Genomic DNA, 72089 nt, shown 5'->3' on the forward strand with positions numbered 1-72089 from the left:
TGCTTATCCAGTTCAGGGTCAGGGATGATCCAGAGATTACACGGAATCATTGAGCTCAAGGCAGGAACATACTCTGGACATAGCGCCAGTTCATCACAGTGCACCACACACTCACTCACACACTCACATGGATGCTTTTCCACAACCAGTCCATCTATCTGCGAGTTTCGAGTTCTACCTACAGCCAGTTTCAGACACCCATTTTAAACTACGCAGCCTGCGGAATTCACCTAAAGAAAAAGAAAACACACAAACATTGACAGTGTCATTGATGCGCTGCACAATAGCGTCTCCGTGTGGAGCAATCCATAAATGTGTGTGACTGTGAGAAATGCAGCCGTTATGTTGCCCGCCTGCAATAACACACACACATATAGACATTATCAGCACCGAGTGTACACGAAGAAAATACTTTTATTATTATTTAATGTTTCTCTTCCACTTTCAATTGTACAGAATTTACTTGCTATATTATTATATATGGAAAGATATATTAAAATAGGGAACAGGAATGTAAAATGGATTCAGTCTCCTACCTCACAGTTTAAAAAGCCATCTCAGCCCCAGAATGTGCCCTTAAGGTGAAAGTTAAATGTGACAAACCGTAATGTATGGTCACATTATGTGGTTAATTTTGGTTGTATTGTGTGAACTTTGTAATTTTGTCAAGTTAGGATCCCAGTCTTCTGATTTATGTTATTAGATAAATGGAGTACTCTCCTGAGTTACGCCACAAGTTACGCTACTCCCTAGTGAGACGGCTTAGTGTGGCTTCAGCTACCGTCTTCAGACTCGGCAGAAGCTGGAGAAGGAAACACACTACTGTCGTCCGTCTCCCGATTTTCCTGTTTCTTTTCAGGATGTAATCTGTTGGCAGCCCACTCACTAGGGGCCTGTTACATAAACACTGATTAAAATGTCAAAATGCTGCACCATTTAAAGCGGAAGTAAATTTAGCAAATCTCGGTCAATATTTAAACCATTAAAAATAAGCCATTTTATTATTTTTTTTATTCATACTATAATAATTTGATTAATTGACTAAAACATCATAATCATTAAATGATGATCAAATGATCATTCATATTTTTAACCAATCAGTTTAGAGCAACGTGAGGGTCAGAAACAGGAAGGACACTTCAGTCAAATGTACTTCACTCAGAGGCAGGAAGAGTATTTGTGTCTGGAGCCTCTTACAGAAAGATGCACTTCTACTCCCTCATGAGTTCTTTAATTCTCTCTGTGTTCTTCCTCTACATCTCAGGTAAGATCAATGCTGCATCATTCCTGTGCACTGGAGGTGACTTCTTTTCTGTACACATTCACCTCTTTAAACATTCTTTTATTAACTCATCAATTTCAGGGGATTTTTATTACACTCTTAAAATTATGGGTTAAACTGGGTTAAAATCAGCCAATGATTAATTTTTTTCCTCATTTATTTTTGTTCATTAGTTTTTAGTCACACAAAAAAAAACACATTGTATATGTAACCGAGAAAGCATTTTTCAAAATAGAGCTTTAAATAAACTTCCTTTTTTTGTTGCTTCTTCTCTGTAGAGTCTGAGAGTGTGAAGACACTGAGGAATGTAGCTGTAAAAAGAGGAGAATCTGTCACCATTCCATGTTTTTATGATGAACAATACAAATCAAACCCTAAATACTGGTGTAAGGGGTATTACTGGAGCTCCTGTGGAATAGTAGCCTGTACAAACACAAGTGGAAGAACATCAGTCACTGATTATCCGACCCAGAATATGTTTACTGTGGAACTCAACAGTCTCCAAGACTCTGACTCTGGATATTATTGGTGCGCTGTGGAAATTGGAGGGGATGAGACCCTAGATAATGGTGATTATTTGTACCTGACGGTCAGTGCAGGTAAGAAGTCTCTCTGTGTGAAGTAGAACCTGTTCACTGTAACTTAAAGCTTGTTTGACATGTTTACAGCACTCATTCTCTGCCTCTTTATTCAGATCCTGCTGTGTCTGTGATAAACAGCAGAGTGAGTGGTCAGGAAGGGGGCAGTGTCAGTGTCCAGTGTCTCTACAGAACTGCTTATAAAAATAAACAGAAGCAGTGGTGCAGATTTAGAGACTGGCGCTGCTACAATGGGGGGAGGACTTACACATCCCAGAGTTCAGCAGTGTTGGTCAGTGATTATGGGAGAGGACCGGTCAGTGTGGAGATGAGTGGACTGAAGAAGAGTGATGCTGGCTGGTACTGGTTCAGTGCAGGAGAAGTGGGAGTTACTGTTCACCTCACTGTCACTGAAAGACCTACAAGTAAGATCACATCTATCAGAAACACTGGCCATATCTGCTGACCGTCCTGCTGTAACTGTGCCATTAACATCAGTTTATTTCTCCTTTTCAACAGCAACAGCAGCTGTGACTACAATTTCCTCAACTGAGAAAACCAGCATCAGTGAGGTCACAGTTATAATTACAAATCACACTGGAATAGATCAAATTTAAATGAATTATTAGACAATGTTTGTTTGTTTTTCTAGGTTCCTTACCTTTATCCAGAAATACAAATTTAACCACAACATATCAGTAAGTAGTGAAGTTCTACACATTCATGCCTCACTGTAGCAGGCTTTTACACTTTGCTTTTTTTGCTTAAAAGCAGCTGCCCAATCTCCAAAATAACATTTGTGAATGTACAAGGTCCAAGTGAGTGTGAGATAATGCAAGACATGTATGGTTATGTTTTTAAAAACAGTTACCACATTTTCTTTTTGCTTCTTGCACAACAACAGTTTTCTCTGCAGTAAAATCAGCCTCCTCTGCAGAAACAACTCCTGGACAAGTTTACCACACAAGCAACAAGGAGATTGGGCCAAACAAGTATTTGTGAATATATAGTGCCTTGCGAAAGTATTCAGCCCACTTGAACATTTTAAGCTAAGATTCAACCATAAAGATATAAAATGTTAATATTTTGTGAAGAATCAACAACAAGTGGAATGAAATGTATTGGATGTGTCAAACTTTTTTAACAAATAAAAAACTGAAAAGTGGGGCGTGCAATATTATTCGGCCCCTTTACTTTCAGTGCAGCAAACTCACTCCAGAAGTTCAGTGAGGATTTCTGAATGATCCAATGTTGTCCCAAATGACTGAGCATCATGAAGACCAAGGAACACACCAGGCAGGTCCAAGATACTGTTGTGGAGACGTTTAAAGCCGGATTTGGATATAAAAATATTTCCCAAGGTTTAAACATCCCAAGGAGCACTGTGCAATTAATCATATTGAAATGGAAGGAGTATTAGACCACTGCAAATCTACAAAGACCTGGCCGTCCCTGTAAACTTTCATCTCGAACAAAGAGAAAACTGATCAGAGATGCAACCAAGAGGCCCATGATCACTCTGGATGAACTGCAGAGATCTATAGCTGAGGTGGGAGAGTCTGTCCATAGGACAACAATCAGTCATACACTGCACAAATCTGGCCTTTATGGAAGAGTGGCAAGAAGAAAGTCATTTCTCAAAGATATCCATAAAAAGTCTTGTTTAAAGTTTGCCACAAGCCACCTGGGATACACACCAAACATGTGGAAGAAGGTGCTCTGGTCAGATAAAACCAAAATCATTGGCCACAATGCAAAACGACATGTTTGGTGTAAAAGCAACACAGCTCATCACCCTGAACACACCATCCCCACTGTCAAACAGGGTGGTGGCAGCATCATGGTTTGGGCCTGCTTTTCGTCAGCGGGGACAGGGAAGATGGTCAAAATTGATGGGAAGATGGATGGGGCCAAATACAGGACCATTCTAGAAGAAAACCTGCAAGAGACCTGAGACTGGGATTTATCTTCCAACAAGACAATGATCCAAAACATAAAGCCAAATCTACAATGGAATAGTTAAAAAAAAACTATCCAGGTGTTGGAATGGCCAAGTCAAAGTCCAGACCTGAATCCAATTGAGAATCTGTGGAAAGAGCTGAAGACTGCTGTTCACAAACGCTCTCCATCCAACCTCACTGAGCTTGAGCTGTTTTGCAAGGAAGAATGGGCAAGAATTTCAGTCTCTCGATGTGCAAAACTGATAAAGACCCCAAGCGACTTGCAGCTGTAATTGCAGCAAAAGGTGGCGCTACAAAGTATTAACGCAAGGGGGCCGAATAATATTGCATGCCCCACTTTTCAGTTTATTTGTTAAAAAATTTGACACATCAAATAAATTTAAATCCACTTCACGATTGTGTCCCACTTGTTGTTGATTCTTCACAAAAAATTTAAATTTTATCTTTGTTTGAAGCCTGAAATGTGGCAAAAGGTTGAAAAGTTCAAGGGGGCCGAATACTTTCGCGAGGCACTGTATGAAAGAATTTATTGATTCTGTATGTCAGAGACTGATTTAACTGTGCGTATGGCAGCGAGTGCTTGGAAACACTTTAGTTAAAATACATTATTGTGTTCATATTATAGGCTTCAGGATGGTTCTTACTTTTGTTTAATGAATAACTTACACAGGTCATGTGTCTTCATTTACTGCAGCAATGGAAAATCCAAGTTGCTCTTTATTTTACTGGCTGTAGGCCTCGGACTCTTGCTCCTCCTCTGCATTATAACCTTCAAGTTGAAAAAAACAGTGTTCAGTAAGTGTTCATCATCAAGTCATTCTTTTACAGGCTTTTCCATCAAAACTACACTGTTTTCTGTTTATCTCAGGTGCTGTCAATCAGCCATGACAGGTTTTTTATGCTTTGATATTTTTTATTTTAGTGATGGGGTTCGATGCTAATGTTGCTAAACTTAATTGAATAAGTATTTATTCAATTCTCTTTACGTCTGTCTTTAATTGATGACTAATAATGTGTAATGTGCTCCACTCACTCCATCTCTCTCTAACAGAAGCAAATCAAACAGAGACCATAGAGAGGAGCAGTAACTCTGCAGTTCACACAGTAAGTGCTCTGAGTGATGGGTGACTTCATGTTTTCTGAGGTTTGCTGTTTAACACGTTGCAGTAGTTAGTAGTTGCAGTTGTGTATTTGGCTTCAGATTTTGTCACTGGTTTGTGTGTGTGTGTGTGTGTGTGTGTGTGTGTGTGTGCGTGTGTGTGTGTGTGTGTGAAATAGACCTCTACAGCTGAAGCAGAAGACTCAGTGATATACAGTACTGTGACCCAGAAAAAGAATGTAAGTCTGAATCATTAAGACAGAGTCAGGGGTCACTGATGTGATTGTATTTATGTTTATATCCATGTGTTGAATGTGTGTATAAACAATAATGACTTTAACTATTGTGGATCATAGAGTTTTGAGTTAGTAAAATCCTGTGTGTGTCCATAGCCTTTGTCTGCAGTGGCTCAGGAAATGGAATTGATCTACAGCAATTTAGAGACAGCTACCAATAACACAACTGTAAGTGAACTCTTAAATACAGCTGTAACAATGAGACACATCTCTGTTTTGACCACATTATCTAGAGATGTCATTATTTATTTGAAGTCATTAAGTGTTTGAGAAATGTCTAGGTTTGATAGCGGTGCCTTAGCCTTCAGTTTAGTTTTTGAAAGAGATGAGATTATTCTTTAATTCTAAAGCAGTCCCATTTTTCAGCTCTCTCCAGCAGCCGGGGATGATGCAGTGATCTACAGCTCTGTGCTTCACAAATAAGAGGTGAGTCCAAATGCACCTTAATTTATTATTTTTTAAAATGCTTTTCAGCCTTCTGCTCTTATTTTGTTGTGTCTGTTTTGATTCCAATATGTACACAGCTGTAATTGTGAACAAACCTCCTCACAGACAGTGACCTGAGGCAGGGCCTAAACCCACAACTCCAGGACCCTGGAGCTGTTAGACAACTATATACTTGTGGCCTATTTTACATACATAAATGGAAATATGTTACTACAATAAATGTGTAATGTCACTTCTCCACTGCATGGGTCCGTCTCTCAGCTCGGCTTGCTTAAAGCTTGTAGCTTTTCTACTGGCAGGGCCGGTGATGTTGCAAAACCTTGTCTCTAACAAGAATCGCTTAAAAACTATAACAATGGCAGCAGTAAAGTTCGGTGCTGTTTACACATCGTGTATTCAAGCGTTGTTGTAGTTTTTGGACTAAACTCGGCTCTGCACCCCAGTTCTCACAGATCAGTTTCACTTTAGCGTTTGGCTATCACTGGAAATTTTGTCGGCCGTCGGCCCAAGGAGCATATAAACCTCTTCAAAACACCTCATAGGGTAAAGTTACGAGCTGCCTCTGTGAGTCCGATAAAAATAAATGTGAAAGCTGCTGAGCTTTTAGAGATTTTACAAGCAACAGTTTGTGCTGGATTTGAATGAGCTCTGCATTTCTTGGTGATTGACATGGCTCTGGCCAATCAGTGCTCTGCAGAGTTTACATGTCACCATTTAGTACCTACTCGGCACGGTTGGAATCCCAAGCTCGCTGGGACTGAAAACCAACCCGGCTCCAGAGACCAGATTTGGCCAGTGGAAAAGTAAGAGCCGTGCCGAGTCGTGTAGGTTCTATGCAGTGAAAAAGCGCCATAAATGTGCAGAAGTGTGTTTCTGTAGAGGGCTGCACTCATTAAATAAAATATATTTAACTTTTGCATAGAACTTAATACATCAAATATTCCACCTGAGATGTAAGGACAATTGTGCCATACTGAACTCGTCAGACTTGCTGCCCACTTTATATCACCCCTTGAAGAGATGAGGGCTCTACTGCTACTGAATATGAACACAGGGCATTTTTACACTTCACAATAATAATAGCTGTGATACTTTAAATAGTTTTTAATCATTTTATAGGAACAATAGTATTACAAACAACAGAACACAATGAAACTAAAAGTAAAAATACTACTGCCATAAAATAAATACTTTAGCACACATTTATAAAATATAAGAGCAAGGATGAATACAGTGTGGTCTTAATGAACATTTACAGCACAATAACAGAGCACAGGCTAAATTAAGCCACAAAGCATATATTTTCCTTAATAAGCATGTATCAGCTTATAAAGGATCTTCCACCAACTGAACTGTAAGTGATCATAGGAGGATGCAGTAAACCTGAGCTGATTCGTTGGTTGGATAATGAATGAATGAATGAATGATTATAATAGGTTATAAAGCATAAACAGATAAATAAAGTATGCCAGATACAAGAGATAATGAAGCAGTTGAGTAAAGTGGTTTATCTATCCATCCATCCATTATCTGTATCCGCTTATCCAGTTCAGGGTCACGGTGGGTCCAGAGCCTACCTGAAATCATTGGGCAAGGCGGGAATACACCCTGGAGGGGACGCCAGTCCTTCACAGGGCAACACACACACTCACACATTCGTGGTTTATCTAAAGATTTCAAAATTATTTTTTAAATTGCTGCTTATTGCTTAACAGCTCCAGGATCACAGCATGTGTTGAATCAGTTGCGTGCCACGCAGAACTGTTCTGACTCCCTGAAACAGAACATAGAACAGAAATTTAATGAATGGTACTGTGATAGGTTTAAGTTCTATTTCAGAGCGTCTGCATGTACTGTACTGATCAACACTGACCTTGTTACCCTCAGTATTTTCACTGTGTTCGTACTTACGTGTGCAAACATGTCTCTGTTGCTGTACGAAGAATCAAGAAATGAAAACTTTGTCATTAACACAGTCAGAATGCAGCAGAATAAACAGCAACCATAAAGCTACTGTTTTAAAACAAAGTATCTAATACTTGTAGAAATGTTTAAATACTTATTACAGGTTCAGGTTTTGTTGATCAAAGAGAAATGTATGTGTTTGTACCTGGAGTGTCCACCATTTCCTCAGTTTGTTTGCCTTTGAAGGCTGTCGTATCTGCTGCTGTTAACATAAGAAATCAGATAAACTCTTTATAGAAGTGCTGCAGAGGACACAACACTTATTTAAAGCTGAAATAAACATCTATACATATGTATAATGGCTTATTATAAGTGCATCACACAGTCATTCACACACTCACAACTGTGGACAGTTACACAAACTCACTCTGTTGCTCAAATGCTTAATATCCAAATAACATACAGGTGTTGTGAGGAAAAACTGGAGCACAAAGAATAAACCCACACAGACACAAGGAGAACAAACACACCAAAGTCTTCACAGACAGTGACAGGAAGTAGATATTGAACCCACAACCCCAGAACTCTAGCTGTGTGACAGTGTCATTACCTGTTTCACACTTTGCTGCCCTTGTGTCTTTAACTTCCACTATTTACTGATAAGAAAAAGTGACTGCCTTTACCTCGACTGATCACAATGTCCTCTGTTTTCGGACTGCCAGAAGCTGCCATCACAGTTGTTAATGACAGAAAACAAGAGGAAAGATGTTAGTGGGATATTGTTACAGCAGGACAATCAGCAGATATGGGCAGTATTTCTGATAGATGTGATCTTACTTGTAGGTCTTTCAGTGACAGTGAGGTGAACAGTAAATTCCACTTCTCCTGCACTGAACCAGTACCAGCCAGCATCACTCTTCTTCAGCCCACTCATCTCCACACTGACCACTCCTCTCCCATCATCACTGATCTGCACTGCTGAATTCTGGGATGTTAAGCAGCTCCAGTCTCTAAATCTGCACCACTGCTTCTGTTTATTCTTATAATCAGTTCTGTAGAGACACTGGACACTGACACTGCCCCCTTCCTGACCACTCACTCTGCTGTTTATCACAGACACAGCAGGATCTGAATAAAGAGGCAGAGAATGAGTGCTGTAAACACGTCCTCCATCAAACAAGCTTTAAGTTACAGTGAACAGGTTCTACTTCACACAGAGAGACTTCTTACCTGCACTGACCATCAGGTACAAATAATGACTGTCATCTACGGTCCATTTATCTCCAATTTCCACAGTGCATCTATAATCTCCAGAGTCAGAGTCTTGGAGACTGTTGAGTTCCACAGTAAACATATTCTGGGTCGGATAATCAGTGACTGATGTTCTTCCTCTTGTGTTTGTACGGGCTACTATTCCACAGGAGTACCAGTAATACCCCTTACACCAGTATTTAGGGTTTGATTTGTATTTTTCATCATAAAAACATGGAATGGTGAGAGATCCTCCACTTTTTACAGCTACATTCCTCAGTGTCTTCACACTCTCAGACTCTACAGAGAAGAAGTAGCAATAAAACAAAACAAAAAGGAAGTTTATTTAAAGCTCTATTTTGAAAAATGCTTTCTCAGTTAAATATACAATGTGTTTTTTGTGTGTGACTAAAGACTAATGAACAAAAATAAATGAAGGAAAAAATGTAATCATCTGATTTTAACCCAGTTGTTAATAACTTTAAGTGTGTAATAAAAATCCCCTGAAATTGATGAGTTAATAAAAGAATGTTTAAAGAGGTGAATGTGTACAGTGCACAGGAATGATGCAGCTTTGATCTTACCTGAGATACAGAGGAAGAACACGGAGAGAATTAAAGAACTCATGAGGGAGTAAAAGTGTGTCTTTCTGTATGAGGCTCCAGCGACAAATACTCTTCCTGCCTCTGAGTGAAGCAGCTCCACTTCAGAGTTCTTCCTGTTAATTCAGATTCTTAATATTTCTCATCACAGAAGCTGATCATAATCAGCAGTAATTCCACTTCTCGTGCTCACTGTGATTGTGTACTAGGTGTACTACCTTCTGTAGTAGATATAAACACTAGCTTGGCAACTAGTATGGACATAAAGCTTCAATGCACAGTGTAGTCTTTACACTTTACACACACACACACACACACACACGGTTGTCTCGAACTGTGCTTTAACACTTGAATGGACAGGATTCCGTAACTACTAGAACAAGCACCATGGTCATTTTGACCATTCAATATTTTCATGCGTATTGATGATATCTTAGAGCATGTATAAATAAATACATTCATTTTGTTACAATAAGTCATAAATGTCATAAAGACAATAATAAATTGTATTAATGAGAATTTATTTATTGATATTTAATGTGCAGTACTAGTTATTATACTATTTATACTTTTTATTTATATACATAATACATAATCCAAAATGTGGAGTGGAGCACTGCTTGAGCATTCTTTGCATCATTCATGTGATTCTTCTTCATGACCTGGTCTTTCCTGGTTTATGTGCTCAGAACACTTTTGTGACTTTTAATATTAATTTCAAAACAATGTTAGATTAAAATATACTCCAATATAATTAAAGTCACAGCTATTTTGGAATTTGGAGGGGGGGGGGGGTTATTATGTGAAAGTTATTATAATCTCAAGATTTCAAAAAGGTCAAAATGACTGTCTCTTCCTTTCTACTGTTTAATAGTGACCTCTAGCGTCTGATGTAGAGCATAGAACACAAAAGACATGGACCTAAGCTTCCTCAGAATGTGCAGTGGACTGTCCTTTTCCTCTAAACATTCTCTGAACTGGTCTTTTTTTTAATCACAATGTACATTAAATATTTGTAGGTGTGGAGCAGCTCAGGATACTGACACATGGTGGTTATAGGACTCACTGTGAACTTCTGTTATCAGTTGGAGATTTGCTGCACAAAATGACAGTTGTAATATTTCAGATCCACCAGAAGGGGGCAATAGCAGCATGATCTCAGACGCCTTTTATACGATTACTCCTCCCTTAAACCCGTTAAATAAGATTCCTTCATACCTCCCTTAAAATCATTCAGAGTCTGTCGGCGCTGCACTGGAGAGAAGAGCACAGTTCACAGACAGTTCACTGTTATTTGGGGTTGTAAATATAATGGTTATTCATGCACTGAATTGTAATAAATACAGTGATAGTGCTGTGTAAAGCTATTTACTCAAACAAGATTCCGCCAGAGGACATGTGAATTGTCTCTATATCTGGAAAATCTGTACATAGCAAAAAAAATATTTAAAGTTTGCCCATTGTAGAAAATAAATTAAGAGGAAAAGAGGAAGCACACTGAGGTGGAGCTGCTTCACTCAGAGGCAGGAAGAGTATTTGTCTCTGGAGCCTCTTACAGAAAGATGCACATTTGCTCCATCATTAGTTTTTTAATTCTCTAGCACTAGGGCAGGTGCAGGTGTTAGATTATTAGTTCTGAATCACAATAGCCAATCCAGCTTAGCCCAGAATGTACTGAATGGGGCTGTGTGACTTCAGGAAACACCACATCCGTGCTCCACAGCCCAAAGCTTTGAGGGTTTATACCCCTCTATACTACTGCCATTGAGCTTGGTGACATTCATGACATTCATGCTTTTTATACACACTCTCTGTGCACAACTGTCATCTGCTTCATCAAGTGGTCATGATCTCCTACGCTTAGCATACATCTGTATCTTACACATACCATGTTTATTTTATCTGTCTATGTAACATAAAACTATACTTAGTAGTTCTATAATTACAAGTGAGTGTGGCTGCAGAGCTGTGAATGATTAATCCCTAATAATACCTGATGAGGTGGTGGAGCCTTGTTTGTCTGGTAGAAACAAAACCTTACTGAGTTATTAAAACAATACAGCCATGAAAGATTGTGTAAAATACCTCAGCAGTACAGATGTTATCTCAATTAAAAGTGGTATAAACTATATTCGCCTCTGCTTGATCTCATTTATCGATAAAAGCACTCTTAATTTTGTTATAAAATAGTCATTTAATCTGAGGATGAATACGTCATGCTTCTCTCGAATAAATATAAATGCAATCATTTTCAATAATGAATTTTTATTTCATTTATTATTTTGTGGGCACGGTAACGCAACAGTTATTGTCACGGCAACACAGCTCCAGGGTTCTGAAGTTGTGGGTTTAGTGCTCACCTTCGCTCACTGTCTGTGAGGAGTTTAGTTTGTTCTCACTGTGTCTGCCTGGGTTTCCTCCATGTGCTCAGGAGTTCTCCCAGAGTCCACACACATATATTTAAAGGTGGATGGAGTGTGCAGAACTGACCATGGGTGTGAATGTGGGGTGTGTGAAATGCTCTGTGTTGGACTTGCACCCTGTCTCATGTGTAGTCTTGCTTTATACCCAGTGAATCCAGGCAGGAGGCCCACAGAAGTCAGAAAATGAATTAATAATGTACTGTTTCGTTTACCTGGAGAGTCTGAGAGTATGAAGACACTGAAGAATGTAGCTGTAAGAAGTGGACTCCTGCTGCGCCACCGTAAATTGTATGAAATGCTATTTAGGGAGCTTTGAATAATACAAATATTTTGTTTGAACGTCAATACGTTATTCATTCATTTATTGTCTGTAACCGCTTATCCGGTGGGTCGGGAAACTACCTGGAATCACTACAGGTGCAAGGCGGGAATATACTCTGGAGGGGGCGCTTTCACATTCACTCATGCCTGGGCACTTATTGAGCAACCAATCCATGTACCAACGTGTTTCTGGACCGTGGCAGAACATCGGACAAAGGAACCCACCAAACTCCTCACAGACCGTCACCTGGAGCGGGGCTCGACCCTGAAGCTGTGTAACAGTGACACTGAGTGTTTTCGCCACCGTGCCGTCGGTCAATACATTTCACTGGTTTAAATAATGAATTCACAACTAGTGAATCATAAGAACATCAGTAACATCAATAAGAACATCAGTCACTGATTATCCGACCCAGAATATGTTTACTGTGGATCTCAAGTCTCCAAGACTCTGACTCTGGATATTATTGGTGCGCTGTGGAAATTGGAGATAAATGGACACCAGATGACGGTGATTATTTGTACCTGACGGTCAGTGCAGGTAAGAAGTCTATCTGTGTGAAGTAGAACCTGTTCACTGTAACTTAAAGCTTGTTTGATGGAGGGCGTGTTTACAGCACTCATTCTCTGCCTCTTTATTCAGATCCTGCTGTGTCTGTGAACAACAGCAGAGTGAGTGGTCAGGAAGGGGGCAGTGTCAGTGTCCAGTGTCTCTACAGAACTGATTATAAGAATAAACAGAAACAGTGGTGCAGATTTAGAGACTGGAGCTGCTTAACATCCCAGAATTCAGCAGTGCAGATCAGTGATGATGGGAGAGGAGCGGTCAGTGTGGAGATGAGTGGACTGAAGAAGAGTGATGCTGGCTGGTACTGGTTCAGTGCAGGAGAAGTGGGAGTTACTGTTCACCTCACTGTCACTGAAAGACCTACAAGTAATATCACATCTATCAGAAATGCAGAATCAACAACAGCAAATCAGTAAGTAGTGATGTTCTAATACAGCTACACTTTCGCATGGTTTTGCCATTTGCTTGTGCAAAGAAAAAAGAAAAAAAAAGCTGCTGCACATTCTACACAAATAACTTCTGTGAATGTTCATATTTCAAGCAAGTGTGAGATGAAGCATGATAAGTATTCAGAACTATAAGATTTTAACCCTACTTGAAGTATACACTCACAGTTTTAAATCAGTCATATTACTCTATGACAATGCAATGTTTCTTTCTTATTCAGTAAGTACAAGAAATATAAGCAGCTCTAATGCATTGTATGTCCAAATTATTTCTAGACTACTTTTATTTATTTGTTTATTTTGCATGTTTGCAGGACAACTGCTTTGTTATTAGTAAAACCAGCCTCTCCTGCAAAAACCACTTCTGAACCTGGTGTCCAATCAAGTGACATTACGAAAAAACAAGACAAGTAATTCCCACATATTATTAAATGTTGTTTATTATATCTGTATTTCAGAAACTGAAGAACCTGTTTTAAAATTCTTAAGTTAGAAGTATATTACTGTGTGATAAAGAAATGTATCTTATATATGTATCAGAGTCTGGGTGGAATTGGGAGAACTCCCATAGTTTCCCCTGTCCATTCTTTGGGGTCTGTTTAAAGGATATTTAGAGCTTATGTGTTGTTGATGTCCTTGATTATACCCATTTCTGGTGATGCCACAAAATATATTTTTATCATTTTATTTGTTCATTAAATAACTTGAACATGTCATGTGTCTCCGTTCACTGCAGGAATAGAAACGGCAAGCTTAGCTTGTTTCTACTGGCTGTAGGCCTTGGACTGCTGCTTGTCCTGGTCTGGATTACAACCTCCATGTTGAGAGAACGGTCAAGTAAATATTCATCTGACATTAAGGGCTTTTGTCTAATTTACACTGTTTGACACTTATCTATGAGTATAATGTGCTCTTTTTGGTCAATCTCTCTATAACAGAAGCAAATCAAAAAGATATCACAGAGAGGAGCAGTAACTCAGCAGTTCACACTGTAAGTGCTGTGAGTGACCAGTGGTTTCATGTTGTTTGAGTTCTAGTGTTCAAACACAGTGCAGCTGTTAGTAATGTGCCTCTTTATCATCATATTTTGTCATTGGTATTGTGTGTGTGTGTGTGTGTGTGTGTGTGTGTGTGTGTGTGTGTGTGTGTGTGTGTGTGTGTATAAAACAGAACACTACAGGTGAAGATGCAGAAATGTACACTACTGTGTGTAAGAAAAAGAAGGCAGGTCTTCATTTTTTCATTTTTTCATTACATCTCTCTGTAGATTGCTTTTAAACACAGTGCTACCAAAAACAGAAGTTTCATTCACGATATAATTGTTCTAGGTTTATGAATGTGTTTATGGGAAGCGCATTTGTGAGGTCAGACATGGTCTTCACACTAATTCATCCCAAAGGCTATCTGTTTGAGGTCATGACACTGTGCAGGCCAAGTTCTTCCACAACAAACTCACTCATCCATGTCTTAATGGACCTTGCTTTTTTCACTGACCTGTAACAGGGAGAACACAGCCTCTGTCATTGCTATTCTGGGCTCAGCACTACAGAAACTGAACTATGTACATTTTGGAGGAGGATACACATAACTCTCCTAAAGTCAATCTCATGTCAGTTCACTAGTTTACTCCCACTTGTGCACAGCCTTATACCTCACATTTTGTATTTTTGTCAGGTACAAAATACACCAAATACACACTTTCCTGTTTTAATACACACAAAGAATTTAAAGCATGATTCAATTCCTCCTAGAAAAATATCATAAAATCATTTGCATCTAAATGGCTAGCTTTTAGCCATATAACCTATCTATTCAGAGCAGGAGAGGGTCAGAAACAGGAAGAACACTTCAGTCAAATGTATTTTATTCAGAGGCAGGAAGTGTATTTGTCTCTGGAGCCTCTTACAGAAAGATGCACTTCTACTCCCTCATGAGTTCTTTAATTCTCTCTGTGTTCTTCCTCTACATCTCAGGTAAGATCAATGCTGCATCATTCCTGTGCACTGGAGGTGTGTTCTTCACTCTCTCACTGCTTTAAATACACTTTGATTAACTCACCTGCTCCAGGGTGCAGAGTGGATACTGAATAATAACATTTAGGACGAGGGTGAAATGTGTTTGCTCAGTTATGACCAGTTTATTCCTCTGATATAGTTCTGAAGCAGTTCCTGAGTCGGAGTAACACTGTACCATTTGACTTCTTCTCTGTAGAGTCTGAGAGTGTGAAGACACTGAGGAATGTAGCTGTAAAAAGAGGAGTATCTCTCACCATTCCTTGTTTTTATGATGAACAATACAAATCAAACCCTAAATACTGGTGTAAGGGCTATTACTGGAGCTCCTGTGGAATAGTAGCCCATACAAACACAAGTGGAAGAACATCAGTCACTGATTATCCGACCCAGAATATGTTTACTGTGGAACTCAACAGTCTCCAAGACTCTGACTCTGAATATTATTGGTGCGCTGTGGAAATCAAAGGTGGTTCAGATGACGGTGATTATTTGTACCTGACGGTCAGTGCAGGTAAGAATCTCTCTGTGTGAAGTAGAACCTGTTCACTGTAACTTAAAGCTTGTTTGATGGAGGACGTGTTTACAGCACTCATTCTCTGCCTCTTTATTCAGACCCTGCTGTGTCTGTGAACAACAGCATAGTGAGTGGTCAGGAAGGGAGCAGTGTCAGTGTCCAGTGTCTCTACAGAACTGATTATAAGAATAAACAGAAGCGGTGGTGCAGATTTAGAGACTGGAGCTGCTTAACATCCCAGAATTCAGCAGTGCAGATCAGTGATGATGGGAGAGGAGCGGTCAGTGTGGAGATGAGTGGACTGAAGAAGAGTGATGCTGGCTGGTACTGGTTCAGTGCAGGAGAAGTGGGAGTTACTGTTCACCTCACTGTTACTGAAAGACCTACAAGTAAGATCACATCTATCAGAAATACTGCCCATATTTCCTGATCATCCTGCTGTAAATTTTCTTGTATTATAAAGCCAAAGAGACTATTTTATATGTTGCAAAATCATTAAAATACTGTAATTCATTTATGTAATCTGTGTTCCATGTTCTACAGCTATGACAAGAAAATCAGGGACTACACTGTAAGTAATGACCTTCATTATGTGACATTTACCTTTAAAAACAGCTGAATTTCACACTTTCCCTTCGTTTGCTTTTAACAGAAGAACAGCCTCCTTTTCTGCAGTGACTTCTGACAGAGTAAATGGCTCGAGCAAAAGCAGAACAAAGCAAAATAAGTAATTCACTCAAAGAAAAATAAAAGATGTGTTTCCTTCAGGTTAAATGTGCCCAGGATGTGTAAGCAATGCTAGTTTAATCATATCATGTGTCTTCATTCATTGCAGAAGTGGAAACACCATGTTTCTCTGGATTCTACTGGCTGCAGGACTCGGACTTTTGGTCAGCGTTGTGACCTACCTGTTGAGAAGAATGTTCAGTAAGTGTTCCCTGTCTTCTATTGTCATAGGAGCTGTATTGATCTGTATTTCAACAAAAATAGTACGACATTTCCAAACTTTTATTTGGAAATCTCATTCTGAAACTGATGCCTGCAATACATTATAATAAATGTGGAACAGGGTCAGTTCTAGAAAATAGAGCAGTGATAAAGAAACACTTCAAAAATTTGATACATCATGGTTGTGTATAACAACAGATCAGTGAGTAATCCTGTTTAAGGTTATTACACCCTCTAGAATAAACTCATAATCTAAATAAATAAATAGTTGCACCCAGAATCATTTGACAGGAAGGAAACCTGGTGAATAGGTTTGACATCGTGGGACATCTGAATGATTCAAGTTTAATGCTCAGCCAGCAGTAAAACCAGGGCCGGTGTTCTGACGAGTTGTGCTACCTTGTCGAAATGTGCTACTTTGCAGCTCTGCACATGCTCAGACCCAAAAATGTGGTATTTTACGTGATAAATCTCTTTTATATTTGTTTACCATTATTATTTTCTTGAGTGTTGCAAAATTGTACACGACTAATTGAATGTAAAAAAAAAAAAAAAAAAAAAAAAAATATATATATATATATAAAAGCATTTCTTATCACTGTAATTGCCCTATCATTTTTTAATAAGGAGATTTATGCTGTGCATATCTCCTGCTTATACAGCATTTCTGATGAACTACATTTAGCTTATATGAGTCTCACCTACTGTTTTATTTAAGCAACTGTACATATAACAGTACGCTATGGCAGCACATTCCGACAAGGTAGCACAGCTCGTCAGAACACCTGCTCTGTGGGTGGTGGTGAGGGTTGAGAAGGGGTTGCCATTGCCCACCCAAATATCCTCTCTGCCCACCCACAAAGCACGCTGAGCCAGCTGAACCTTTGCTTATTTCTGATTGGCTCATTGAGTCGACAAACTGCCACCTGTAGCTCAGCAGAGCACACGAGTTCTGACACTGTGAATAGGAGAGGAAGTGATGTAATAGGACTGACTTTAAGCTCAAACCCGCATTGTAGAGTTGGCTTAACTTTTGGCGACATTTTACTTGGTATTTCTTTCACAATATCATTCTGGTTTCTTAGTCGCAGTTACTCTCTGTTAGTTCACATTGTAATTGAAGTATTTTACAAATTGTTTCTGTTATGCATATAATCTATACATTTAATACATTTATAACAATAAGAAAACTTCTCACATGCACCCTATTCCTGAGTCTGTGTCTGTGTGCTCTCTCCGCCTTTGTTCCGCCTCCTCGTCCGTGTCATGTGTTACCCGTCCTCGTTATCTGTCCAGGTGTTTCTCGTTTGTGTGAGTACTTAAGCCCTCTTGTTTCACGTCCTGGGGGTCGTTCATTTCACTTCATTATGTATTGTTCTCCGGTCTTGTCATGTCGCGTCGTTTATCTCTCGTTTCTAGTCAAGTCATGTTTGTTTCCTAGTTTTGTCGTTTAGTGTATTTTCTGTCTCAGTATTTTATGTCCTCGTCTTGTAGTTCCCTTTGTAGTTTGCCTGTGTTTTGTTATATCTTTGGTTATTAAATATATCCCGTGTTTTAGCGAATGCGTCCGCCTCCTTCAATCCGCCCCTCGCTCCTGACAGCTTTTATTAGGATCCTTTCTGTTTAGAAAGTTGCTAAACTGTCCAGACTGTCTAATAAAAGTATTATGGGGCCAATTCTTTCAAGGTTTTTTTTTCCTGAATCATTTACTTTGTGAAGAAAAACTCGAGTGTGTTTAGATAGAGCTAGCTAAAGAAATATTATGTTGTCAGCTACAATGTGTGATGTAAGTCCTATTATGGATATGTAATGCCCAGATTTAAGGTGGAAACCATGAGAAGCATGTAAAGGTGTTCTTTTTTGGTCACATTATCATGACAAAATTTTACGTGTCTTTCATAAGAGGGACACTCGAAACATATACGCACATGAAGCGTGTCTGCCTGTGTAGTGATGATTTAAACAAACTTTCTGATACACAGACACGTGAAAGACTCGATTTTTAAAAATGGATAAATGTGGCCAGAGTAAAGGAAAATGGGAAATGGTTCTATTGCAGTTGTTTTTCTTGCTTGTTGTGACATCTAATGACGTATACGCTATTTGCAAGGTCTGGATGGATTTTGTTTTTTTTCCTGATATTTTTCTCAGTTAGACACAGAATTACAAACAACGGTGGAGGGTCATATGAAGCTGTTAATAAATACGCACTAATCTGTAACACTTTGCATCTTGGTCTTGCATTTGTGTCTAAGCTCTCCTCAGTGAACATAGTGTACTATCGATACTGGTCAATACAAACCTTTTAAAGAAATATTCCTAATGTAAAGGTTGAGGTTTTCTGCTTAAATGCAACCTATTCTGGATGCATTTGTCAGCCACATATGAAGAAGTCTGGCATAGCATTAGCATACTGAAAGACACTAATTCTGTATGTGTAGCTCAGTAAATATTGCCCATATCAGTCTAAATACTTAATAATGTATTGCTCCTGGTTTTCTTTATTTTCCTTCAGAACATCATTGTAATCTGACCCTTCTTTGGGAACATTGTTTTTTGATGATGAGAATATATAACTTTCCAAATTCCTAATGGCACATGAGTCATTCCATATGATGCTACACATATATATAGGAATTATATTGGGAATTTATTAGGAGTTTATTTACAAAATTCTATGTTCATGAGGATAATAGTCAAATATTTGTTCTGATTTTAATCCACACATTTCAAACTGTTCTAACCACTGCTTATAATAATAAACTTTTCTATTCTATATTATGTACTTTATTCCGTTCCATCACTACTTCACCAACTACAAACAGATCCAGCCGAGACCAGAGAGAGGATCAGTGACACCACAGTTCAAACAGTCAGTATTAATGCTGATAAGTGGCTCTTTTGTGCTCGTTGTTTCTCTTGGATACTCCCCTGCTCAGATAGATTTATTATTTTTGAGCTATGCATCTTGCTGATGTGTTTTCCTTTGCCATGTCTGTGTTCTCTTTTCTTTATGTTATTAAAGTTTATTAGCTATAAATGCAGAATAATGCAATGTTTACAGCTTTTCTGTGTGTATTTGCCTTGCTCTCAGCTCTCTCATAGATTTGTACTGTCACTGCTGTTCTTCTCTGGCTTTAGATTTGCAGGTTTTGAAGCCCATTTCTCAGTAAAATGATTTTGGTTGTTTAAACAATAGTAAGGCTGGTGTGTGTGTGTGTGTGTGTGTTTAATAGCCATCTGAAGATTCAAAGACATACACTAAGATGAAACCCAAAAAAAGGAAGGTAAGACCATTCATCTGCCTTTAAACTTTATTTGATCACTGAAACATTAAGAGACTGAGAAAGGTGTCTGTGACTTTATTGTATCATGTTTTTTTCTGTTATTGTGGTTTTATGCATCGCTTTTTATATAAAAAAAAAAGCCAGAATGGTTCTATAAATTATCTTTGGCCTGTTTTACACTGAAAAACCATTAAAAAAGCACATTATTTCATATTATACCTAATTAAATATGTTGTGTTTTCAAAATAAACTAATTTAAATGCTACAACAGATTATAGAAAAAGGTTTGACAGCAAAGTGTTCACAACTTCAGAAATCTGCCTTTCTCTTCCACAACAGCTGAAATACATGCAGTAAATGACACCTTGTGATAAATTGTTTCAGGTGTTGGTTTTGTGTTTCCTGCAAACCAATCTTAGCCTATGCAGCAGTATATAGATCTTGCTTGTCTTTTCTTGTGTTTCAGAATGTGTCACACATTCTCTTTTGGGAACAGATCAGTTTAAAAGAAGGCCAAGTCAGCCCCTGCACCTTCTTCTTTCACAGCCGTGGCTTTGAGCGTTGTCTTGTTGAAATGAGCATTGACGTCCTTAAAAAGGTCTCTTCTAGGAGGCAGCAGTTTGCATCTTTTAACATTAAAGTTAATGCTAGAACAAAGTTAATGCTAAAAAAAGAGTGGTTATATCCACTCTTAAAAACAATTCTTGTCCCTCTATACTCTCCCTAAAATGCCCTAATCACAGAGTGGATGCATGAAATAGTAGAAATTAAAACATTGATATTTTGTTCACAAAGTCTGTGCAAATTTAAAAATTACTTTGTTCTTATTTTGAATTCTCCACCCAGTGCCAGCTTTTTCTGATTTACAGGTGTATGGTAGAGGACAGTAACCAGAATGAACTTTGATCCAGTTCTGATAGTAATTGCTCCTCACTGGCATCAGACTAAGAGCGGCATGGTGGTGCAGCAGGTAGTGACACAGTCACAAGTTGTGGGTTCAAGTCCTGCTCCGGGTGACTGTGTGTGAGGAGTTTGGTGTGTTCTCCCTGTGTCTGCATGGGTTTCTTCTGGGTGCTCTGTTTTCTTCCCACGGTTCAAAGACACACGTTGGTGGGTGGATTGGGACTCATAAAAGTGTCTGTAGGTGTGAGTGAGTGGTCTACAGATTGTAGGATTGGGAAAGAGCAAGGCCAAGAAGTTAGTGAAGTACTGCTCTGTCTTAGCAGTTACAGGGAGCCTGTGCTGTATATATGGAGAAGACAATGTTACCTCTATCCATGAGAAATGTATATTGTGAATTTAATCATGAACTTTGTAAAGGTTTTGGATTTTACAAGTCAAATCCAAATTAAGTATTAAAATGTAACAGAATTCTGCAGTTGACACCTCAATAATGTATATGATTACTGAAACATTATCAGACTGACTTATCAATAGTAATAACTATCCACAGCCTTCATCTGCAGCAGCTCAGGAATCTGACTATATCTACGTCAATGTAGCCTCAGCTTCCAAAAATACAACTGTAAGTGACTTTAATGTCATAAATTAGATTTCAGTTTAGATTTAAAGCAAGCAGAGAGATCCTTTTATTTCTAAAGCGTTTCCATTTTCCAACTCTCTCCAGCTGCCGGGGACGATGAAGTGATGTAAAACTCTGTAAGAGGTGAGTCAAAATACAGTATAATTTATTATATGATGGGTTTATTACACTTTTTAGAATGTTTCTAATTGTTTCTGTGCTGATTGCAGTTGTGCGTGGCTGTATTTCTGAACAAAATACCAGGCCACATCATTTACGAAGAAGAAGGATGCTGCAGTTCAGTTCAAACAAATCAAAGAATTCATCACAAAATACAAAAAAAACATAATTTCACAGCTTTAATAGAAGTATTCACATCACAGTGTACAGTGAAGTGGATGTAAAGATTACTATGATATACCCATGTGTAGTTTTCATACATTAAAGTAAATATGTGCATTGGTGAATACATTAATTTATCACATATTTTAGGAGAGCCCATAGTCATCACCTTCTATTCCTTCTGACCACTGCAGGGTCTTGAAACAGTTTTCTGTAAATGGCCCATTACCTCTGTTCTCCAACTCTAGTTTTAAAATCTGTGAACTTTGTGCATTTATCATTTTTTAACACTTGCTTTTAAAATAATTAATAAAATATTATTAACATATTTATTCAGTACTTGAGGCTTTTTAAATGCTAAGTTTAACATATTTGGGGAAAGTTGTGCTGTTTCACAGCCCATATTTAGTGCTTTAATTGTTACATTAAACAAAGTTTAACATTAAGTGTGTAAATGTGTAGAAGTGTGCTTTCTATTCCTCCTGAGATGTGAACACAGTGAGTGCCAAACTCAACAACTCAAATATTATCATTTACATAAAGCTTCTCTGCTCTTTACCTACTGCAACCAGTAACTACACAGCTGTTAAGGGAAGTGCAGCTGAATTCAGAAAAACACAGAGATTTGAAATAGAGGTGAGGTGCAAAAGAGCAAAATATAAGTAACAGTACAAGCAGGTTTTGATGGCTGTTGATTTGGCTCAATGTTGTTGTGTCCAGCTGCTGCTATTCTGGAGATTTCCACACTCGGGTACAAACACCTCAGAGAACACTACATTAAGAACATTTGTTGTTCACAAGTTAATGTGCTCCCAGCATCACAATGTTTTTAAATTTCTGTGAGAAAACCAGCAGTAATTTAGTGAGTGGAGCAGGGGCATTTTCCCCTTTTTAGCTTCATTTAACACAGAGACCAAAATAAACATAGCACAAAAAGTAAGGAAATTTGTGTTTAGTAGATTATCTCTTTATTGAAACAATGCTTCTTGGGAATGAATCTGATACCGTTGTAAAGCCTGTTAATTTCCCTAAATGGAGCCACATTTGTAAGGAACATGCATTTGTGGGATGAGCAGTAGAGCTGAGTATGGGTTGCGCCCATGAACAATTTGCCAAATATTCTCTGCCAAAATCGCCAAAAACCATATTAGTCACACACAGGTTGTTTTTACACTTTTTTACCCTATTTTTCAATAGAAGTTAGAATAGTAAATAGAAGACCACCAAGGAGCGAGTATTATTTTGGTGGCGGGGGCGCTGCCCTCGTAAAGATTTCTTTCAAGAGGCTACTCAGAGGCTGGGCTGACTGCTATGCTGTCTTTGTCCACTAGAGGGAGACACAGGTCTACTCCCCAGTAATTGCGTTCATCACCCAACGCCTGATCATTTCCCTATTTAAGGGCTGCTTACAACCGCTTTCGTGCTTAGCCTTGGTTGCCTAAGACAGCGGTCAGCTCAACCCCTGAGTAGCCTCTTGAAAGCGATCTTGACACCAAAATCACACCCGATCTGTGGTGGACTTGTTGGGTCCCTGCTATTGAAAAAATAGGGTAAAAAGTGGCAAACAACCCATGTGTGTCTAAAGGTCCTGTGTGATCAGTTAAGCTGAGAGTATGGACAGAGTGTAGAACCAGGAATGTGTTCATAAATTTATGACTGATTGGTGAAAGACTGCTCTCTATTAAGATAAAATATATTTAATTTCACTGTACGAACATGATGAGACGTTGTGTGATAGTCTGTAGATTGTTATTAAGTTACATAAATAGAGTATGTATATTTATAGTCATTTACACAGTACTTTGTTAAAAACAGTAACAGGACAACACACACACACACATTATACTTTCATCATGACAAATCTCATGTTACAAACTATTAAACCTCCTGTTTAATTTGCTCACCTCATGTATTCTGCCACTGTGACTCTATTGGTGACAGAACTGCTTTACAGATACTTCTTTTTAGAAAATGTGTTATGACGTCCCTCTGTAGAGCACTGTACTGCCAAATAAAAATAATAATAAAAATAAATAAATAAATAATTTCAACATGAGAAAAAATATTTTTGTATGAGTGTACAAAGGGGAACCAGGCTTGTGCAGAAATATGTAAATTAAGAAGTACAATCTACAACCCTCCAGTAGCTTTATTCACACTTCTTTTATTATTAACCCTTTATTTATTAGTAAAACCTCATCAGTGTCATTTCACAGTGAAGAGTATGGGTCTGTTAGACTGAAGCAACACTGCAATAAAATGTTTATGAAGCACATTTAAGTGAAAGACTGAAAATCACAAAAAACACCTCCAGTGCACAGGAATGATGCAGCATTGATCTTACCTGAGATACAGAGGAAGAACACAGAGAGAATTAAAGAACTCATGAGGGAGTAGAAGTACATCTTTCTATAAGAGGCTCCAGAGATAAATACTTTCTCAATGAGTGAAATATCATATTCTGATTGAAGCAGCTCTATTTCAAAGCTCTTCCTCATTTCAGCACTTGCTGCTTCTGACTGTGGATCAGTGCAGGGTTGTACTTTTTTCAACTCCAGATTACTTTGCAGCTGCAACGTTTCCAACTCACCAACAGGGGGCAGCAGCAGACTATAAAACACTGAAGTATAAAAAGATTCAGGTTGTTTTAAGTCAGAGAACACTGACTGCGTCCAGAAATGTTTGCTAGTCCCCCTGTCCCTCCCCTCATTTCTTACTCTCCCTCTCTTTAACCAGAGAATTGTTGAGGAATCGAGGAAACAAGCAGAGCCCAGTCCCTAATGGAGCCCCGTGTTTTGAAATTCTTCTTAAAGTCTACACTTTGATAACATCAGCACCATAAAACCTATATAGAAAAGGACAAACAAAGTATTTACATGTTAATACCTCTCCCTTCCCAATGTCAAAAGGTTATAAACAAAAATGACTTTCCTTCTTAAAGGGTTTTGTGTAATAGATCTGTGCTGATCCTGGGTCATTGTCGCTCTCAGTGAAGGCTGCACTAACGGCCGATAGAGGGCACTCAAGGGCGTTTGACTGGAAAAGAGAAATGAGACAAACTGCAGCACTGTGATCCAGCAATGACTGTAATAACACACACACACACACACACACACACACACACACAAACCAGAATATAAAGCTTGGTTGAACCATGTGCTCGTGGCTGACTACCCTCTCTGTTGTGAACACAGTTAGGTAAAACTGAAATGTGTAACTTTTTTGGGCAGTGTACACTGATGTGTCCTTCACTGGAAGCTCCTCCAGTGTTCAGACTCCGTACTTAGGAACAGGGGAGGGTCCGTATGAAAACACAGCAAAAATGAAGGTTTCTGGACACGGCCTGTTCCACAAATCAGGATTAACCTTCTCCCTTTATTCCTGCTCCGGTAAGTGAAGGATTTGAGAAAAACAGAAATAAGAGTAATGAACTCTCACAGTCATTCATTACGAATTTTTTAAATAAAATATCTAGATCAGAACTAGGTTAACACTTTAAACCAGTTTAAACCTGAATTATATTTGATTTATTCTCTTTTTTAGTTCACATAATAATAAATCAATATATATATTTTTAACCAATCAGAACCAATACAGAGCAGGAGAGGGTCAGAAACAGGAAGAACACTTCAGTCAAATGTACTTCACTCAGAGGCAGGAAGAGTATTTGTCTCTGGAGCCTCTTACAGAAAGATGCACTTCTACTCCCTCATGAGTTCTTTAATTCTCTCTGTGTTCTTCCTCTACATCTCAGGTAAGATCAATGCTGCATCATTCCTGTGCACTGGAGGTGTGTTCTTCACTCTCTCTCTGCTTTAAATACACTTTGATTAACTCACCTGCTCCAGGGTGCAGAGTGGATACTGAATAATAACATTTAGGACGAGGGTGAAATGTGTTTGCTCAGTTATGACCAGTTTATTCCTCTGATATAGTTCTGAAGCAGTTCCTGAGTCGGAGTAACACTGTTGTACCATTTGACTTCTTCTCTGTAGAGTCTGAGAGTGTGAAGACACTGAAAAATTTAGCTGTAAAAAGTGGAGGATCTCTCACCATTCCATGTTTTTATAATGGAAAATACAAATCAAACCCTAAATACTGGTGTAAGGGGAAGTACTGGAGCTCCTGTGGAATAGTAGCCCGTACAAAAACAAGAGGAAGAACATCAGTCACTGATTATCCGACCCAGAATATGTTTACTCTGGAACTCAACAGTCTCCGAAACTCTGACTCTGGAGATTATTGGTGCGCTGTGGAAATCAAAGGCGGTTCAGATGACAGTGATTATTTGTCCCTGACGGTCAGTGCAGGTAAGAAGTCTCTCTGTGTGAAGTAGAACCTGTTCACTGTAACTTAAAGCTTGTTTGATGGAGGACGTGTTTACAGCACTCATTCTCTGCCCCTTTATTCAGATCCTGCTGTGTTTGTGATAAACAGCAGAGTGAGTGGTCAGGAAGGGGACAGTGTCAGTGTCCAGTGTCTCTACAGAACTGATTATAAGAATAAACAGAAGCAGTGGTGCAGATTTAGAGACTGGAGCTGCTTAACATCCCAGAATCCAGCAGTGCAGATCAGTGATGATGGGAGAGGAGCGGTCAGTGTGGAGATGAGTGGACTGAAGAAGAGTGATGCTGGCTGGTACTGGTTCAGTGCAGGAGAAGTGGGAGTTACTGTTCACCTCACTGTCACTGAAAGACCTACAAGTAAGATTATTTGCATCTGAAACACTGCCCAGAACCAGACAGCAATGGATGTACATCTGCAGATCTCTTATGACACACATCTGGCCTTGAATAATGTCATTTCTTATTTTCAACAGCAACTACAGCTGTGACTACAATATCCTCAACTGTGACCAGTATCAGTGAGACCACATCAGGTATGATCACAATATTGTGTTAGAATTGATTAAATTATTTAAAATTAAAACAATTAATATTTGTTTTTCTAGGTGTTACAACGACTAAAAATGGACCCTCAACAACAGCAAATCAGTGAGTAGTGAAGTTCCGCTACACTTTCACACTTCAGTGTAGCATACTTTTACCCTGTGCTTTTTTGCAGAACTGCAATGGTATTTTCTGAAAAAAAAAAAAACACTTCCCTAAGACGTACAAGTGTCAACCAAGTGTGAAATGAAGTAATGAAACATATACAAAATATTCTTCTGTATGGCAGTGCAAGCTCTAACAGCCTTAGGTCAGAGACTAATTTCTGGAGGAACTATGTTTTAGGAAGGCTTTACACTAGAGAGAACATTGCTGTAAAAGCATGATTGCCTTTAGTTATAAGAATATTAGTGAGGTCAGGTTTCGATATTAGATTATTAGTTCTAGAAAAGAAATTACAATTTAACACCTCTAACCTTATATATTACATAATGATCCATTATGAATTGCCCTGTGGACTGTGTGTGCATTGCTGAAGGCCTGAGTCATCTATGGGTGTATCTTACATTAGCTTAGAGTGTTCCTTGATTTGGGCAGTATGATAACGCAACAGTTAGCGTTTCTATCACAGGCTGCATGACCTGCTTTTTGTGAATGTCTATGATGAGTTGGTGTGTTCTCCACGTGCCTCTGTGGCTTTCCTCAGGTGCTCTGGTTTCCTCCCTCAAAAACACACAATAGTAGGTGGATCGACTACTCAAAGGTGTCCATAGGTGTGAGTGTGTGTCGCCCTCTGAAGGACTGCCATCTGGTCCAGGATGTATTACCCCTTTGTGCCCAGTGCTACCAGATAGGCACTGGACACACAGGGACCCTAAATTGGATAAGTAGATAAAGACAATGAATGGATGGATATTCCTTGGTTTTGACTAGTGTTTCGATGCCATTTGGAAAGTGTAGCTGGTCTTTCCATCAAATAAACCATTTGTGTAGTTAAATCTCCTTTAGTTAGCCTTTAAAGCCTGTTGTACAGGGTGAGTCAAAAGGTGCAGGACACACTTTTATCTGAATACGCCAGCAAGTAATTTGTGAGGGAGCCTATCTTTTAGGCTAGTTTCGGAACAAGGCTACCATCTTGAAGGTGGCCATATTGGATCAAGGGGAAAAGTTTTTCCAATGGGAACGTGGTCATGTAGCAATATCAAACAAAATAAAAGGGTGTAATTTGATTTTTGACTCACCCTGTATATTCACACCTCTGTGTAATTTTTTTCTTATGCTTCTAGCAAAAAAACAGCTTTTTTTTCAGTAAAAACTGCCTCCTCTGCAGAAGATTCTTCTGAATATGTAAATAACTCAACTGACAACAAGAGCAAGTATTTCATACATTATATAAAAATTTTAATTTTTTGTGCACTGAAAATGATATTGTAGTGGATGTTGGTCATACACCCCGATACATATATATATAATTTTATAATTTGTTTTATAGCCTTGACCTTATTCAAACTCCTCCAACCTCTGATATTTGACTTAATGATATTAATTAAGATTTATAATTGGTTTAAGCAATTAGAACATTAATAATTAGTTTGAGAATGAATAATAATCATGCTAAATGAGTTCTTCAGGATTTTCAGAAATTCTAATGAATAAATTGCAAACACTGTGACTTCAAATAATGAGAGTTTTATTAATAAAAAGAAGATATTTAGTTAACATAGCACAACCTTGTAATCTCACGGTGTCCGGCAGGGGGAACTGATTTTGACCTTAAGGTGAGCTAGACACTTCTAACTTGTGACTAAGGTTACTAACTAAGGTTTAATTAAATGGTAAATTATAAAGAGGGTTTGTTTAGACATCAGCTACTGAAAAGGTGTTAAATACGCTAGCTTACTCGTTCGCCGTTTCACCGAGCCGTCGCGTCCTGTTGTTTAATCTCCGTGTCCCGGGGTGTTCTCGTCGTTCCCACGTGGTGAGAAGCAGGCCCGCTTATGGAGGATCTCTTTACAGTCGATTTGAAGACCCTCGATTCCGAGCTGAGCTGCGTCGATCGAGATTTCCCTTCTTCGGTTTTTCACAGGCGTAGCTGGTTTTCCACCGTAGTGGAAAGGCTTTTTCAGAGTATTAGCTAGTCTCGTTGTTCAGTTTTCCAGGATTGATGTCTTCAGGAATCAGCTTATAACGTTAATATATCTGTTATCGATTACTCAAACGGTTGATACCTTACTTTGGCCACAAATAAGTTTCACCCGCCTTGATCATTCGTGAGATCACACTTCGATAGGTAATAAACATAAACAAGATTAAAGGAAAAGAAAGATATTCAAATTATTCGACTTATTAGTTAAACTTCATACTCTTAGCTAATTTCGAGACGTCTCTCGTAAGCTTTTCTGAAGTCTCTGAGAGGGTTCCTTTGTTTGTTGTCGGCGTCCTCTGTTTTCCAGTTCCTTTCGTGGTCCGTTACTTCTGCAGAGTCCTCGCGACTCTTCAAACTTCGAACTCGTTGTCTGTCTTGCTGTTTGGCCTTTTCAAGGCTGGCGCGGTCACGCCCTAATGGGAGGCGTCCTCTTTCTGATTGGACGCGAGTCCAGACTCACGTGACTCTCGTGAGGGAGAGAGAGAGAGAGAGAGTAGGAGGAGGGGGTTTGACTCTGTGATTCATACATAAGGAATATGAGTTTCTCGTATCAAAATTCTTATACCTGTTATCAACCTATAACAATGAGTACATTGGACTATTAATATCAGACATTTACATAAGGTCCCATCTTGAGTACATTGTTCACGTCCAATTCGTGATGATACGCTGAAAAATAAAACATTAATCCATTTTCTCTCATTCAGAGACAAAACTGATCTTTGTAATAGAAACAATCGGCATTATACATCATTTCATTAGAAGGTAGGCATTCATCTGAGGGTACAGAAAGTGACATTCATACGTTCGTTTATACACAAATAACTCAGAGATCGACTATTTTCGCTATTGTCTTGCGGCGACTCCGAGCGAGGTGTAGTTCCGCCAGTGTCCATTTGGTGTCGTTGTTAATCCGTGTTTCAGCTGTTGGTTCACGGGAGTTCACTCGAGGTCACTTTGGTTTGAACATCTGTTGATCTCCGTGAAAGATAAGGATTAGACATTTAGGTGCCATTGTCATAAAAACGGGCCGTAAAAGCTCTCTTCTTTGTTTGAGGTTCCTGTCTCTTTAAGTTAGTTATCTCGACAGTTCCTGTTAGTTAAAAGAGAGAAGGGGGGTGTTGGGGCCATGTGTTACTTAAAAGGGTTCTTTTGATGTCTTTAGATTGGTTGTGTGTGTGTGGGGGCTGCTATGTTGCAGACGAAAAGTCTTCTGCAGACTGGAAAAGTTTTAATTCAAAACTTTTCATTTCTTGATTGTCCGATATTCATATTTGGCTCATACTCCACTACATTCCCCCCTTTCTTTTCAGTTTTATGGTTCGTCAGGGATCATGGAGCTGAAAAGAACTTTTGCTGTGGAGGAAGGTGAGGTCAGCAAGCATATTCAAACACATTTCCAGAGCTGATGTATTCCTATTAGTGTATGGGTGTATATGGAATGTGTATGTTTGCATGCTGAAGGGATCCTAATTATTTAGGGGCAGGTCTTGTTCAAACGCAACCTCGAGAGCTGATTCTTCGACATGGTCTTCGGCTTCATATCTAAAACTTGGGGGTTCACCTCTCTGGGCTCTCTTATGTCTAACGAATTTGACCATTTTATTAGACCAAGTTTCTAACCTGCTCTGGAGGGCTCGAGTGCGTTTGAAATAGAACCAAGCTATACCAAAGGTCAAAAGATATCCTAATCCTACCAGGGTAACTAGTAAGGTGTCCGGGGTGGACCATGCATAGGTGACAGGCTGAACTGGCCATAGGGGTTGAGACGATAGTTCTCTAAGAGTGTTATCTATGGGGGTTAGGTCAATGACTTGGGTTCCCTCATATTCTAGGCGAGTTAGTGTTTTAGTATCTAGCTCGATGGTGTGTTTGGAGAAGAACTCTGAGATTTCTACGTCGCTTTCATATTGGTCAGGGTTTAGGTGATACAGGGCCAGGTCTCCTACATGTAAGATTGCGTTTACGGGGACGTCTACCCAGAAGGTTTGGCTAGGAAGGAGTACCCTTTCTGAGGTGTCATGTTGATCATAGGTTAGTAGGGCCTCTCTAAAGGGGGTGTTAACCAACCAACGATTTCCAACAATTTCAGCTTGAGTACTGGTTACCAAACGTCGGGGCGTGACGACTACCGGGCATTGAGTATTACTCATCATAGGCTTAAGGCCACAGATCCCATTTGCGCTGTCACGAATGAAAGGTTTGCTAGGGCACAAGTAGTGAATGTCTTTAGTGAGTGTGCACATAAGCAAATTGGGTACCAGATATAGGTCAGGGTTATCGTCTTGGTATGCTACAAGAGATGTTGTTTTCACACGAACGTAGGCAGAATCTTGCCAGAAACCAACGTTGACAACATCTTTCAAACGGTATATGTTTTCAGGCGCCATTATGGGAAGGTTAATAATGAATGCTAATTCTCGGTCTTGAGGATTAACATAAATTGGGATGGCGCTACCTAAGGTATAGGCTAGGTGGGCCTGGAGATCAGTAACTACTTCTCGAGTTGCTGTGGATAAAATCTCCTGTACTAAGGATAGGGGCACCAAGTAGGGAGGGATTCTCCCCATGGCTAGGCTATCTACAGAGGAGCTGATTTCTTGTAGCATATCAGACAATAACATATTCACAAGCTGGATGTGGGCAAGGTCAAGTTGTACTACTGAAAGCATGGAGTTAACCGTCTGGAGCGTTTTGTTCAAAGCGACACTGTGAGCGTTGAGCACTACGACGGTGCCACGTAGGGTTTGCCCAATGGTTTGCAGGTGCTGCTGCTGTTTGTCTAATTGGGTTTTAATGTTCGGAATTTCCGCTTGCAATTCCCCTACTTGACGTTTAACAGTGGCTACATTGACGGCATTGACGGCGGACGTTCCGAGACTCAGTAGTGATCCCACAGTTGCAGCTGCCATTAACAATCCGCCTATGAAGCGTTTAGGTCGTTTATTAAAACCATTTAGTTCTGATTGCGTTACGGTAAACTTTTGTAACTGGCGGAGCATGTGAGTTACGTCGGCTTCAGCATGGCTGATAGCTTCCTCAGTCCATCTAACTCCATTCCGGCCAGTCTGCAGCGTGGTTATCGGTAGGTTTTTGCTACACGCTTCGGCGGGATTCAACCGTATAAATACTCTCTGGGTATGGAGGCGGCAATTAGTGATTAGCAGTCCCGGCTGGTCTTTCAGTATTATTCCTGAGTCAGGACCTGGTTCAATCACTTCAGGGAGCACGGCGGTTCCTAGGGAGCCGACGATCAGGAGAATGAGCAGCGGGGCCATCCTACCGGAAGAGATGCTCATGGTTAGATTTAGGGTATTTATGGCGAGTCGTTTAGACAAATTATAAAATTTTTCACGGTACCCCCCTTTTGATAAAATTTTCCTAGGGTAAGCACTCTATAATAATTGACGATGAGGGACTAGGGTCTTGCACCCTGAGTGTCCTCAGTCTGGTTAGAAGCTCGTTGCCTGTTAAAGAGTGAGAGAAAAAGGGAAAAGGGATAGGAGAACTAAGGTGTGAGTAGAAGGTTATAGTTGTTTGTTAACTAACACCCTCCCTGCCTTTGGTTCTGCCGTTTATGATCTAACACAAGCGTTAGTATCCCCTACAAGTCCCATGGGGGTTGTGTGTGGTCGGATTTGGTTGCGGTGGACCCATTTGAATTCAGTACTGCCCCGAGCTTTGTTTATTTTGATCCTGTAAACAACGGGGGACAGTTTGTCTGTTATCTTGTAGGGACCGGACCATCGGGGTAGGAATTTGCGGGCCAAATTCCCCCCTGTTTTTCGCGACCTTCCAACAGGTTGGACAAAGATGTAGTACCATACCTTGTCCCCTATTTGGAGTTCATCGTGGGATGCTTTGTGATCGTAGTACGCTTTGCGACCTTCTGCACTTCTTTCCAGTTTCTGCTGGGCAAAGGCGAAAGTAGCTTTGAGGTGTTTCTGCAGGTCCTCCATATACTGATGAGTGGTGTAGGCTACGGCTATGCTAGCTTCACCTGGCTGATATAACAGATGTAGAGGCAGAGTCATTTGTCTCCCTGTCATCAACTCAAAGGGTGAGACCCCGACCGCGTCGTGTGGGGTCGCCCGTATGGCCATCAGTACGAGGGGGAGTTTGACATCCCAGTCTCGTTGGTTTGCTGCTACGTACTTTTTCAGTATGCTAACAACAGTTCGGTTGGCTCGCTCTACCTGACCTGAGCTTTGAGGATGGTAGCTAATGTGAAGGCTGGCTTTTACTCCTAAGAGTTGCCAGAGCTGCTGCATGACCTCAGCTGTGAAATGTGTCCCTCTGTCAGAGTCGACACGGCTGGGTAGGCCAAACCGTGAGAAGACATGGTTCATCAGTAAGTATGCAGTGGTTAGTGCTGTGTCATTCGGTGCGGGGAGGCATTCTACCCATTTAGTGAATGCACACGTGACTGTGAGGAAGTACTTGTTACCTCTTACTGTTCGAGTGAGTGGTCCAACCCAGTCTATCTGGAGGTTTGACCAAGGGAAGGATACTCCTTTCTTTTGCAAGGGGGCTCTATGAAGAGGATTCGAGGGTTGAAATTGGCAACATACCAGACAGCCTTTAATGTAGTCAGCCACATCTTTTACCATGTGGGGCCAATATGCCACCTGCTTGAGCGCATGGTGTGTTGCTTTGACCCCTTTGTGTCCCGCAGATGGGGAGTCATGGGCGTGCATCAGCATCACCCCCCTGTGGCACTGAGGAACCACGAACGTAGGTGAAGTGTGCGAGTCAGTGGCATGAACTAGCAAGCCTTTGACGACTTGGAGGGACGCTTTGGCGCCGTATAGGTCTTTAAGGCCTGGTATGGTGTCAAGATCTTGTGCTGCGATGGGATTAGTAGAAGGGTCAGAGACATGGCTAAGCATTTTAGAAATGGATGGGTCTCGAGCTTGGAGAGTAACTAAGTCAGCGTCCGAAAAAGCAGGGTTAATAGAGACAATGGTAGCTTTGGCATTGTCAGGCGACGCCTTTGTTACAGTTCGAGACCGTGTGACAGCTAGGACTTCGATGTCGGGTGGGTTTGGAAAAAGGGAGGGATCGAATGTCCACGATGTGCCTTCGCGGGCCCCTTGCTTGGCTAAGCTATCTGCTTGATCATTGAATTCTTTGTCATCTCCCGGGACTCGGGAGTGACCCTTCACTTTCTTCCAGTAGATCTGCAGGTCATGTGTGTCTACCAAGTGTTCGCATGCCGCGAAAAGCTCTTTGTGTATAACTGGCTTTTTGTTTGACGTGGTGTAGTTGTTGGTTTTCCACAGTCTCAAGTGGCATGTGAAGCTTAGGCGCGCGTAGTTGGAGTCTGTGCAGATCACCAACGTTTTTATGCTTTTCTGGACTGCAGACTGGATTGTGATAAGAATTCCTGCTATTTCAGCATATTGGGAGGACTGAGCACCCAATTTGAAACTTAGGGGTTCGTGAGGCCATCCGTTTATTCCGATAATACCCACCCCTGCCATCAGGGTGTGTTCTCGGCGGAACGAACAACCATCTACATACGCAGTGACAAGGTCTTTGCATGTGTTAGGATCGAAATAGTGGTGGTTAGCCACGGTGGGTAAGAGGGTTTCTGGAGTTTGTGGCACTTGGGAAGGAATGTTTCCTTCGCATCGCCTGCAGGAAGCAAGGCCTGTGCCTAGGGGGCTCTTGTAGTTTTGCGCGTAACGCACCTCTAAGTCAAAGCTTTGGAGAGCCATTAGCCATGACGCTACTCGAGCGTTAGTTACTACACCCTCTCGAATTCGTTGGCTGTTTAGGAAAGTGACTGGTTGATGATGAGTTTCAACAATCACCTTCTGACCACCTAGGTAGTTGGAGAAATGTTTGACTGCCCACACTGTTGCTAGTAGTGCTTTTTCGCAGTCACTGTATTTGTTTTCGGCAGCCAGCATAGTTTTACTAGCATAGGCTATGACACGTTTGTCTCTGTCGTGTAATTGATACAGACCGGAGCTGAGACAGTGGTTCGAGAACCCTACTTCTAGGTAGAATTCTTTGCTACTGTCAGGATAGGCAAGGCATGGGGCCGTGCATAGTTTCGATTTTAGTGCCTGCATGGCGTGTTCCTGGGCTTCGCCCCAGGTGAACGGAGTGTCCTTTTTCAGGAGGTCATAAAGTGGACGAGCTAGGTCCGCGTAGTTCTCTATGAATTGTCGTGAGTAGTTGCATACTCCTAAGAAACTGCGGAGTTCCTTAAGATTGGTGGGTGCTGCGAGGTTTGTTACCCCTTGCACTCGACTCACTTGTGGTTCAACACCATCAGTGCTTACGAGCAGACCGACGTAATTCACTTTTGTTCTGCACCACTGACATTTGGAGAGTGATATTTTCGCACCTGCTGTTGTAAGCTGGTCAAGAACATGATCAATCTCGTCAATGTGTGCCTGTAGGGAGTGGTTACGCATGAGTATGTCGTCCACATATATGAGGGTGCCTCGCTCGCGGGCATCAGGGCATGCTTTGTTTAAGAAAATATTAAACTCCGCGGGTGAGTTGGCATATCCAAAAGGGCACCTAGTGAATGTGTACTGTCGGTTTGCGAAAGTGAAAGCGAGCTTGTGTTGGTCTTCTGCTTGCACCGGGATGGTCCAGAAGCCAGAGGCTACATCGATGGTGGAAAAGTATTTAGCGTTTCGGACCGAGGGAAGCTCTTGCTCCAATTGTGTCATCGGCCATCGAGACAAGGGAACCTGTTGATTTAGTTTCCGATAGTCGATGGTTAAGCGCCATTTACCATTTGGTTTTATGACGGGCCATAATGGTGCCGAGTACGTGCTGTTACAGGGTCGAATTATGCCCTTTTCCAGCAAGTCATCAATGATTTCTTGTACCGGTTCATAGGATGCCAACGGAATTTTGTATTGGCGGACAAACGTGGGTGGTGCTCCCGGACGAGTGGGAATACGTACTGAATGAATGTCAGTGAGACCACAGTCCGTTGAATCTTTGGAAAAAGATTTTTGATATTTAAGGAGCACTTCACAGAGTTTCTCACGTTCTTCTTTGCTTTGGAGGGCGTCGGCCTCCTTTAGAACTTGTTCGACTTGGATACGAAATTCGGAGTCAGATAGTTCTTTCGAAGTACGCGGATTTGAAGTGTTTTCTCCCGCTTCGGGAAGAAGAGATGGTTCCCGGGAGGATTCCGGGGATGAATCTATGGAAAGGACCGTGATCGTCATTTGATTGTCGTCAGCGAGATCTATCCTGCAAATGGCATCATTACTCATGTCCAGAGCTGAGAAGAGAGCAACAGCTCGTGTCGGATGAGTGTAGAACACCTTTGATTCTGCATGATCAAGAAGCAGGGATTCAGGCATTGGTCCTATGATCGGAATTCGCAACTCGAAGTCATGGAATTTCGTACTGACTAACCAACCCAGAGGAGATGAGTGAGGGATCGTCAAGGGTTGAGTGGTTTCGTTCCGTACGAATAGATAGGTGGATTTTGCTCGCGTCTCCACCAAAGGTGTGGCTTCGAGGGTGAGGCCTAGTTCGAAGAACTGAGGTGACGGTTGGAAAAGTGCATGCGCGTGGCTTAAGTGTTGGCCAGGTCGCATGACTAAGCGGATGGGTACATTTGCTGCGTTCGCAGGTACCACAAGTGCACCTTGGTTAGTGACCTGACATACCTCGGGAATAGTTTGTCCTGAGCCTAGGTTGCTGAGATCAGAGGACCAGGTTTCCGTTGAAACATCAGTCAAAGACCACAGTACACTATTGAGGGTGTCTACGTGGACGTCGAGGCGCACCAAGAAGTCACTACCAATGTAAAAGTCGTGCGGCAAGTTAGGGACGACTAAGAAATAATGGGTGATTACCCTTTTGTTCCACTGGACGGTTAAAGCGCAAATTCCATCAGTGGGTGACATTGCTTTTGATGTCAGGTTAAGAGGAAAGCGACAAGGACTGCTCACCAAAGGAATATTTGGTTGAGTGAGGCGCAGAGTGTTAAAGAGGGTTTGGCTTATGGCGGACTGGTCGGTCCATAGAGCCAGAACTGCATTGTCTACACGATAGTCCTGCATTGTGAGACCATTCACGATGGGAAGGCCTGGAGCGTCTGTTGTGGACGGCTGTGTGAAAGTGCACAGGAATGTGTTCCGTTGTTCTAACATGGCACTAGGGGGCCAGGGAGAGACTGCTGTCTCTGGTGTGGCTGCCATGGGCTCAGTTTCCTCTTCCTCGAAGTGAGGGATTTGACTTGGTGGATCTCCTATTGATTCAGGCTGGATTTCGAGACGGCAACACTGAGCTTCCCGGTGGTGTGGGGTGCAGATGGGTAAAGGCTCACGCACTTGTGCCCAGATCTTTGACCTTTTGAAGTCAATCAGTGGTTCGAAGCGATTAAGGAGATCTTTGCCGATGAGGAAGGGAATTGTTTCGAGAGGAGACACATGGACTGGATGCACTAAGGTCATTGGTCCAATGGCTAAGTGTATTAGTGCCATAGACTGGATAGTGAGGCCTGCATGTGAATACGGCTGAATTTTAAGAGAACAGTTTTGGAGCTGTATCTCGCGATTTTCACGCCGCGCAATGGCTCGAACCTGGTGGAATAAGGCGGAAGACATGAGCGTGACATCTGATGCAGTGTCCAACAGGGCCTCATGTACTAGCCTTCTCTCCACAATGGTGGACAAGTAGAATTTGCGTGCAACCCCTTTCTCTGTTAGGTGTCCCATGAATTGTCGGACGGGTGTGTCGCCTTCAATGACTGAGGGGTCATTTGGCGTTAAACCTTCTTTACCGCCTAACTGAACAACCAAAACAGCACTGGAGGGTGGTTGCAAGTCACCCCCCTGTATCATCGGGTTTTCAGTGTTTGTTTGGGTCACGAGGAGATTGCGCGGTGCGCTAGAAGACGGAGCTTCGCTTGTCACTTCTCCTACATAACTCTCTAACATTTCTGGGGTGTTAGAGGATGGCTTTGGGTTAGACCGCGAAGAGGTGATAGAAAGAACGTCAGGTTTTTTCTTTTTCTCTTTGCAAATCATTGCAAGCATTCGGCGGATGTCCTCTAACTCCTTAGAGCTGAGTTCCGTGCCTTTAAGCTTGTCTCTAGCGTGATTTCCTTTATTTTGATACCAGTATTTCTCTTTCTTTTCTCTATAGGAATCAGAAAGCTGGTTCGGAGCTGTTCGCTCATATCCCTTATGGGGATGTGATGGTTTTCCACGGCCCGCACCGCGGTTTTCTACGGGGTAATAGTCACGACCATACCCAGCCCTGTCCCGAGGGTTCCAGAAATCTTTGTCGTGATTTCTGTCTGGCCTGCGAGGAGGGTAGCTCTTGTATTGGTGTGAGGGCGGATGAGGTTTCGGGCCCTCACTGGTCCACGGAGTGGAGGAAGGGTCCAGGGCGGATCTTTGTGGATCAGCCTGGGTGGCACCTTCTAACTCTAAATGTGGGGAACTGGAGTCGACATTGAAGACTCGGGGTATTTCGGACCGCCTGTTGGGAATTTGTTGGGTTTTGAGGAAACCTCTGAGTGCTAAATCACGCAGCTGCCTGCTAGACAGGGTGCGAGGGCAAGCTGAGACTCCCAACTGGTGACTGGTGTGGGGATGGAGGTTTTGGATAAATAGTGATTTGAAATTTAACTCTTCCTCCATTCCGGAGTCATTTCTAGGTCCGAAGTACGCCTGTCTGAGTCGATTATAATATTGCTGAGGGGATTCCTGGCGTTGCTGTTTTATGTTCAAAGCAGCGGCCAGTCCGGTCTGTGACAGGTGATTGGAGAATTCTTCCTCCAATGCTTGGCACAGCACATCATATCGCGCTTTTACATAGTCTGGCTGACGTTCAATGAAGTTACTGACGTCTCGGTTGGAGGTCAGTTTAATCACATATAGTCTGTCATCTATGGTGATCCCGGGGAACCTTTGGAGGTAGAAGTCAATATCTTTTAGGTAGGAAAAGATATCATTAGAACCGTCAGGTTTGGGATCAAAGCGGGTTATATTACGCGCGATTTTATCTAGGTCCTTGTATGAGGGACCATGAGAGGGTAAAGGTTGAGGGGACCAGACACTGGGTTGCAGTGCTCTGGGTCTAGCAGGGCGTTGTAAGGGACGACTGACAGGAGACACAGGGGAGGGGGAAATACCCGTTGATACCAGAGGAGGTGCTGCAGCAGCTCTAAAGGTTACGGTCCCTGAGTCTGGTTCCTGATCCTCACTATCTTCCTGCTGGCCTTGTCTTTCTGTAGCGGCACTAGGTGGCACATTGGGTGTGACCTGGGGCAGCGTGTTCCCTTCAGCTATTTCGCTTTGAAGTCGACTTAGCTCTGCCTCTACCTTTGCCTGCTGTCGCCGTGACACGTCAAGCTCACGTTCGCTGGCTCTGAGCTGTACTACAGCGAGGAGGGCTATTTGACCTAAGGCCTCAGTTAGGGGCTTGCCCTTGAGGATGTCGGTTAAGTGGTTCTCTACCCACTTAGCCACCATGTGGTCACGATGGGCCTGTGAGGTTTTCTGCACAGTTTCTGCGAGTCCAGGCATCACATCACTGGTGATGCTGGTCAGAACAGAGAATGCCTCATCCCACAAACCTTCTACATATACTTCCGAAGAAAAAGTCCCTTCTGCCATGTTAGCTGTGTTTTTAACTGCGAGGTGTAACTTACTTCTATTTAGTTAGGATTAATTCCGTTAATCCCTTTTCTAACTAAATCTGAACTAAATTCACCTGTACCGAGTGCTCTAAGAGTAACTGCTAGTATGTATGGTGTTAGAGTTCACTTGTGAATCTCTAAGGGAAGTCTGTTAGTAGGAGAGGGTGGAGTGAAAGTTGCTATGCGCGAGTGAATAAAAGAAGAGAGAAAGAGAAAAAAAAAATTTTTTTTTTTTTCAATAATTAAAATTATTAAAAATTTGGAATTAAAGAATTGTCGAAAAATTTGGATGAAGGAATTTTAATATTAAGTGAGTTTTATTATTAGATATAATTTCCAATTAAGGAATTATGAAAGTAAAAGAATTTTCCGAATTAAAGAATTATTAAGAATAGCGAGATTAAAAGACTCTCTCTTTTAACTGCGTTTGTGATCTGGTGTCAAGTTAAAGTGTCAATCTCTAATTACTGCACACTGTCTGCTGTAGTTGTATCAACTTATTATGCTTCCAAGCCTTTACTTGTAATTATTCAGATGTGCAGAGTTTAGAGACAGCCACTAGAGCTGTGATACCAGGTCTTATCAGTGTGAACTGGTCGACAATTTCAATTGCGATAGCAAGTTTTCTCCACCAGAGGGTACTGAAGGTAAGTCTGAATGGCAACAGCGAGCTTCAGTATTTAAGTTGAACTTAAATTGTAATACCAGACTAGGACACCAGAGGGCGACAAGCAAGTTACAATGCAATAGCAGCAATGGACACCAGTCGGCGCTGGTGAGAGTCCCAATAGACACGGTACCAGCAGATACACTAACACAAATGGGAATTTCCACTGTAGCGGGAAGTTTCAACACTAGAGGGTGTTATCAGATTAAAATCTAAAATGGAATAAAGATTTTAAACGCTCAGATACTCTATCAAAAAAATAAAAATTAAAATTTTAAAAGGGGAACAGAGATTTTACACTAAGGTATTTTAAAAGAATTTCATCTGTAATGACAACTTTTAAACACCAGAGGGCTGCTAAACACTTATGTTGTCTCGGCGGACAACCTCCCAACCACTAGAGGGTGTACGGGAATCAACCGTCAAGGGTAGCACCACTTGACCACAAGGAGGAGCAAGGGAGGACACGCTTCAATAGACGCTAGTTATGAAGTATTTTTCCCTGCAATTACGCACTTATACCACAAGAGGGAATTTGTCTTCCTCTGTTTTGGGGGCGTTTTGAATTTCCCTCCTTAGTTTCAGCTCCGCCCCTTCAAAGGGGTTCGTTCCTTTCTGAGTATGATTTCAGTTTAACAGGAACAGCTGACGAGAGCAGACTGCTCTTCATACAAGCCGTATTTTCGGCTGTTTAATAACCTCCCAATCGCCTAGCGCGCGATCTCGTTATTAACGCTGGTAGCGACCCAGTTTAAAACGAACGGGGGTATTCGGTTCGGTGGTCTCTCTTCGCCGGGATTTCGCGGCGGGAGGTCGAATCCGACGGCAAAGTCTCACAGCGGAATTTCGCGCAGTTCAGACGTGCCCAGGCCTCAATTTAATGCATGCAAAATGGCGCAGAGCCGCGCTCTTTTAAAAACAACCAAGCTTATTTTCTAACCGGTATATATCACAGAACAGTTTTTCAGCAGTAACAAACACAACACGAAATTACCCACATCAAGCTTTGAATCTCAATCGTTATTCAGTGTAGTGTTTTACAGTTTTGTTCATTAAAAAGCCTTTTTCCTGGCCTCGCGTGGGCGCCAATAAAATATATATATTTTATATGTAGTGGATGTTGGTCATACACCCCGATACATATATATATAATTTTATAATTTGTTTTATAGCCTTGACCTTATTCAAACTCCTCCAACCTCTGATATTTGACTTAATGATATTAATTAAGATTTATAATTGGTTTAAGCAATTAGAACATTAATAATTAGTTTGAGAATGAATAATAATCATGCTAAATGAGTTCTTCAGGATTTTCAGAAATTCTAATGAATAAATTGCAAACACTGTGACTTCAAATAATGAGAGTTTTATTAATAAAAAGAAGATATTTAGTTAACATAGCACAACCTTGTAATCTCACGGTGTCCGGCAGGGGGAACTGATTTTGACCTTAAGGTGAGCTAGACACTTCTAACTTGTGACTAAGGTTACTAACTAAGGTTTAATTAAATGGTAAATTATAAAGAGGGTTTGTTTAGACATCAGCTACTGAAAAGGTGTTAAATACGCTAGCTTACTCGTTCGCCGTTTCACCGAGCCGTCGCGTCCTGTTGTTTAATCTCCGTGTCCCGGGGTGTTCTCGTCGTTCCCACGTGGTGAGAAGCAGGCCCGCTTATGGAGGATCTCTTTACAGTCGATTTGAAGACCCTCGATTCCGAGCTGAGCTGCGTCGATCGAGATTTCCCTTCTTCGGTTTTTCACAGGCGTAGCTGGTTTTCCACCGTAGTGGAAAGGCTTTTTCAGAGTATTAGCTAGTCTCGTTGTTCAGTTTTCCAGGATTGATGTCTTCAGGAATCAGCTTATAACGTTAATATATCTGTTATCGATTACTCAAACGGTTGATACCTTACTTTGGCCACAAATAAGTTTCACCCGCCTTGATCATTCGTGAGATCACACTTCGATAGGTAATAAACATAAACAAGATTAAAGGAAAAGAAAGATATTCAAATTATTCGACTTATTAGTTAAACTTCATACTCTTAGCTAATTTCGAGACGTCTCTCGTAAGCTTTTCTGAAGTCTCTGAGAGGGTTCCTTTGTTTGTTGTCGGCGTCCTCTGTTTTCCAGTTCCTTTCGTGGTCCGTTACTTCTGCAGAGTCCTCGCGACTCTTCAAACTTCGAACTCGTTGTCTGTCTTGCTGTTTGGCCTTTTCAAGGCTGGCGCGGTCACGCCCTAATGGGAGGCGTCCTCTTTCTGATTGGACGCGAGTCCAGACTCACGTGACTCTCGTGAGGGAGAGAGAGAGAGAGAGAGTAGGAGGAGGGGGTTTGACTCTGTGATTCATACATAAGGAATATGAGTTTCTCGTATCAAAATTCTTATACCTGTTATCAACCTATAACAATGAGTACATTGGACTATTAATATCAGACATTTACATAAGGTCCCATCTTGAGTACATTGTTCACGTCCAATTCGTGATGATACGCTGAAAAATAAAACATTAATCCATTTTCTCTCATTCAGAGACAAAACTGATCTTTGTAATAGAAACAATCGGCATTATACATCATTTCATTAGAAGGTAGGCATTCATCTGAGGGTACAGAAAGTGACATTCATACGTTCGTTTATACACAAATAACTCAGAGATCGACTATTTTCGCTATTGTCTTGCGGCGACTCCGAGCGAGGTGTAGTTCCGCCAGTGTCCATTTGGTGTCGTTGTTAATCCGTGTTTCAGCTGTTGGTTCACGGGAGTTCACTCGAGGTCACTTTGGTTTGAACATCTGTTGATCTCCGTGAAAGATAAGGATTAGACATTTAGGTGCCATTGTCATAAAAACGGGCCGTAAAAGCTCTCTTCTTTGTTTGAGGTTCCTGTCTCTTTAAGTTAGTTATCTCGACAGTTCCTGTTAGTTAAAAGAGAGAAGGGGGGTGTTGGGGCCATGTGTTACTTAAAAGGGTTCTTTTGATGTCTTTAGATTGGTTGTGTGTGTGTGGGGGCTGCTATGTTGCAGACGAAAAGTCTTCTGCAGACTGGAAAAGTTTTAATTCAAAACTTTTCATTTCTTGATTGTCCGATATTCATATTTGGCTCATACTCCACTACAATATTATTGTGTGGTTGTAATTATACACAGGATAAAATGAAGGATATCCGATTTCAGTCTGTTAGTGCTTTAAGGCATTATAGTGTGATAATGAATTTTACATGCTTCATTGAGGGTCTCTTTAATGAACAATTTACAAAGGTCATGTAACTTTATTCACAGCAGCAATGGAAACTCAAAGCTTATCTGGACTCTACTACCTGTGGGCCTCGGACTGCTGCTGTTCCTGATCTGTGTCATAAGATTCATATCAAGAAAACATACCAGTAAGTATAAGTCTGACATTTTCTTTATAGGCTCAGGCTTTTTAACCAAATGTACACTGTTTTACACCTACCTTTGTAATGTGATCCACTCGTTCCATTTCTCAGAAGCAAATCAAACAGAGACCACAGAGAGGAGCAGTAACTCAGCAATTTACACAGTAAGTGCTGTGAATGATGGGTGGCTTCATGTTGTTTGAGTTCTAGTGTTCAAACACATAGTGCAGTAATTAGTATTGTGTATCATAGTGTATTTTGTCATTGGTGCTGTGTGTGTATATATACGTGTGTCTGTCTGTATGAAACAGAACACTACAGGTGAAGATGCAGATATGTGCACTGCTGTGTCTAAGAAAAAGAAGGTAAGTATTTCTTTTTTATATCGACAAACATATAAACATGATTTTATTACAGAATCAGTACTAGATTTTCTCATCCTGAGTAAATAATGTCCACAGCCTTTGTCCAAAGTGACTCTGGGAATTGATGTGATCTACGGCAATGTAGCCACTGAGGCCACGAATGAACTTGTAAGTGAACGTTTATAAAGCTGTTGTTATGAATCACACCTCTATTTTAACCTGAAGTAGGTGAGACGTCATGTATCTGAGCTCAGTAAGTGTTACTTTGATGCCGGTTCCTTAGTCTGACCATGACTTCAGCTGCTGAAAAAGCTTATATCCTCTTTTACTTCTAAATCTGTCTCATTTTACAGCTCTCACCAGATGCTGGAGGTGATGACATGCTGTATGGCAATATTTTGCTCAAATAAGAAGTGAGGCAGAATACACCACATTATATAATGTTTTTTTGTTGTTTTTTTTAAACACTTAAACACTTTTCAGGCTTCTGCTCATTGTTGCTTTTTCTGTCTGTGTTGATTCCAGGTGTACACAGCTGTATTTCTCAGCAAACAGCAAGATGAGATCAATGGCAAACAAGACACAAAACAAAGTTCAAAATAATGTCCTTTTGTGTTATTTCAAAGGTCAAAATAAGAACCCTCATCATAGTGGTCAGTGTAACTTTGTTGTAACCACTGTAGTATACCCACATGTACGTTACATACATCAATGTAAATATGTAATTTGTGCACTCCTGAAAACTCATTCTTCCTGTGTTGAGATCATAAGTCATCAGTCAGAGTCCAGCCTGGATTCCATCCTCTGGTGAATATTTATTCTTGAGTGTTTGATGTAGACAGACTCTGTGCTGCAACTTTTTTAACGTTTGAATATCTGCTTTTAAAATTAACAAAATATTATTCACCAGACTCTGTTGCCTTTAACAAACCTTGTTTGTTTTTAATTCATTTAAAAACATTTAACAATGCTTTAAGTGTGTAAATATGTAAAAATGTTTTCTCTGGGTTGTGTATTTATTAGCACTTAGAAAAACACAGAAGCATTTGTTTTTTTCCACACAAAATTAAACATCAAATATTATCCCAAATGCTGTAGTTTACATTTTCTCTGCTCTTTACCTAACATTCTCATCTCACACAGTCACTGGGGGACAGACAGCATTTCCCCAGCATCCCCAGCATGGCTATCAATCCTATGTTAGCCTTAGAGATTTTTCATTAAGTGAAGTGTTGTGCCTTTCCCCTGGGGTGGTGTGGGTGATGAAGAAGAATCTCTGCCAGACACGGTCTAGAGTTTTAAATACATTTTTATTTCACCAAACAACAGCATCTTACCAGTCATAAGGTCTTCAAGAACAAAGAGAGAGAGAGAAAGATTGATAGTTTCCTGTCCTTACAGGTTCCTTGCCCTAAACATTTCCTTCTTTGGGGCACAGACACAGAACATACGTATAAACTCAGAGAATAGAAATATTTCTTAATGCTGCTCTTAATATCAAATGTGCATAAAATAAACATCAGAAGTATGGAAGCAAATCTGTCTCATCAGACTTTGAAATATTACCACCTTTGAATTTGTAGCACTGAATTTTTTTGCACTGAAATTATGCATCTGAATTTTGTTGCTTTTGAATTGAATTTGAATTGCTTCAGTGTAGCACTGAATATAATTGCTCTTGAATGGAACTCAAGAATTTTCAAGAACACGTATTCACTGTTATTATTCAAGGTTAATAAATTCAGATAAGAAATACAAGCTTAAAAAAATTCAAACTATACAATTCGAAGTTGCTCATATTCGATAGACCAAATTCAGATGCCAAAATACGAGTGAAAAAATTCAGAGTACACTTCCGGGATACAAAGGAAAAGCAATCGATTCATTTGTATTTTGTCTATCACCTTAAATGCTGCACTAGTTGCATTCTGTCGCCGCTAGATGGCAAAATACGAGCACAACTTCCACACCGTGGAAGAACTACACGTTTAACTTCTTTCCGCGGATATTATCTCTTTATTTTCAAAGTGTCTCAAAAATCTGAAAGGCTCAATGAAGACACAATATAACAGACTATTGATATGCTGAAGATGAAGAAATTTTATTATTTTTTAATTTTCTTTCACAGTGTTCCTGTCTGTTAGTTTTAGATTCAGTGTGAAGGACAACATTAACAAACATGTTTAATAAATCAGTATTGTGCAATATTATGTATGAAATACAGAAGACCTGTGTTGTTATTCAGCTGTATTACAACAACAGGTCAATTCTACTGCCATGTTTCTGTTCGTAAATGTTGTACAAGGTCAGGGTTAGTGCCAATGTATTTAACTGGTTTATTTCTAACATGCTTTGTGATCATACCCAATGTGGTCTCATTGGTGGTTTTCTCAGACGTAGAGACAGAACTCAAAGCTGTTGTTGCTGTTGAAAAGAAGAAATAAACTGTGCCAAACTGACACAGTTACAGCAGGACAGTCAACGGATATTTTCTGATAGATGTGATCTTACTCGTAGGTGTTTCAGTGACAGTGAGGTGAACAGTAACTCCAACTTCTCCTGCACTAAACCAGTACCAGCCAGTGTAACGTGTATGAAGTGTAATATGCTTTACTGGACCACTGAGGGTTAATACACGCACACCTTAATCTAAGCTCCAAAGGAGGAGTAAAGGTGAAAATAAATCCCAATCACAGCATAAACCCAACCCATAGTGTTGTAGGAAACAATTTTATTACTTTATGTTTGTGGACAAATATCCTTAAATGATGATTAGTTAAAATTAAGCATTTATATAAATGATTAACCAGCATTAACTGTATGTAGCATTTACACATGTAGTAAACATTTTAGATTCTGCACGACTAACTGGCATGATGACTCACGTGATATTTACACCTTCTTAATTCTTAAACGTCTAACCTTGAACAGATGTGCACTTTAGGCTTTTAGCACGCTCACATTAATCACAAGTGTTGGTCAGCACGGCTGAAGTGTAGGGGCATGCTGTTGACCTTGAAGTGCATTAGTGTCTTCCTAAATTTTCCTCATGGGAGAGGAGGCTTGGGAAAGAAAAGGTATATTGTCAGAAGAGCTATGATGAATGTTTTTGGGGTCACGGGATGCATGTGAAACTTGCACGCGAAAGAGCTGAGTACTAACGTGAAAATATGCATATTAATATACGCTAATCAGCCAGAAACGCGTCACCACCAGGAGACACGTCATATGGGGTATAACTGTGGAGTCAGATCTTGGAGAGGTCAGAGCTTTACGTGGAAGGGGCATTACACTTTCTCATGTATTGTTCTCCTGGATCCAGTATTGTTAAATAAATACTTTGATTTGCTTTGAACTTTACTCGACTGGTTTCTGCGACTCTTCCGGAACGAACACGTCTCCCTGAAGAGGGAGGGTGTATTTTGGACCTTTTGGATATTTTTTAAATTTTAATTACTTTGAGAACGGTCCAAAAGAACATTTTAATCTTCAATAGTAATACACCTTTAGCTACAATTATCGTTAGCATGACAATACATGAGTCATTTCAAACACTCACCAGAGAATTCGTCGAAAAGAACTGGACAAATCTTTTGTATCCAGTTTAGATAACAGAACTCAAAATCTAGTTTCCAAAAAAAAATTATATCTGACTTTCTTTAATCTCTTTTACACTGCCTGGCCCACGTGTTGTTCTGGCTCTCTCTCTCTTAGGTCTCGCTAGGTTGTTGGCACCGGTTGCATGGTGGTGATTTGAGCTCACGCTCGCGTTTTGGAGCACAGCAACAATTTTCTCGAAACACAAAAGCTATAAGGTGGACACTGAATAAAATGTCCAACCGAGGAACATATGCGTGAAGTTCTTTTTTTTTCTGCAGTCTGGAGACACGAGGTGCGTCGCGGTTCTTACGCGTCTCTCTCTGATGACAGAGCAGAAATCCCAAATGTCAACGTCACTCACCATTGGTGCACACAAATATCACTGACAAAACTATAACAAAAAACAAACAAACAAACAAAAAAAAACAGTAACCCTTATATATACATACATACATACATTTTCTTTTCCGCTTCTCCATTTCAGGGTCACGGTCCCTTATATATTTATATGATAAATCTAGGTGGGTTACATCCTCCCCTCCTAAATCGGCATGCATCCTTGCATGATGTATTATTATAAAGAGTAAAGATATTAATAGCTGTTGGGTCAAATGTAAAAGTCTCAGATAGGGTTTTGTCTAACCCCTGTAAGAGGGATTGCATTACAGTTACTAATGGGCTCCCCAAAGTGGGGTAAGTGAATTTTCTTGGAGGCACCCTTTCTCTTGTAGATCTCCTTGGTCCAGTTTCCTCGTCATGGTTACTTTCAATTTGCTCATTTCTACTTTCAGTGTCATGTGGGGCCTCTAGTTCATTTGGCTGTCCATTGTTAAGATCACAGGGTTCACTTGGATTACTGTCCACAGTTGGATAAATGTCCAAACTGACCTTTCGGTTAGGTATATGTTCATTTTGTTCGCCTGTTTGTGCAGACATTGGGTGAAATATTTCAGCATCAGGGTCCAATAGGAACTGACTTGAACCTTCACTTTCAGATTGTTCATGTATGTTTTCTCTTTGTGAATCACACTGAGGTGACCCTTCAGGATGAGGACTCATTCAGTGTACTGCAAGACTGTATTTCCTTGCTCATTGGTTGTTTGTGTATCGTTTGTCTCACACAAAGGTTGGTCAAAAGAAGAATAGTAGTGAACTCCATCCTCCAATTCAAGTGAATTTGTTTCCTCTTCAATTTCCAGAGGATCATTTGGTAGTGGTGTTTCCGTTACAATTTCTGATTTTGAGTTGGAAGGACTCAATTCCTCAAGGGCAGATGGTAAATATCCGCAAGGTAACAGTAAGTCTCGATGGAGGACTCTCTCAGGCCCATTTGCATTCTCTGGAACAACAACATAGACAGGTAAGTCTGGTATTTGCTTAACAACTGTGTAAACAATCTCACTCCAGCGGTCTGTAATTTTATGTTTGCCTCTGATGCCAACATTTCTCACAAGAACTTGATCCCATGTGGCTAGAATGGGCTCCCTCACTTTGTTGTCAAACCTCCGTTTGTTTTGCAGTGCCTGTTTTTGACTGTGTTCCGTGGCTAGTCGATAGCTTTCTGATAGGCTTTCTGTTAGCTTTTTGACATATTCAGAATGGGACACTTTACTACATCGCTCTGGGTTTAGGCCAAAAGCTATGTCTATTGGGAGATGCGGCTGGTGGCCGAACATGTGCTGGTAGGGAGAGAACCCAGTTGTCTAGTTTTTAGTGCAATTGTACGCATGTACAAATGGTTGTACAAAGTTTCTCCACCTGTTTTTGTCTCCCTCTTCAAGTGTTCCCAACATTTCAAGGAGAGTCCTATTAAACCTCTCCACGGGATTGCCACGTGGATGATACAACGTTGTTTTTGTCTTTTTTATGCCAAGCAGAGAACACAAGTCTTTGATCAGGGCTGATTCAAAATCGCGACCTTGGTCGCTGTGTAAACGCTCAGGGAATCCATAGTGAATGAAAAAGTTGCTCCAAAAGGCCTTGGCAACTGTCCTAGCCTTTTGATCTGCAGTAGGGACAGCTACCGCATATTTAGTGAAATGGTCTGTTATGACCAAAATGTTCTTTGTCCCTTTTCCATCCAGCTCAAGCGAAAGGTAGTCCATACAAACTAATTCCAATGGATGGCTCGTTTGGATATGTACTAATGGAGCACTCTTTTCAGCTCTTTTCTTCCTGCGCACACACCTTTCACATGTTCAAATCTTGTCATTCACATCTAAGGCCATTCGGGGCCAAAATAAGCGGGCACGTGCAAGATCTAAAGTCCTATCAATACCCATGTGTCCGACAGCATCGTGAAGGTTTTCGAGTGCTTGAGATCTGTAGCTGGCTGGCAGTACTAGTTGGTAGCAGGGCTTGCATTGATCAAAATGTTTCCTGTATAAGACCTCATTGGTTAGCATTAACTGGTTCATTGTTCTTAACATTACATAAACATCACGGCTTTCCCGTCGTCTTTGTCGGTATGTAAGGTTTTTGCCTGCTTTGACAATATCAATTACTTGGTTTATGACTGGGTCTTGTCTTTGTTCTCGTGCCCAATCTTGAAGGGACATTTTTGGCAATGTACATGACCCAAGCATATCTGTTTGACAAAATACATCAGGTAATGCGGATGCTTCAATGGCTACGCATTCTACTGGAACCAGTGGATGTAAATGCTGCGACTCTGCATTAGGTGTTGGGGTCAGTTCATGTCTTTGACACACTGCTCTTACAGCTTTGGTTGGAAAATTGGGCTCTTTTTCATTTTGCAAAAACTGGGCAATGAATTTTTTGATCCTGTCATCTTCCTCTTGAGAACTGATATCATGTGTGTCATTGTCTTGGAAGTGTGGACGCCTCGAAAGACCATCAGCGTCTTGGTTCTTTTTGCCAGCTCTATATTGGATGTTAAAGTTAAAGCTGGATAGAGTGGCCAACCAGCGGTGCCCTGCTGCATCAAGTTTTGTGGACGTTAATATATATGTCAGCGGGTTATTATCTGTCACCACTGTAAATTTTGCCCCATAAACGTAGTCAAAAAACTTTTCGGTTATAGCCCATTTGAGGGACAAGAACTCTAATTTATGTGCAGGACATCTCTGCTCACAGCGTGAGAGTCCCATACTCGCATAGGCTATCAATGTTAGATTTCCTTCCTGCTCCTGATAAACTGCAGCACCAAGGCCATGGAGGCTAGCATCTGTGTGAACTACATATGGTTTCTTGGGGTCCGCAAATCCAAGGATAGGAGCTGTTGTTAGTTTTTGAATGAGATTTTTAAAGGCATCCTCCCAAGTTGTGGTCCATTTCTCATTGAAAGGCTTTTTAAAGTCTGGACTCAGGGAGGTCCTGGCATTACTAGGCCGTTTCTTTGGGGGTATGCAACCAGCGTCTTGTTGAGGGATCTCGCAATTTTGGAGTAGTCCTTTATGAACCTCCTATAATACCCCGCAAAGCCAAGAAAAGACTTTAACTCTTTGATGTTATTTGGTCGGGGCCAGGTGGTAAGGGCCGCTATCTTAGACGGATCTGTCTCAACCCCATTCTCTGACACAACATGGCCGAGGTATTTGACAGATTTTTTGTTACTGTAGCTGTGCACTTTGGCCCTATTAAGCCTTTTGGAAGTTTGGTGCTAGTGGGCTCTATTGTGGAATGGTTCTTGCAAGTGACTGGCTGAGTTTGTTTGGGACGTTCTGTTTCTCTGGGTGCAGTTAGTCCCTCCACTGTGACCCTTTCCAGTTTAAATGTCCATATTTGCTCTGCCACTCCTTGTATTTTTGATCTACTAGGAACTTATTTGGGGGGTTCGGGCATTCTCGAGCAAGGTGCCCATCGTTGCCACATTTGAAACAGAACCAAGCTTTTGGTCGAGGTTTAGGTGTGATTTGCTGGACCTGAGCCTCAGAAGCCTCAACTGAGGGTGTCTTGGTTTTTGAGTGTGACTTTTTAGAAATATTCTGCTTTCGTTGTTTCTTCTTTTTGGTAAGCTGCATTTTAAGTTCAGCTATTTGCTTTTTCAAATCCTCTGTTTGTGTAATACATGCCTGAAGTACCTCGGTAACTGGCTCACATTGAGGAGTTATCTTGGGTAGGAGCTGCATGCTTACACACGGTTTAGTCTTTGTGCCTCCTAGATGCCGTCGCATGCGATCAATCTTCGCTGCTCTCCTGTCTTCTTCTATTTGTAATTGCAACAAGAAATCAGCGAATTTAGGGGGTGTACCTGAGTTGAGCTCTAGCTGCAATGTAAGGGACTGATCCCAGCATCCATGTCAAAATTGCCTAATTAAGTGTTTGTTTGCATCTTTGTCTGTCACTCCTACCCTTTGTACAGCTGTGGTCAGCAGCACTTGCAATCGTTGTAAGAACTCAGAAGCTTTTTCACCTGTATTTTGATAGGTACTTAGAAAGCGTGCAAAAATCTCTTCCCCATCTTCAACTAGTCCATAAGCTGATTCGAGAAGTTTGACGTAGTCATTAGGGGCTGCATAAGGGCCTAGCTGCCTCATTAAGTCAGATGCGGGTGGGAGTAGGCTCTCTAATATCTTTCTCCGTTGCATGTCGACATTGGGGTTGTCTTGCATCACAAGTTCGACATGGAGAGACCATGTTTCAAAATCAACCTCGTTTAGGGTTTAGGAACGCTTCCTGAAAACGGGTGAAGCCATTTGGAGTTGTGGCTTGGTGCATTAGAGACATAATTTTTAATTAAATGCTCTACAATGATTTTCTGCACTTCAGGGGGATTGGTAATGCTGTTATCTGGAGATTTTGGGCTGCTAAATGTTGCTGGTTGAATCATCTTTCCCCAGACTTTTGCTTTTGTGCCTGAATTCGAGGAGTCTCGAAAAAGGTTCAAAAAGGTTAATCTTAGAACATGTTCTTGGTATTAAGGGTGTTCTACTGTCATCAGAATCTGCATCACTTTCTGAGCCAGGGTGGTCTCCATGATCAGATACAGCTGAGAGGTCAATAAGGATGGCTTTCTTAGTGGTCTGGGTGACACTGCAAGCTACATCTATCCGCCACATAATATTGGGATTGTCAATGCTAGGGTAAGTCTGTGGGAGCGTAGGAGCTAGGTTTGTAACAGCTTCGTCAATCTGAAACTCAACTAAAGCTTTAACCCCAGAACTCTGCCCCGTTTGTCTTACTCTTAACACTTTGTTCACAGGCCCAAATTTTGAACAAAACATAGCTATCTGTTCATTCGTGTCAGATGTAACAATACCCTCAACATACACACACCTCTTCATGTCAGTGCCATAGTCTGTTTCAACATCCATGTTTAAGTACAGTTTGTAGTGAGAAAAAAAATGACAGTGGCAGTGATAACTGACAAAAATAATAATACGTTTTCTTTCCACCTACTCCTCCTGGCTGGCTCACCACTAAATTGGCTGATGTAACGTGTATGAAGTGTAATATGCTTTACTGGACCACTGAGGGTTAATACACGCACACCTTAATCTAAGTTCCGAAGGAGGAGTAAAGGTGAAAATAAATCCCAATCACAGCTTGTTAAGAACAGAATAAACAGAGCCGGCATTTATTAAACAAATCTGAACATAACACTTACTATTACTGGTACTATTGATTGCTTAACACTTGTCCTCTTTTTTTTTTTTTGTCTGTTAGTCCTTTGAGTCAGTTTATAAACTTTAATGTATTTCAAATCCCATTAAATGTTCACATTCAGCCCAAACTTAGTAGTATATTTTTTTTGTACACTGGGCTTAGCTGTTATGATGAGATCCTGATACACCATGGAGTGAGGTTATGGCATCCAACTCATCACTGGCTCCCCGATCCAGAAGCAGCTTCACATACAAACGGTCCGCTTTAATCCAGGTCAACTTAAAACCAACCTGCATAAGCAGGGGAAATATTAATCACTCTTACATAAAATAAAATTAACCAGATCTGGTGTAAGTCATTCATAGTCACGTTTGAACTTCACAATAGCTCATAGCTCATTTACACTTCACATTTCTTTTTTTTTTCACTGGGCCTTAACCGCGCACATGGCAGTGTAATTGCCGTCATTTCGGTAATATAGTTCACTTTGTAAATAGTTTCACAGTTTCTCTGATTGGTTTTAATTTATAAGTCTACATAACAGTACTGAAAATAAAGTTATATCACATTGAACTTCATAGCATAGCCTAACCCATAGTAATACACCTTTAGCTACAAATATCATTAGCATGGCAATACATGAGTCATTTCAAACACTCACTGGAGAATTCTGCGAAAAGAACTGGATAAATCTTTTTCTCCAGCACCGCCTGTATCCAGTTTAGACAACAGAACTCAAAATCTAGTCTCCAAAAAAACCAACTCTGACTTTCTTTAACATCTTTTACACTGCGTGGCCCACGTGTTGTTCTGGCTCTCTCTCTCTTAGGTCTTGCTAGGTTGTTGGCACTGGTTGCATGGCGGTGATTTGAGCTCGCTAAATGCTTGTTTCGGAGCACAGCAACACTTTTCTCGAAACACAAAAGCTATAAGGTGGACACTGAATAAAATGTCCAACTGAGGAACATATGCGCAAAGTTCTTTTTTTATTCTGCAGTCTGGAGACATGAGGTGCGTCACGGTTCTTACGTGTCTCTCTCTGATTACGGAGCAGAAATCCCAAATGTCAACGTCACTCACCATTGGTGCACACAAATATCACTGACAGAACAACAACAACAAAAAAAAAAAAAAAAAAAAAAAAAACAGTAACCCTTATATATTTATATGATAAATGTAGGTGGGTTACATCAACATCACTCTCCTTCAGTCCACTCATCTCCACACTGACTGCCCCTCTCCCATCATCACTGATCTGCACTGCTGAATTCTGGGATGTTAAACAGCTCCAGTCTCTAAATCTGCACCACTGCTTCTGTTTATTTTTATAATCAGTTCTGTAGAGACACTGGACACTGATACTGCCCCCTTCCTGACCACTCACTCTGCTGTTTATCACAGACACAGCAGGATCTGAATAAAGAGGCAGAGAATGAGTGCAGTAAACACGCCCTCCATCAAACAAGCTTTAAGTTACAGTGAACAGGTTCTACAGAGATAGCCAGGCACCTGGAGACTGTTGAGTTCCACAGTAAACATATTTTTGGTCGGATAATCAGTGACCGATGTTCCTCTTGTGTTTGCATATGCTACTATTCCACAGGTGCTCCACTAATACCCCTTACACTAGTATTCAGGGTTTTATTTGTATTGTTCATCATAAAACATGGAATGTTAGATCCTCCACTTCTTAAAGCTAAATTTTCAGTGTCTTCACACTCTCAGACTCTACAGAGCAGCAGTCAAATGGTACAAAAGTGTTACTCCGACTTAAGAACTGCTTCCGAACTATATCAGAGGAATAAACTGGTCATAACTGAGCAAACACATTTCACCCTCGTCCTAACTGTTATTATACAGTATCCACTCTGCACCCTGGAGGAGGTGAGTTAATCAAAGTGTATTTAAAGCAGTGAGAGAGTGAAGAACACACCTCCAGTGCACAGGAATGATGCAGCATTGATCTTACCTGAGATGTAGAGGAAGAACACAGAGAGAATTAAAGAACTCATGAGGGAGTAAATGTGCATCTGCCTGTTAGTGTCTCCAGAGACAAATCTTTTCTCAAGGCGTGAAATATCATATTCTGATTGAAGCAGCTCTATTTCAGGAATCAAAATACCTGGAATCATCGGGCGCAAGGCGGGAATACACCCTGGAGGGGGCGCCAGTCCTTCACAGAGCAACACCGACCTACACACACATTCACTCACACACTCACACCTACGGACACTTCTGAGTCGCCAATCCATCTACTAACGTGTGTTTTTGGACTGTGGGAGGAAACCGGAGCACCCGGAGGAAACCCACGCGGACACGGGGAGAACACACCAACTCCTCACAGACAATCACTCGGAGAGGGTATCGAACCGACAACCTCGAGGCCCCTAAAAAGATTCAGGTTGTTTTAAGTCATAGAACACTGACTGCATCCAGAAATGTTTGCTAGCCCCCCTGTCTTTCCCTTCATTTCTTACTCTACCTCTCTTTAACCAGAGAATCGTTGAGGAATCGAGGAAATAAGCAGAGCCCAGTCCCAAATGGAGCCCCGTGTCTTGAAATTCTTCTTAAAGTCTACACTTTGATAACATTGTTGAGGACAGGCATAGGCTTGGGTTTTTCTTGGTTTTGTGTGCACCTAAGCCCACACACCACTGCCACTAAACCAACGAAAGCGGCCCGCCCGAGAGAGTCGGGAAGACAACGGTTGTATGTAACCAGTGCTTGTGTTGTTTTTGGCTATTGCTTGTTTGAACGCAGTTTGGTTACTTCCTGGAGAAGACTTTGTGACGGGCTTGTTGCTGTGTTGTTGAACTGTGGCTATTGCCGTTTAGAACTGTGTGTAGGCCTGAAGTTCATTGGGAATTTGGCATGTGTGTTGTGGCTTTGCGTGTGCTTAGCGAGCTGTTAAGAAATTGCTACTGATACTGAACCCTTTAAGCTGTTTTTGAATGTTTTTTGTTTGAATGCTAAAAATGAGCGGATCACAAATTGCTTCTGTCGTTGGGAAAACTGAACAGGATAAAATATCAATTGTTCTTACTGGGAAAGCCCTTGCAAATAAAATTGAAATAATCCAGACAGGAAGAAAAAGGCATGTATATAAAATGAAAAGGGTAATTCTGTCTCTTAAAGAGCTAATGAAGGATGATAAAAATGATTCACAGGTTAAATCTCAGCTTGATAAATTAATGCATCTGTTTGAGGATGCCAGTGCACTGCATGAATCTTTGCTGCCTTTAATTCCATCTGATGAGAAAGATAAGCAAAATGCATGGTTTTCAAGCATCACAAAGTACAATAAAGATTTTTTTGAGGATGTTAAAATATGGCTTTCTGAGGTCGATAAATGTTCAAGCAGGCCATTTTTTGACACTGTGCCATCCCAAGAAACCCCATTAGAGGAGGAAATGGATTTTCAAGACCACGCTGAAAAGGAACCTCAATTGTTTCTTAATCTTCAGCATGTAAAGATTACTATGATATACCCATGTGTAATTTTCATATATTAAAGTAAATATGTGCATTGGTGAATACATTAATTCATCACATATTTTAGGAGAGCCCATAGTCATCACCTTCTATTCCTTCTGACCACTGCAGGGTCTTGAAACAGTTTTCTGTAAATGGCCCATTACCTCTGTTCTTCAACTCTAGTTTTAAATTCTGTGAACTTTGTGCATTTCTCGTTTTTTAACACTTGCTTTTAAAATAATTAATAAAATATTATTAACATATTTATTCAGTACTTGAGACTTTTTAAATGCTAAGTTTAACATATTTGGGGAAAGTTGTGCTGTTTCACAGCCCATATTTAGTGCTTTAAATGTTACATTAAACAAAGTTTAACACTAAGTGTGTAAATGTGTAGAAGTGTGCTTTCTATTCCTCCTGAGATGTGAACACAGGGAGTGCCAAACTCAACAACTGAAATACTATCATTTACATAAAGCTTCTCTGCTCTTTACCTACTGCAACCAGCAACTACACAGCTGTTAAGGGAAGTGCAGCTGAATTCAGAAAAACACAGAGATTTGAAATAGAGGTGAGGTGCAAAAGAGCAAAATATAAGTAACAGTACAAGCAGGTTTTGATGGCTGTTGATTTGGCTCGATGTTGTTGTGTCCAGCTGCTGCTATTCTGGAGATTTCCACACTCAGGTACAAACACCTCAGAGAACACTACATTAAGAACATTTGTTGTTCACAAGTTAATGTGCTCCCAGCATCACAATGTTTTTAAATTTCTGTGAGAAAACCAGCAGTAATTTAGTGAGTGGAGCAGGGGCATTTTCCCCTTTTTAGCTTCATTTAACACAGAGACCAAAATAAACATAGCACAAAAAGTAAGGAAATTTGTGTTTGGTAGATTATCTCTTTATTGAAACAATGCTTCTTGGCAATGACTCTGACACCGTTTAAAAGTCTGTTAATTTCCCTAAATGGAGCCACATTTGTAAGGAACATGCATTTGTGGGATGAGCAGGAGAGCTGAGTATGGGTTGCGCCCATGAACAATTTGCCAAATATTCTCTGCCAAAATCGCCAAAAACCATATTAGTTACACATAGGTTGTTTTTACACTTTTTTACCCTATTTTTCAATAGAAGTTAGAATATTAAATAGAAGACCACCAAGGAGCGAGTATTATTTTGGTGGCGGGGGCGCTGCCCTCGTAAAGATTTCTTTCAAGAGGCTACTCAGAGGCTGGGCTGACTGCTATGCTGTCTTTGTCCACTAGAGGGAGGCAAAGGTCTACTCCCCAGTAATTGCGTTCATCACCCAACGCCTGATCATTTCCCTATTTAAGGGCTGCTTACAACCGCTTTCGTGCTTAGCCTTGGTTGCCTACAAAGACTGTCATTTTGAGAAGGTAACTTTAGTACGGTCTCTTTAGCCTCTTTTCTTACACTCCCAGTGCCTTTTCTCTTGGGGAGATTTGGGCGCAACCCGCATACTCAGCTCTACTGCTCATCCCACAAATGCATGTACCTTACAAATGTGGCACAATTTAAAATGGGAAATTAACAGCCTTTCCAACGTTATCAGATTTATTGCTAAGAAGCATTGTTACAACAAATAAATAATCTACCAATCACAAATCCCCTTACTTTTTGTGTTATATTCATGTTCCTGTAATGAATGTGTCACAATGTGGTGGGATGGAACCCAGGTTTTTGAAACTGAGGCAAATCGTAAGAAAATTGAAAGCAAATTGACTGGCTCAAAACCAGACAGAAAAAGAGAACTAAAACTCTTTAAAGACCTACTTTCACAAACAAAAGTCCAGGCTACAACTAAAAAAACATACACTCTTTTATGAAAGCAAATCTGTCTCATCAGACTTTGAAATATTACCATCTTTGAAGTTGTAGCACTGAATATTTTTACACTTTACAATTTTATATTTGAAATTATGCATCTGAATATCATTGGTCTTGAATTGAACTCGTGAATTTTCAAGAACACGTTTTCACTGTTATTATTCAAGATTAATAAATTTTGTTTGAATTTTTTAAGCTTGAATTTTTTTTATATGAATTTATTACTCTAGGCACCCACACCGACATGGGGTGAAAACACCAAGCTCCTCACAGACATTCACCCGGAGTGTGGCTCGAACCCACAACCCTAGGACCCTATTTCTATACCAAAACCAGGCCAAACCAATCAAACTGAAAATGCCTTCCTTGCACTTTAATGCAAAAATGGCTTTAGTGTGGTTTAAAGATTTAAATATTTCTCATCTTACTGGTCAGTAGGGGAACCAAACAGTACGGTAAACCCACATGTATTTCTCATACACTGATGTAAGTACGTTATATCTGCATTACTGACAACCTTGCTCTAATTCATTGGATGTTTTAGGAGTCACCCTCAGAGTCCAATTTATATTCTCTCTCTGATCACTGTATGGTCTTTTATCATTTTTTTACAGATGGCCCATGATTTTGTGCTGCAACTGTATTCGTAATATGTCTTAGTTTTGTTTATTTGTCATTCCTTAATTAACACATGCTTCTAATAAAAATATTATTAATATTATTATAGTAGACCAGACTTTCTTAAATACTAATGTTGAGTTTAACACATTGAGGTAAACAAATGCCCTCTTTCACAGCCCACATTTAGGGTTTGAGGCTCAGCAAATAAATATGGAACGGTGCATTAAGTGTAAATATGCAGAAATGTTCTCTGTAGAGGGTGTGAATTGAATTTGAGCATTTGTCTTTGTACAAATTTGTAAATGTCAAATATTCCACCTTAGAAGGGAAGACGTGTGTCACATTTCACGTGTGCTGAAACATGTCACATGACTAATATACACCACCCCAGATGAGACACGAGTTATACTGCTACTGAGTGTGAATGCAGGTCATTTTTACAGTGCACAATTAATAATAATCTTTTTTTGCTTAGATTAATGAATGTATCAGCACAACAGAACAGATCAGTAATTTATGCCAAAGACAGGAGATTATGAAGCAGTTGAGTAGTTTACAGAATCTCCCATGTTTTAAAATCTTGACAGCTCTATGATCACAGCGTGTGTGGAATCATTTGTGTGCCACACAGAAGCACTCTGACACCCTGAAACAGAAAACACACCAGGGATAATAAAGTAGTGAACCAGCATTCATATCAGACTTACATCAGTTTAAAATGATAAACTCAATAATGTTATGAAAGTCTGATCTCTTCAATAATTAAGGAACCAGTGAAGAATATGGGCTTATTTTAATAAATATTAGCATGTTTCAGAACATATAAATGTGCTATAAAGTAATAACAAACCCTCGTACTTACACAATGACCCCAGAACATGTGTCTGATGCTGTCAGAAGAGTCAAGAAATCAAAACAAGTCAAAATGCATTCTACTGTTTTTAAAACACAAATAATATTTATTAATATTTATATAGATATTAGAATATTTATTACAGGTTCAGGTTTTGTTGATCAAAGAAAAATGTTTGTGATCGTACCTAGAGTGTCCATCATTCTCTCAGTTTGTTTGCCTCTGAAAGATATATTTTTAGCTGCTTCTGTTAACATAAGAAACCAGAGAAACCCTTTACCAAGGAGGAAACAGGACACTTACATATCATGAGGAGCTGAAATATACCTCAATAAACCTATATAAAGGCTTATTACAATTGACCTCGACTGTCACAGCAGCTGCTAATATCCAGTTGAATGTTAATATTAAAGATCATTTTTAGATTTCTTTCCAGCATTAAGTTATAACATTGCACTTTGTGGAGTGGAGTGGAGGTGTCTTATAAACAGAACTGAATACATAACAGTGTTATAAAATATGGTACAAGATACAGCTGTTAGAGTTGAACAAGGACACAGTGTCACTGATGTAAGCACTGCTCTCTCAAAGCACTAAAATCTACATGAGTTCTAACAGTGTCAGTGGTGTCCAGAATCATTCTACAGCAGCACAGACTCAACCACTTCAGCTGTAGAAACACACCAGATCCACACCATCAGCTCATTATCATGCTTCAGGAAAGGAATATATTTATAATATTGAGTGTGTGGATGGTGGGTTAGTGAGGGTATTTCTTTATTTGTTCCTTTGTGTTTTTCTAGCACAGTGTTCCTGTCTGTTAGTTTTAGACTCAATGCGAAAGACAGCATTAACAAACATGTTTAATAAATCAATATTGGGCTCAGGTATGAAATACAGAAGAAATGTGTTATTATTCAGTTGTATTACAACAACAGATCAATTCTACTGCCATGTTTCTGTTCGTAAATGTTGTAGAAGGTCAGGGTTAGTGCTTTTTTAACTGGTTTATTTCTAACATGCTTTGTGATCATACCCAATGTGGTCTCACTGAGGCTGGGTTTCTCAGATGCAGAGACAGAACTCAAAGCAGTTGTTGCTGTTGAAAATAAATAAACTGGTGCCAGTGACACAGTTACAGCAGGACGGTCAACAGATATTTTCTGATAGATGTGATCTTACTTGTAGGTCTTTCAGTGACATTGAGGTGAACAGTAACTCCCACTTCTCCTGCACTGAACCAGTACCAGCCAGCATCACTCTTCTTCAGTCCACTCATCTCCACACTGACCGCTCCTCTCCCATCATCACTGATCTGCACTGCTGAATTCTGGGATGTTAAGCAGCTCCAGTCTCTAAATCTACACCACTGCTTCTGTTTATTCTTATAATCAGTTCTGTAGAGACACTGGACACTGACAATGCCCCCTTCCTGACCACTCACTCTGCTGTTTATCACAGACACAGCAGGATCTGAATAAAGAGGCAGAGAATGAGTGCTGTAAACACGCCCTCCATCAAACAAGCTTTAAGTTACAGTGAACAGGTTCTACTTCACACAGAGAGACTTCTTACCTGCACTGACCGTCAGGTACAAATAATCATGGTTATCTGGTGTCCATTTATCTCCAATTTCCACAGCGCACCAATAATCCCCAGAGTCAGAGTCTTGGAGACTGTTGAGTTCCACAGTAAACATATTCTGGGTCGGATAATCAATGACTGATGTTCTTCCTCTTGTGTTTGTACGGGCTACTATTTCACAGGAGCTCCAGTAATACCCCTTACACCAGTATTTAGGGTTTGATTTGTATTGTTCATCATAAAAACATGGAATAGTGAGAGATCCTCCACTTTTTACAGCTACATTCCTCAGTGTCTTCACACTCTCTGACTCTACGGAGAAGAAAACTGTTAACACAACAGTACAATTGTACTCTAACAATGTTTAGTTAAAAAGGTTATTCATGTCTTACATAAAATAATAATGATCATTTAAATCAGCACAGACACACACACATACACACACACACACACACACACACACACACACCAAGCTCATGTTACTATTAAACCTACTTTTTAATGCTGCTATATTCTGTCTCTCTTAGTGGCGGCAGTAACAGCTCCAGCTCTTCAGAGGCTTTACACTAGCGGCTGGAACAATGCTGCTGGATTTGATTGTATTTGGCCACCAAGAGCTTTAGTAAGGCAATATAATGATGCTGAATGATTAGTTCTGAATCACGAACACCACTCCAACACTTTCCAAAAGGTATTGGGTGGAGTTCCATCTGCCCAGTTGTTTGTTATAAAAGGAACGTTATTACAGTTTATTACAGTCTGTCCCTTTCATCAATACAATGTCTCTTATTTTATAGAACAGCAGCAGTTATAGTGCGAGCACTGCCACTGATCAGAAATCTTCAAGGACAGACACGTTATTCAATGCCTGCGCATGCATTATGACGTCTCTCTTTTTGTTTCCAGTAGAGACAGTGTTACTAAAAGCAAATGTTTCCTTCAACTAAAAACTATTTTTGCCTGTGTGGTTGGTGCAGAAACATGTACAGAGAAATCCCCTCCAATAGAGGACAATACAGGGTGTCTATAGGTTTATTCACACTCCTTTTTTACTATAAACTTTTTAATTAACACATCAGAAAACACATCAGTGTCACTGTAGAGTGAAGAGAATGAGTCTTTTAGACTGAAGCGACACTGTGATAAAAGGGTATTAAAGCACATTTAAAGCAGTGAAAACTGAACAACACAAAGAACACCTCCAGTGCACAGGAATGATGCAGCATTGATCTTACCTGAGATACAGAGGACGAACACAGAGAGAATTAAAGAACTCATGAGGGAGTAGAAGTGCATCTTTCTGTAAGAGGCTCCAGAGACAAATACTCTTCCTGCCTCTGCAGCCCCACCTCAGAGTTTCTTCCTGTTTTCAGCTCTTGTTGCTGCTGACTGGATCAGTGCAGGGTCCTACACTCAAACACATGGATGAATGTTTTCATTTAAACACAGTATTTACCAGAGTGTCACAGCATTGTGCTGAGTGAAGGGGAAAGATCATCATATAGAGGTTATATAGAGTCACACTAAAGTGAGTTCTTGGGCAAGGCTCCTAGCAATGTATTAACCTACATCTGTAAACGGTACTCTCTTAAACTCCGGTTAATTGATTACATTACAACTGAAACCGTTACAAATCACCAACAGGGGGCAGTAACAGACTATAAAACTGAAGTATTTATTTTTCTTCAGACGCTGCATTTGGGACAGACGTGTAATATACAGGCACCTGTTTGTATTTTTACACTGGTTTTCTACAGTAGCTCTGTTCAAATTAAAAGCAGAACACATCTCATAAATAACTAAGCAGAACTCATCTGATAAATATATTTACATCTTTATATTTTTTTCCGCCATGTTTGTCACACAACTATAAATAAAACTGTTTATTCTGGTTGGTCTTCCCCTTCCTCTCATGGAGCTTTGGATAACAGGGTCTTTGTGGTCCTCACGGAACACTGCAATATCCGCCAACTCTTTTAAATGGCAACGTGCGAAGTGAGGCACATGAAAGCACTGTAGTCTTCATGGGCAGTTATGGACTGTTGAACAAAGAGTGTGTAAATTGATGACGTATCCAACATCAAACCTAAACCTATCACAATATTGGCTTGAAAGAAACCCCTTAATTCCCCTACAGCCAATCACAGTCATTTAACAGGGCTTACTCACACAGCCTTAAACTACACACCTTATATTCTTTATCGAGTGCAACATACACCAATTACAGAATGCTCCGTCCTCTCTAGGCTTGAACACAGTGAGGTCACTCTGAAATGTGTAACTGTTTTTCTGGGTAGTGTTCACTGATGTGTCCTTCACTGGAAGCTGCTTCAGTGGGATTTGAGCAGCTTCTCTCATCTCCTCCAGTATTCAGACACAGGACTGAGGAATAGAGAAGGGTCTGTAGGAAAATGCAGTAACATTTAAGGTTTCTGGACACGGCCTGTTCCACAAATCGTGATAAACCCTCTCACTTTATTCCTTCAGTAACTCAGATGTTGTTATAAAAAGAAAACAATATTGACAGAATTTCTTAGAAATGTTCAGTATGTTTTTACTATTTTGCAAAGTACAAATATTTGATACATGCCCCAGTTGTTAAATGTGGTCCTTTTGTGGAATAAAACACTTTTAACCAAAGAAAACTGGTTACGTTTCTAAACTCAATTAAGAAGTTTTACTTTCTTGAAAATGCATAAATTTACTAAGATATATATACAGAGCGTCAAAGTTTAATTATTGGTTTTATTTTTGGTAAAACACACACACCTGGCTGCCCACATGATGTAAAAATGTCGACTCATTAGACCAGGCTACCATCTTCCATTGCTCCCTGGACAAGTACTGGAGGTCTGAGTAAACACTTTCAGCAGGGTCAGAGGTCAGCACAGGGTCTGTATATTTGAAATGAGGTGAAGTGACTTACTTTATTTACCCCCCAACTTTTGACGGATTTGAGACAAACAAAGGAGCAATGTTTTCAATTTCTGATAATGAGAACTCTCACAATCATTCATTTCTTATTTTTAAATAAAATATATAGATCAGAAACTAGGCTAACATTTTAAACCAGTTCAAATGAACCTAAATTAATATTTTATTTATTTATGTTTTAAGAATTCACATAAATAAATATTTTAATTAACTCACTGTAACATCACAGAATCATCAAATGATCAAACAACAATCAATATTTTTAACCAGTCTATTTAGAGCAGGAGAGGTTCAGAAACAGGAAGAACACTTCAGTCAAATGTACTTCACTCAGAGGCAGGAAGAGTATTTGTCTCTGGAGCCTCTTACAGAAAGATGCACTTCTACTCCCTCATGAGTTCTTTAATTCTCTCTGTGTTCTTCCTCTACATCTCAGGTAAGATCAATGCTGCATCATTCCTGTGCACTGGAGGTGTGTTCTTCACTCTCTCACTGCTTTAAATACACTTTGATTAACTCACCTGCTCCAGGGTGCAGAGTGGATACTGAATAATAACATTTAGGACGAGGGTGAAATGTGTTTGCTCAGTTATGACCAGTTTATTCCTCTGATATAGTTCTGAAGCAGTTCCTGAGTCGGAGTAACACTGTTGTACCATTTGACTTCTTCTCTGTAGAGTCTGAGAGTGTGAAGACACTGAAAGATTTAGCTGTAAAAAGTGGAGGATCTCTCACTATTCCATGTTTTTATGATGAAAAATACAAATCAAACCCTAAATACTGGTGTAAGGGGTATTACTGGAGCTCCTGTGGAATAGTAGCCCATACAAACACAAGTGGAAGAACATCAGTCACTGATGATCCGACCCAGAATATGTTTACTGTGGAACTCAACAGTCTCCAAGACTCTGACTCTGGATATTATTGGTGCACTGTGGATATCAAAGGCGGTTCAGATGACGGTGATTATTTGTCCCTGACGGTCAGTGCAGGTAAGAAGTCTCTCTGTGTGAAGTAGAACCTGTTCACTGTAACTTAAAGCTTGTTTGATGGAGGACGTGTTTACAGCACTCATTCTCTGCCTCTTTATTCAGATCCTGCTGTGTCTGTGATAAACAGCAGAGTGAGTGGTCAGGAGGGGGGCAGTGTCAATGTCCAGTGTCTCTACAGAACTGATTATAAGAATAAACAGAAGCAGTGGTGCAGATTTAGAGACTGGAGCTGCTTAACAACCCAGAATTCATCAGTGCAGATCAGTGATGATGGGAGAGGAGCAGTCAGTGTGGACATGAGTGGACTGAAGAAGAGTGATGCTGGCTGGTACTGGTTCAGTGCAGGAGAAGTGGGAGTTACTGTTCACCTCACTGTCACTGAAAGACCTACAAGTAAGATTATTTGTATCTGAAACACTGCCCAGAACCAGACTGCAATGGATGTATATCTGTAGATCTCTTATGACCCTTGAATAATGTCATTTCTCATTTTCAACAGCAACAACAGCTGTGACTACAATATCCTCAACTGTAAAAACCAGTATCAGTGAGACCACATCAGGTATGATAACAATCTTGTGTTAGAATTGATTAAATTAATAAATTAAAACAATTAATATTTGTTTTTCTAGGTGTCCCAACAACTAAAAATGAACCCTCAACAACAGCAAATCAGTGAGTAGTGAAGTACTTTTGCCCTGTGCTTTTTTGCAAAACTGCAATGGTATTTTCTGAAAAACAACACTTCCCTAAGACGTACAAGTGCCAACCAAGGGTGAAATGAAGTAAGAAACGTATACAAAATGGAAATGTTTAACAGTGTAAGCTCTAACAGCCTTAGGTCAGAGATTAATTTCTGGAGGAACTATGTTTAAGGAAGGCTTTGCATTAGAGAGAACATTGCTGTAAAAACATCATTGCCTTTAGTTATAAGAATATTAGTGAGGTCAGGTTTCGATATTAGATTATCAGTTCTAGAAAATAAATTCCACTTTAACACATCTAACATTATATATTACATAATGCTCCATTATGAATTGCCCTGTGGACTGTGTGTGCATTGCTGAAGGCCTGAGTCATCTATGGGTTTATCTTGTAGTGTTATGTAGTGCTTCTATCACAGGTTGTGGGTTCAAGACCTGCTTTGGGTGAATGTCTGTGACAAGTTGGTGTGTTCTCCCCGTGTCTCTGTGGGTTTCCTCAGGTGCTCTGGTTTCCTACCTCAAAAACACACAATGGTAGGTGAATCGACTACTCAAAAGTGTCCATAGGTGTGAGTGTGTGTCGCCCTCTAAAGGACTGCCACCCGGTCCATGATGTATTCCCCCTTTAGGCCCAGTGCTTCCAGGTAGGCACTAGACACACAGCGACCCTGAACTGGATAAGTAGATACAGACAATGGGTGGATGAATATTCCTTGGCTTTGACTAGTGTTTGGATGCCATTTGGAAAGTGTAGCTGGTCTTTCCATCAAATAAACCATTTGTGTAGTTAAATCTCCTTTAGTTAGCCTTTAAAGCCTGTTGTACAGGGTGAGTCAAAAGGTGCAGGACATACTTTTATCTGAATATGTCAGCAAGTAATATGTGAGCGAGCCTATCTTTTAGGCTAGGTTCGGAACAAAGCTACCACTGTGAAGGTAGTCATTTTGGATCAAGGGGAAAAGTTTTTCCAATGGGAACGTGGTCATGTAGCAATATCAAACAAAGTAAATGAGTGTCATTTGACTTTTGATTCAACCTGTATATTCACACCTCTGTATACATTTTTTCTTATGCTTCTAGCAGAAAAAACAGCTGTTTCTTCAGTAAAAACTGCTTCCTCTGCAGAAGATTCTTCTGAATATGTAAATAACTCAACTGACAACAAGAGCATGTATTTCATACATAATATAGAAATTGGTTGTGCACTGAAAATGATATTATTGTGTGGTTGTAATTATACACAGGAAGGATATCCGATGTCAGTCTGTTAGTGCTTTAAGGCGTTATTGTGTGATAATGAATTTTACATGCTTCATTGTGGGTCTCTTTAATGAACAATTTACAAAGGTCCTTTGACTTTATTTACTGCAGCAATGGAAACTCAAAGCTTATCTGGACTCTACTACCTGTGGGCCTCGGATTGCTGCTGTTCCTGATCTGTGTCATAAGCTTCATATCAAGAAAACATATCAGTAAGTACAATTCTGACATTTTTTATAGGCTCAGGCTTTTTAACCAAATGTACACTGTTTTACACCTACCTTTGTAATGTGATCCACTCATTCAGAAGCAAATCAAACAGAGACCACAGAGAGGAGCAGTAACTCAGCAATTTACACAGTAAGTGCTGTGAGTTATGGGTGGCTTTATGTTGTTTGAGTTCTAGTGTTCAAACACATAATTAGTATCGTGTATCATTGTGGATTTTGTCATTGGTGCTGTGTGTGTGTATATATACGTGTGTCTGTCTGTATGAAACAGAGCACTACAATTGAAGATGCAGATAGGTACACTACTGTGTTTAAGAAAAAGAAAGTAAGTATTTCTTTTTTATATCGACAAACATATAAACATGATTTTATTACAGAATCAGTACTAGATTTTCTCATCCTGAATAAATAATGTTCACAGCCTTTGTCCAAAGTGGCTCTGGGAACTGATGTGATCTACAGCAATGTATCCACTGATGCCACAAATGAACCTGTAAGTGAACGTTTATAAAGCTGTTATCTCTGAATCACACCTCTATTTTAACCTGAAGTAGGTGAGATGTCGTCATGTACAAACCGGATTCCAAAAAATTTGGGACACTAAACAAATTGTGAAAAAAACTGAATGCAATGATGTGGAGACGGCAAATGTATGTATGTATCTTTACACTTATATAGTGCCTTTCTAGACACCCAAGGACGCTTTACAATCCACACTGCTCAGAATGCTCAATCCACACACACACACCGGGGAGAAGCGGCAGCCAAACGCGCACAGCGTACTCTCAATCAGGAACGACCGTCCACCTGGAGGACTGCATCCGGCACTAGGGTTTAACCCAGGATAGAGCGCTAATCCATATCTGGGCTCACACACATTCATTCACACACCAGGAAGCCAATTCACCTACCCTCCGCGTTTTTGGACTGTGGGAGGAAACCGGAGACCCCGGAGGAAACCCCGGAGGAAACCCACGCAGACACGGGGAGAACATGGAAACTCCACCCAGATGGGACTTGAACGCAAGATTCCAGCGCTGGGAGGCGAACATGCTAACCACTAAGCCACCGTGCCGCCATGTCATAAAATGTCAATATTTAATTCGTAATAGTGCAGCAATACCAGAATGGTGTTACCCAGTGTAAAATAGCAAAGACTTTTAAGTTATCATCATCAACCGTGCATAATATCATCAAACAATTCAGAGAATCTGGAACAATTGCTGTGCATAAGGTTCAAGGCCATAAAATTCTACTGAATGCTTGTGATCTCCAGGCCCTTAAACATCACTGCACCTCAAACAGGAATGCCACTGTCAAGGAAAAAACAGAATGGGCTCAGGAATACTTCCAGAAACCATTGTCAGTGAACACAATCCACCGTGCCATCCGCCAGGAAGCCATTTCTAAGCAAGCTCCACAAGCTCAGACGTTTGCACTGGGCCAGGGGTCTTTTAACATGGAGTGTGGCAAAATAGAAGACTGTTCTGTGGTCAGATGAGTCACGATTTGTAGTTCTTTATGGAACACTGGGACGCCATGTCATCCGGACCAGAGAGGACAAGGATAACCCAAGTATCAACGCTCCGTTCAGGAACCTGCATCACTGATGGTATGGGGTTGCATGAGTGCTTGTGGCATGGGCAGCTTGCATGTCTGGAAAGGCACCATTAATGCAGAGAACTATGTTCAGGTTCTAGAACAACATATGCTCCCATCTAGACGGCATCTCTTTCAGGGAAGACCCTGCATTTTTCAACAAGATAACGCCAGACCACATTCTGCAGCAATCACAACATCATGGCTACGTAGGAGAAGGATCCGGGTACTGAAATGGCCAGCCTGCAGTCCAGATCTTTCACCTAAAGAGAACATTTGGCGCATCATAAAGAGGAAGGTGCGACAAAGAAGGCCCAAGACGATTGAACAGTTAGAGGCCTGTATTAGACATGAATGGGAGAGCATTCCTATTTCTAAACTTGAGAAACTGGTCTCCTCTGTCCCCAGACGTCTGTTGAGTGTTGTAAGAAGAAGGGGGGATGCCACACAGTGGTAAAAAGTGGCCTTGTCCCAACTTTTTTGGGATTTGTTGATGCCATGAAATTTTGAAACAACATATTTTTCCTTTAAAATGATACATTCTCTCAGTTTAAACTTTTGATCTGTGATTTGTGTTCTATTCTGAATAAAATATTAGATGTTGGCACCTCCACATCATTGCATTCAGTTTTTATTCACAATTTGTTTAGTGTCCCAACTTTTTTGGAATCCGATTTGTTTCTGAGGACAGTAAGAGTTACTTTGATGGAGGTTCCTTAGTCTGACCACGATTTTAGCTGCTGAAAAAGCTTATATCCTCTTTCGCTTCTAAATCTGTCCCATTTTACAGCTCTCACCAGATGTTGGAGATGATGAAATGCTGTACGGCAATATTTTGCCCAAATAAGAAGTGAGGCAGAATACACCACATTATATTATGTTTTTATTTTGTTTTTTGTTTTGTTTTTTAACACAAACACTTTTCAGGCTTCTGCTCATTGTTGCTTTTCTGTCTGTGTTGATTCCAGGTGTACACAGCTGTATTTCTCAACAAACAGCCAGATGAAATCAATGGCAAACAAACAAAACAAATTATTCCCTTCAAAATAACTGTCCTTTTGTGTGATTTCAAAGGTCAAAATAAGAACCCTCATCATAGTGGTCAGTGTAACTTAGCGGGTGTTTTAACCACTGTAGTATACCCACATGTATGTTACATACATCAATGTAAATATGTAATATGTGCACTGCTGAAAACTCATTCTTCCTGTGTTGAGACCATAAGAGATCTTTAGTCATCCTCAGAGTCCAGCCTGTATTCCATCCTGATCAATATTTATTCTTGAATGTATGCTATAGACAGACTCTGTGCTGCAACTTTTTTAACGTTTGAATATTATCTGCTTTTAAAATTAACAAAGTATTATACATATGTTTTCTGTTCACCAGACTCTGTTGCCTTTAACAAACTTTTCCCCTAATGTCCCACATTCATTGTTTTTAATTCAGAAAAAAAATGTATCAAAGCTCTAAGTGTGTAAATATGTAAAAATTTGTTTTCTGGGTTGTGTATTTATTAACTCTTTACCTAACCATCTCATCTCACACAGTCACTGGGGGACAGACTGCCATTTCTCTGCTCTCATCCCCAGCATGGCTATCAATCCTAGTTTAGCCTTAGAGACATTTCATTAAGTGAAGTGTTGTGCCTTTCTTCTGGGGTGTTGTCTGTGATGAAGAAGAATCACTGCCAGACACGGTCTAGAGTTTTAAATACTTTTTATTTCACCAAACAACAGCATCTTACCAACCATAAGGGCTTCAAGAGCAAAGAAAGAGAGAGAGAGAGAGATCATATTATTTCAGCTCCCATAGAGTTCAATGTTTTTTCGGAGTGGCTCAGAGTGCGGTTTCTAAATTTTTCTCCTGTTTTTAACTCATTATAACACGCTCAATTCACACTCAATCTGCTGATTTTTTTATACCAGATCGATCCCCAGTGTCTCCTTGTCGCAACGGTATGTACAGTTAAGTGATTTGGGAAAATCTTTCCGAGCTATAAACATTTGTTCAGAGAGTGGGTACGCTCCCATAGGAATGCATTGAAATTATTTTTTTTTCTTTTTCAATTTTGTGCCGAACATTTCGCAATAATTTCCTTATACTTTCACCTACAGACTTCATTTAAATTTTAAATGGTAGAGACATTTCCTCTTTCTCACACATGTAAATTTCAGACAAAATACTGTTTTTGAAGTGTTGTGCCTTTCTTATGGGGTGTTGTGGGTGATGAAGAAGAATCACTGCCAGGCACGGTCTAGAGTTTTAAATACTTTTTATTTCACCAAACAACAGCATCTTACCAACTGTAAGGGCTTCAAGAGCAAACAGAGGGAGAGAGAGAGGATAGAGAGAGAGGAGAGAGAGAGAGAGAGAGAGAGAGAGAGAGAGAGAGAGATCCTTACAGGTTCCTTGCCCTAAACATTTCCTTCTTTGGGGCTCAGACACAGAACATACGTATAAACTCAGAGAATAGAAATATTTCTTAATGCTGCTCTTAATATCAAATGTGCATAAAATACACATCAGAAGTATGGAATCAAATCTGTCTAATCAGACTTTGAAATATTACCACCTTTGAATTTTGGGTTGTGGGTTTCTTAAGGTGAAATTTTTCTTAAGGTGGTATTTAAAATGTATTGGCCATCTTTTTATGCTTTTAAGACTCTTTTGGCCTGCGAGGAACTACGGGGGACGGTTCTTGAGTTATGAAGGTTTGTTCGGCACTGGGAGGGTTTCAGCTCCCATAGAGTTCAATGTATTTTCAGAAAACAGGCTTATACAAATCTCTCCTGTTTTCAACTCATCATTACACCATCAATTCTCACTCAAACTTACATTTTTTTTTACACCAACTCGATAGCCTGAGTGTCTAGGCAGTCTCTAAGACTTTTTCTAAGACATTTTTAAGGTGGACGTCTTAATTATCCA

The 72089-nt window shown here is 40.3% G+C and overlaps 2 protein-coding genes and 3 long non-coding RNA genes across 5 annotated transcripts; 4 read left to right on the top strand and 1 right to left on the bottom strand.

The window, feature by feature from the left end:
• The first annotated feature begins 1757 nt into the window (after positions 1–1757).
• LOC136675464 (polymeric immunoglobulin receptor-like) lies at positions 1758–26530 on the top strand. The gene is made up of 8 exons (XM_066652015.1): positions 1758–1881; positions 1977–2285; positions 2389–2427; positions 3222–3244; positions 15399–15705; positions 15807–16123; positions 25811–26117; positions 26220–26530. Exons 1-8 carry the CDS (start codon positions 1758–1760, stop codon positions 26528–26530), a joined length of 1737 nt encoding a protein of 578 aa, XP_066508112.1.
• Positions 4881–5382, top strand: LOC136675642 (uncharacterized). The gene is made up of 3 exons (XR_010796211.1): positions 4881–4925; positions 5100–5159; positions 5313–5382. It is a non-coding gene; the product is annotated as an uncharacterized lncRNA (long non-coding RNA).
• Positions 7404–9446, bottom strand: LOC136676028 (polymeric immunoglobulin receptor-like). The gene is made up of 7 exons (XM_066652882.1): positions 9404–9446; positions 8799–9119; positions 8406–8696; positions 8252–8293; positions 7774–7830; positions 7575–7596; positions 7404–7437 (listed from the first exon to the last, which is right to left on the bottom strand). Exons 1-7 carry the CDS (start codon positions 9444–9446, stop codon positions 7404–7406), a joined length of 810 nt encoding a protein of 269 aa, XP_066508979.1.
• Positions 17616–19903, top strand: LOC136675643 (uncharacterized). Its single transcript, XR_010796212.1, has 3 exons — positions 17616–17707; positions 19482–19528; positions 19893–19903. It is a non-coding gene; the product is annotated as an uncharacterized lncRNA (long non-coding RNA).
• A 17454-nt stretch (positions 26531–43984) lies between the features above and the next one.
• Positions 43985–44763, top strand: LOC136675385 (uncharacterized). The gene is made up of 3 exons (XR_010796183.1): positions 43985–44058; positions 44244–44303; positions 44416–44763. It is a non-coding gene; the product is annotated as an uncharacterized lncRNA (long non-coding RNA).
• Positions 44764–72089: the final 27326 nt, after the last annotated feature.

The sequence above is a fragment of the Hoplias malabaricus genome, chromosome X1 (assembly GCF_029633855.1).
Source record: "Hoplias malabaricus isolate fHopMal1 chromosome X1, fHopMal1.hap1, whole genome shotgun sequence".
Lineage (NCBI taxonomy): Eukaryota > Metazoa > Chordata > Actinopteri > Characiformes > Erythrinidae > Hoplias > Hoplias malabaricus.

Excerpts from the sequence above, each read along its gene's own strand:
- LOC136675464 (XM_066652015.1), top strand. The coding sequence starts at position 1,758 with ATGTTTACTGTGGAACTCAACAGTCTCCAAGACTCTGACTCTGGATAT. Across the intron at positions 1,882-1,976 it reads GTACCTGACGGTCAGTGCAG|ATCCTGCTGTGTCTGTGATA; the intron begins GTAAGAAGTCTC and ends CTCTTTATTCAG. Across the intron at positions 2,286-2,388 it reads TGTCACTGAAAGACCTACAA|CTGTGACTACAATTTCCTCA; the intron begins GTAAGATCACAT and ends CAGCAACAGCAG.
- LOC136676028 (XM_066652882.1), bottom strand. The coding sequence starts at position 9,446 with ATGAGTTCTTTAATTCTCTCCGTGTTCTTCCTCTGTATCTCAG. Across the intron at positions 7,597-7,773 it reads GGAAATGGTGGACACTCCAG|CAACAGAGACATGTTTGCAC; the intron begins GTACAAACACAT and ends TTCTTCGTACAG. Across the intron at positions 7,438-7,574 it reads ACAGAGACATGTTTGCACAC|GGAGTCAGAACAGTTCTGCG; the intron begins GTAAGTACGAAC and ends GTTCTGTTTCAG.